The sequence below is a fragment of the Coenobita brevimanus genome, chromosome 106 (assembly GCF_032717465.1).
Source record: "Coenobita brevimanus isolate Jiangsu-jjx chromosome 106, ASM3271746v2, whole genome shotgun sequence".
In the NCBI taxonomy this organism is placed as follows: domain Eukaryota; kingdom Metazoa; phylum Arthropoda; class Malacostraca; order Decapoda; family Coenobitidae; genus Coenobita; species Coenobita brevimanus.
Genome location: NC_137059.1, coordinates 457,262 through 529,350, shown reverse-complemented (window position 1 = coordinate 529,350; position 72,089 = coordinate 457,262). Strand labels below are relative to the sequence as shown.

The 72,089-nt window shown below is 42.5% G+C and overlaps 2 protein-coding genes across 2 annotated transcripts; both read right to left on the bottom strand.

Moving 5' to 3' along the window:
- Positions 1–26,175: 26,175 nt before the first annotated feature.
- LOC145416459 (mesoderm induction early response protein 1) lies at positions 26,176–32,679 on the bottom strand. The gene is made up of 8 exons (XM_080285415.1): positions 32,485–32,679; positions 31,500–31,766; positions 30,965–31,091; positions 30,090–30,322; positions 29,799–29,894; positions 28,687–28,863; positions 28,281–28,408; positions 26,176–27,033 (listed from the first exon to the last, which is right to left on the bottom strand). Exons 1-8 carry the CDS (start codon positions 32,677–32,679, stop codon positions 26,517–26,519), a joined length of 1,740 nt encoding a protein of 579 aa, XP_080141541.1. The 3' UTR covers positions 26,176–26,516.
- A 4,433-nt stretch (positions 32,680–37,112) lies between these two features.
- Positions 37,113–46,993, bottom strand: Orc2 (origin recognition complex subunit 2). The gene is made up of 12 exons (XM_080285414.1): positions 46,810–46,993; positions 44,680–44,715; positions 43,508–43,648; positions 42,699–42,920; positions 42,208–42,294; positions 41,204–41,553; positions 40,625–40,836; positions 39,938–40,070; positions 39,061–39,304; positions 38,740–38,890; positions 38,402–38,484; positions 37,113–37,880 (listed from the first exon to the last, which is right to left on the bottom strand). Exons 1-12 carry the CDS (start codon positions 46,991–46,993, stop codon positions 37,669–37,671), a joined length of 2,055 nt encoding a protein of 684 aa, XP_080141540.1. The 3' UTR covers positions 37,113–37,668.
- Between the last annotated feature and the right edge of the window lie 25,096 nt (positions 46,994–72,089).

The window sequence follows — 72,089 nt, the reverse complement described above, 5'->3', positions numbered from 1 at the left end:
CACTATCAAGCATTGTCTTGCCTTTCATGTATGCATTTCCTGCTTTCAAATCACTATTTTCCACTGCTTCTCATTAATAATCTTTTGTCTTCCTGTCTTCCACATTTAAGTAACTTAAGTAACTTATTTTCTCCTTCCTCTTTCTTGCTCCCATCATACGCACTCTTTCAGCCTCTCATAACCTCTCCATACCTAACCTAACTAATTCTGACGCAGCCTAACTGCATCTAACCCTGCCTAATCCTAACTAGTCTCACTTAACCATACCATACCCGACCTAACCCAACCCAGTCAAGCCTAAAATGACCTAATCCAACTGAACCTAACCCAGCCTAACCCAACCAAATAAAACCCAACCCAAAACCTATCAAAACCGACGTATTCTAAAGCAATCTAACCTAATCCGTCTATATCTAGTCGAACTGAAGCCAACCCAACCAAAAATTACCTAATCAGACCAAACCCTACCCAAAGTGACCTAACCTAACTTTCAATCAGCCATAAATTCGATATGAAATTTTGCTGCCTGAAAGTCTATGGATGTCACATTCCAAGTTTCGCCTGTTCTGTGTAAACGTATACCTTTGTGTTATGGAGCAGCATGTCATTACTAATGCTAGGTATTAATATCAACCACCCTGGCATAGTAAATGGTTCCTGGACTACAAAAGACCACTTGGTTTGTCAGTCGGGGTAGAATCACCAGGAGGTAGCACTACACACTCACTCCCTCACCATTCCAGCCCCTGGAATCCTGACTCCACCTCATAAATATCCTCACTTAAATGCTTCATATTCTGGCATTAATATCCTGTATATCTCAGGAGTCAAGATGGAGAGATGGTTATTTTATGCTGTGTTAAGTAGACAAACAGACAGACTGACAAATGAGGAAGTAAAGGAGTATTGTGGTGTTGATGTGGTTGAAAATGTTAAGAGAAATACTCTGAGATGGTTTGGCTATGTGGAGAGGATGGAGAATGAGAGACTGACTAGAAGAGTTTGTGAGTGAGGTGAAGGGGATGAGGAGAGGGATGGAGTGAAGAGGATGCAGAATATGAGACTAACTAGAAGAGTGCATGTGAGTGGGGTGGAGGGGGAGACCAAGGATGATATGAAATGGAGAGGATGGACAATGAGAGACTGACTAGAAGAGTGCATGTGGGTGAGATGGGAGGGGAGACCAAGGATGAGATGGAGGGATGGGATGGAGAGAGATATGAGAGAGGAAGGGTGTGAGTTGGAGGGAGGGAAGAGGACAGGGTAACATGGAGGCAGTTTGTTAGTGGCCACCCCTTACAGGAAGAAGGTGCCTTGCAACAGATAGATAGACACAGATAGATAGAAAAATGGATAAAGTTACCAACTCTAATATACGAAAGTGTAGCTTGAACCTTGTTGGAGGGACAGAAGTCAAGCGTGAGAGCAGCGGAAATGAGGCGCATGTGAAATCGCATGGAGAGACAGACTGACAAATGAGAAAGTGAAGGAGCGTTGTGGTGTGGATGTGATAGGAAGCGTTAGGAGAAACACATTGAGGTGGTTTGGCCATGTGGAAAGGATGGAGACTGAGAGACTGACGAGTGTGAGTGAGGTAGAGGGAGGGAGGGAGGGAGAGAGGGAGAGGGAGGGGGAGACCAAGGATGAGATGGAGGGATGGAGTGGAGAGAGATGTGAGAAAGGGGTGTGTGAGCTGGGAGCAGGGCAGTGAAACGGCGAGGGACAGTGCGACATGGAAGCGATTTTGTGGCCACCACTACGGGATTAAGGCGTCTGACAATATAGATAGATTTTCTTAACTTTAATCTGTAAGTAATTTTTCAGCTGAACATTTAATCAGCCTGACTGAAATGACAAAGAAATATTTCGACTGTTAGAGAAAAACCAAGAAACCTATAAATTTTTTATTCAACGGAAAATTATAAACCAAAAACCTTAGTTCAAATTAGTTTTATTTTCAGAAAACTCAAAACTGTTGTTTGCAGATGATACTGTGTTGTGTGAAGACGAAGCGGAGTTGCAGGACTTGGTGAATGAGTTTGGGAGTGTGTCTGTAAGAAACGGAATCTAAAGGTGAATGTAGGGAAGAGTAAAGTGATGGTCTTAGAGAGGTGAAGTCCGTGAATGTACAGCGTGGTTGGATGGTGAGGAATTGGAAAATGTGAGTATGTTTAAGTACTTGGGTAGTGTGATGAGTAAAGATGGAGGGTTGGAGGATGAAGTGCTTGAAAGGGTACAGCAGGGAAGAAAGGTTGCTGGTTCCTTGAAAGCAGTGATAAGAAACAGGGACGTGAGCATGGAAGTGAAAATGGTACTACATGACAGTACTGTGATACCAACTCTAACGTATGGAAGTGAAGCTTGGACGTTGTTGGAAGGACACGAATCGAGAGTGAGAGCAGTGGAAATTAGTTATTTAAGAGGAGCCTGTGGAGTCACATGGAGAGACAGGCTGATAAATGAGGATATAAAGGAGCGTTGTGGTGTGGATGTGGATGTGATAGGAAGCGTTAGGAGGAATACACTTAGTTGGTTTGGCCATGTGGAGAGGATGGACTGACGAAGAGAATGTGAGTGAGGTGGAGGGGGGGAGAGGGAGGGGGAGGCCGAGGATGAGATGGAGGGATGGTACAGAGAGGTATATGAGAAGGGGGTGTGAGTTGGGAGCAGGGCAGGGAAATGGCGAGGGACAGGGCGACGTGGAGGTGATTTGTTTGTGGCCACCCCGAACGGGATTGAAGAGTCTGGCAATATTCAAAAAATAGAAAAAATATATGACAAAAAATTTGGAAAGATTTAGCTATATTTATCAAAAATTGTCCCAAACAAGAATATTTGGTCCCTCAAAAGGATTCGCGTCGACCCTTACGTAATCTGAACAATGTCGGGAGATAACCTTAAGTTAAAGGTGTCAAAAAATAGGTACAGTCCAAATAGTCCCCACTCCTTACTTTTTCTCCTTCACTATAAGTAGCAGGGCAAGAGAGGGAGGGCAAACGAGTGGGAGAGTTTTGGAGAGGAAATGCGGAGGAAAGAGGAAAGTGTGTGTGTGTACAGTTGCGGACTTAATTACTGATCCACTTCATGAACGAGAATTAGCCAGTAAGTGAGCAATGACTGCTGAAACCCAGTGAGGTTATCTTCAAGCACAACAAACTTCTCAGAATATTACGTACGAGTTTCATAATTCATGGACTAAAAACGTGGAGCAACATTTTTGTCCCTAACTTTACAATGGAGACACAGCATCAGCACACAAGGATAGCCATCTTGGAATTGAAAGCTGCCAGCTAGTATTTTTATGGGCAAATTTTTGGACAGATCTAATTTTCAGATGTTAACTTGTATTTTTTAATGATTTTTTGGGGCTGGTATAATTTTGAGATGCGCGATGCCTTCTAGTATTACTGAGTGAATTTTTCAGCTTCTACTCTTTCATGATCATCATAATCGTCCGGATCTCCTTTCCCACACTAGGGCAGGGTGAAGGGTAGCAATGTCTAGACAGCCCAAATTTGCCGAATCCAATGGGCCACGTCTCCTTTCACTCGTCATTCAAGCCCCTGGAATCTTGCCCCCACCGGATACGCCAAAAACATTCACCACGTTCTGTAGTTTCACACAAACGTATCCGATAGTCAATCGGGGGCTGCCACGTTAAAAATGTGTGCCAGATCCCTATAATGCATTATACCTCACAACATTCATCTAGCCAGCTCTATCTTTTGTCAGTTCCCTAGCCTCACCGACTTCCAAACCTTTCTTCTCACACACTCATCCACCATATCTCTCCACCTTCTCCTTGGCCTACCTCCCCTCCTCCCTCCTTCAAATTCGCTCAGATATAACTTTTTCACCACTTTGTTATCCATTCTCTCCACATGACCATACCATCTCAGAATACACTCTTCGATTCTGGTGTCCACTGACTTCCTCACTCCACATCTTTCACGAATCGCATTATTTTGTATCCTATCCACCCTCTGTACTTCACATACTTTCCTCAGCAGTCCCATCTCCACTGCTCTTACTCTTGACTTTTCATTTTCATGCCACACCATAGTCTCACATCATATGCTAAAGCTGGCATTAACACTCCATTTAAGCCTCGTGCAGCTGCAACACTCAAGCCTGTTTCTTATCAAGGCCTTCATTGCACCACCTACTTTTTTTCCTTGTCACTCTACCTTCCACTTCTTTGGAACATTTTCCTCTTTTCTATCACTGTACCCAGATACTTGACCTCTCAACAATTCCAGTCTATTCACTGTAACATCGCACTGGGAGGCACCTTCCCTCTCAATGATCATCACTTTACTCTTTTCTAAATTTACTCTCAAGGCACGACGCTCATAGACATAAGCAAAACTCTGCACTAGCCTACCAAGTTCTTGTCCGATATTTGCACGCAGTACTGCATCATCAGCATCCAACAAATTTGAGATATTCCATCCATTACATTTTCATTACCAACGCCATTCCCCTCTCCATTACTCGTGTTTTTACTTCTCTCATTGCCCATCCAGATATACTGTATATTGAACAACCATGGGGACATTACACAACCTTGTCGCACGCCCACATCGATCGTGATCCCATTCACTTAAATGCCCATGCATTAACCCTTACACATGCATCACTACCATCATAAAAACTCTTGACGGCACCTATAGCAGCTTACCACCTACACCGTACATGCGCAAAACTTTCCACAATCCTTCTCTCTACTTTGTCATATGCTTTTTCCAGATCTATGAATGCCATAAACATTGTATGGTCTTCCTCACAAGCCTTCTCTGCTATATGTCTATCTGCAAACATTTGATAATACATCCTCTGCCACTCCTAAAGCCACAGTGATCACTCACTCACTAGGACTTATATCTCTTACTTTATGATAATTCTTCAATATACCTTCCCTATCACACTCAATAAACTTATGAAACGGTAATTCTTGCACTCACTTCGCTCACCTTATTTTTGTACAGGGGTACAATCACAGCCTTTTTCCACTCTGCTGGCACAGTTTCACTTGTACTTTTCGACTCAGAAAATTTTGAGAAGATTTGCTACCAATAATTAAGAACTGTGGCCATTTTGGATTTGAAAGCTGCCAATCAGTACTACCGAAAGCAGATCTTTGGAATTAGTAAAAGTTTGATACTTAAATACAATTGATACAAGAATGAGGCATCGATTATGAATAACATATTCTGTGGACATTCAAAACAATGATAGCTCTAACTTTTAAATTACTTTCCTTTTCTTAGCTACTTAAAAGAATGATACATACTAAAACACGCGTTTACAAGATAATTTTTGCCCATAAAATAACTATTTTCAGATTAATCGAATCAATGTTGGCTTGTAATTAATATACGATGGTCCATATATTACACTCGTCTAATCTTAGGGGACAGCAGTCTGGTTACGAGAGGAGCAAGACTATTTGGCTGCTTCACAAAATTAATGCCCTGTATACTCTAGCACAGATCTGAGCCCCATTCCATCCCGGCCCCAAAACTGCACTATCAGAGCCCACACCACGCCTGCCATCAAGTCCACCACTAGGTAGAGGGGGGGCAAAGGATTCTGGTAGCATTCCCTTGCTGGCGTCAACCCCTGTGACATAGTTGGGTGCAGTGTATGAGATATCAAAGAAATGGGTTCTCCTAATTTCTATTTTCTTCAACAGAAACCGATGGCAGCCAGAATATCAAGCCCACAACTTTAAAGAACGGCAGCAAGATGGTATCTCCAGTAAAGACAGATGGCACCCTAGGATGGCAAATAGCAACCTTGGACGGTGAAACAGCAACAACATAAGGCAACCCAAGATGACGAGAATGGCAACCCAGGCAAGCCATCAGCATCTGGGTCAAAAGTGGCTTAGGAGGCTTGGTTAACACTTTTCCTGTGGCTATTTGTTTTACTTTCAATATCAATAGTTTGCATCAGTAACAAGATTAAAGTGCGTGCCTACTAAATTGACAAGGAAGGGTTGTCAAGAAGCCTTCGTCACATACGAACCTGTAGTGTGTATTCATTGGTGGTGTTGTAGGATGATGGTAGGGGGAGAGAGAGAGACTCGGGAGAGAGAGAACTGACAGACAGGAGATGGGGGCACCTCACGGGATAGGGTGCAGGTTTTATCGTTCTTTGTATTTTTCCTTGAGGATATTGTGTTGTTCTAGAGCAGTGATTCTCAAACGGGAGACACTTGGCTCCCAGGGAAGAAATTTCAAATCTAAGGGGAGGATTTCAAGCCGGGAGAGGAGCTTGGGAGGAATTTCAGTCAAAGAAGGATCTCTAAACTGGGAGAGAATGTACCTTGTGCACTATATACATGTCAAATGAAATGCCAACTTACACAACTATAAGGGCGATGACGAATAAACAGTTCACAAAAAACTACTGCTTCAGACTTATTCCTGTTTGAGACTGTTAAAGTATTGTTTGAAAAACGTGCTACGATAATATGGTGCTTTGGTGGCATTTTGATAAATGTAGCTATTACAAGTTGCCAACAACTGGCGGTCTGGACATGATGGGACGGCATAAGGGAGGACTGAAACTTTTGAAAGATAATTCTGATATGATGACTTCACTGTATTATTCACTGAGAGTTTGGCGGCTCTATGCTTAGTCCTACGTTGGATGAATTATTGAAGAAGGTAAAAGTTGTAAATCTGATAAAAGCCCATCCGAAGACTGAAAGACTGTTCAAAGACCTCTGTAAGGACATTAATGAAGACGATGAGACTGCTCCTCCACATCCATGTATGATGGCTATCAAATGGCAACTGACTGGACAGGTTTTATTGTCCTGTATGATACTTTTGGACTTTGGTAGAGATCGTGAGGACTTCCAGTTCATGAAATCCAATGAAGCCAAGGCCTTGATTTCATTTCTTGCTAGTATTTTTGGTAAATTAAATGCACTAAATAAGGAACTGCAAGGTGAATAGAAGACTATCATGGACTGCAAAACCAAAATGTTTGGTTTTATCAGCAAACTGTTTGTTTTTTGAAGGCCCAGGTCAGGAGAAATAACCTCTTCACATATCATAGTAAATATGATTAATCACAAAATGTCTTAAAAATAATCTCAGAACACCTCTCCAGCCTCCATTATGACCTGAGCGACAGTTTGTGACCTGAAGCAGATGACCTTCCCTTCTCGGATTACTCAGCCATTTCTCTTTAACTGGGAGAATGATGACTGCCTGCCTAAAATGGAGTCTGTTCAGATCGACGAGCTAATGAACGTGGAAAATGAGTGTGAAACCGATTCATGCTTCAAAACACTTCATGTGGCTGGATCCCCATGTTGTTGCCAAATATAACATATTAATTACTGAGGCTTAGTAAGTGCATTTGCCCTTCCCAACAACGTACTTTGTTGAATGTGCCTTTCTTTAGTGCTGTTAAGGATATATTGACTAGAAAACGAGGACGTCTCAATATATGTGCGTGTGGTGACCTTCGAGCAAATAAAACTGGATTTGTAACTTGGTACTCACTCGATGTAGTGCTGCTGTCGGGTGTCTGCCCTTTCCTCTCGCCCATCCTTCTTTCCTTCCATCCTCTTCTGTCTTCCATTCCTTCATTCTTTCCTTGTCCTTCTGCCTACGGGTAACTTTACACTCCCTCTTCTGTCATTCTTTCCTTCATTCTTTCCTCTTCCTTCCTGTGGGTGACTCTACACCGAGTGACAAGCCAAACGATTTTCTGTACACCAAGAAACCATTTAATACGCTGAGTGGTAACCATATAACCAAATTTTGGCGCCTGGTGATTTAGTGGGTAATTATTGAGCTCCAATCGGTTTAAGCCGGTGAAGGTTTATATCCAAAGGGTGGTTGGGGTTGATTGCTCATGTGATGCCACTCAAGGATGAGTGAGGCTGGTCACTCATCTTAAATGTCGGGACCAACTGCCTAGCCCCGGGCTCCTACGCTCCTCATGGGGCATTGTAGGATTGGATGATGGATGAATATTCTAGTTTATTATCTCTGCTCGCAGGCCAAAGTGGGCATTAAATCAAATGGAAGTTTGGCGTTGCTGGGATGTAGTTATTATCCTCTTCTTTGGATGACAATAGTGTCTTTGGCCTTCCCAACAATATATTTGGCATTAAATCAAATTAAGTTTTATGATCCATTGAAATAAGATCTTTTTTCATTTTATTGCAATAAAGTAATTTAGTTTCAGTAATTGCCACTGTAAAAGTATAATGATGCAAAAATTACTAGATGACAAATCAAAATGGGGGAGGAATTGAGGAAACCTGGGATCACAAGGGGAGGAATGTCACCTAGGACTCTGAGAACCACTGTTCTAGAGTGTGGAGGGTAGAGAGGAGGAGAGTAAGCTGGAGATGGAGATAGCTTATTTCAGTGATGATGATAATACCTGAATTATTTTCACAAGTTTTGTGATAAATACAGTAAACTACACTGTCTCCTGCCAGAGAAACTTTAACATACGGTCTTCATAACAAATAAGGTCTAACTATATACCTAGGCTGCTTCCCCCATGGAAAGGGAGGTAGCAGAGACAGGACGACACACTCCCCATTTACTCATCCATTCAAACAGTCATTCGCATCTTAGCCCCGAAGAGGAGAAGGTACTTTGTAAATATTCTAAGAAAATTGTAGATAAATAAAATTTGTATTTCAAATTTATTAGACCTTTTACGTTATTAGTATTTTTTAGACCAGATATAACGACCCAATTTTCAGGTTTCACCAATAAGGATAACAAACAAGGCCTTCCATCACTTATGCCTTATTAATGGGCAGCTATTTTATGCGTAATGGTTAGCTATAGTATTTAGTAAAAGTATGACAGCTTGGGTCTTATTCTCGTTCTTTAAGGAAGCTCCCTAACACCTCTTTCTTAGTGATACAGTTTTGGAGGTGGCTGATTAATATCCTTTTGTATGCTGTTTGAGAATGGCCACATTGGATATATGTAACAAAGGGCAGTAAGGTGTAATAAGCAAAATAAATCACTTAGGGGGAAAAGGTGTTAGGGAGCTTCCTTAACCAACAAGAATACCAGCTCTTGAATCTCAGGCCCCACTTACTGCCATGTTAAGTGACTAGCCCAGATAGCATCATCTTGGCTGTATCATCCTCCATAACTCTAGCTTCACATAGTACTAGCAGTGTTTGTTGCTACTGCCAGGCCATTTCTTGCTACCACTAGGCTATTTCTTGCTACTACTAGGCTATGTTTTGTTTCTGCCAGGCTATGTCTTGCTACTGCCAGGCTATGTCTTGTTACTGCTAGACTATTTCATACAGCATAGGGAAGACGCTGGTGATGCTCCTGTACACTAGTCCCTCCAGGTCCTCTTTAATCTTTATTCCCATGATACTTTTCTTGGCTACTTTTATTCAGGTTTATGCTTTATATAACAGTACTGCTTCGTTTCTATAGCCAGATGCCTTAATCCCATAAATCGCCTCCATGTCGCCCTGTCCCCTGCCATTTCGCTGCCCTTCCCCCAACTTACACCTCCCTCTATCATATACCATTTCATACCAGCACTATTAACACCATGCATCATACCAGTGGCCTTATTATATGGATTCTTTATCAGTGTCATATTTATATCAAGGCTCATATTCAAAACTGTTCAGTCAGAAGTGTATACAGAAAGTCCTCATCACTTAGGTTTAAATTGGAGCAAAAATACTATTGAAAGCTCTATTGCTACCTATGGAACAGATTGGCCAGATTTGTGATAGAAAACATTAGAAATAAACTGAGATGGTTTGGTCTTTTGGAGAGTGAGAGACTAACGAGGAGAGTGTATGTGAGTGAGGTGGAGGGGAGGAGACAGGATGAGATGAAGGGATGGAGTAGAAGTGTACAAGGGAGGAGGTGTAAGATGGAGGGGAGCAAAATGACAGGGGACGGTGACAAGGCGATATGTTTGTGGCCACCCCTTGAGGGATTGAGGCGTCTGGCTATAGATAGAGAGAGAGAAACAGGATCTGCCAGCTTCCCCCAGTTTTGTGTTATATAATGAGTGTATATAGAGAGTGCTCAAAACTAAAGTCTCTAGTGGCGCAAAAATACCATGAAAAGTTCCCTTGTTACCTATGGAATATTGCCAGCTTTGTTGATAGCACTGGGAGATACATTGAGGTGGTCTGGCCATGTGAGGAGGATGGAGCATAAGAGACTTACTAGGAGAGTGTATGTGAATGAGGTGTAGGGGATGAGAGAGAGGATGAGATGGAGGGAAACTTATGAAGAGGGCTGCCTGTGTTAGAAGGAGGGCTGCTTGTGTTATCAAACCCACTGTAGGTAGTTTACAAGTGGTACCGTTTTATCCAAGCCATCATATCAGTGTAGTTAATGGTTATTCCCTTGACATGCCTTAAAGGAGATCCAAATACCGATTCCTTTGGCACCATTTGCGCTGTTATCAAAGCCATTCTAAGTTCCAAGCTTATTTCCTAGTCATCCTTGCCAAAATCCATCAGGGTTTTCATGTTAGGTAGGCACTATCCCCTTATCAAAGCTTATTACCAGCTCTGAATTGGCCCAGCCGCCCAGATACATGATACTCTACTTCTTCGTGACTAGCATTATATCAAATTAGTCCAAAAAATTCTAATTGGCTTTGGAGATATCGTAACAACTCTCCGTTAGCGACTTATTAATTATATGCGATACATTTCAGTCTCCCCTTGTTTCTTTCTGGTACCAAATAACTAAAATAGACCACCAGTTCTGGCCGCAACCTTAACAGGGCCGTGGTGGCAAAGTGGATAGAGAGGTGGCTTGCCACCTTGAAGACCCGGGTTCAAATCCTGAGAGGATAGAGGTTTCACTTAAAAATATGGCAGAGTCCGTAGTGACCTGTCATTTCGGCCCGGGGGTGTGGGCAGTCACATAGATGTACTGCCGGGGGTGAATGTAAAAGTCTACACCTACACACAAGCTTACTCACACAAGACTCGTCACATGCACACATCCACCAAGACACACACACAGACACGCCCACCTACAGAACATATGCATAAGGGTAGGGGGTGGAAAGTAGGGGGTTTTTATTTCGAAGTCCAAAAAAGGTATACTCCTTTTCTGGACTTAGTAGTAAAACCCCCTCGTCTCCACCCCCTGCCCTTACGTATAACCCATCCTTGTGCGTGTCCAGAGCTGTGTGTATCTGCCCGTCTTAGTGTATATGTGGGTAGCAAGTCTCTACGGACCAGCCACGAAAGTTTTTAAATATACCTTTAAACCACAGGGAATCGAACCCAAATCATTCCGATTAGAAAGCCATGCCTGTACAGACCCGGCCGTCACAGTCATGGGAAATTGCTGACTGGAACACCTACTGTACTTACCTTACTTGTTATCTACCAAAACTAAGGTAATATTGCAGTATAACATGCAGAATAAGTTACTAAGGAATAGTTGTTACGAGCTAGAACCACTTAGAATTCATAAGACTGTAATTTACTGCTAGTCACGAAGTAAAGAGTATCGTGTATCTACGTACTGTATAGACAGTGTAGGGAACAAATAAAAATAGGACTTAGTATTTTTCCTCCTTTTTATTATGATTAATTTACAATACTTTCCTTTCCTTCCTTGTGTTATTTTTCTTTACCGTATTTGTCAGGCTCATGTTACACTCGGCTGGACCAAGTCACCTGTTGTCAGCTGTAAAGAAATGCTAGCGTTATTCCAGACATGCGGGGGCTAATGCTGGCAGCGTGTTAACTCTCTAAGGCTCCTATGATTCACTCTCAGCTCAGTAAAATCGTCTGATTTAACTGGAATGTCAGTAGAATTGTCCCGATATCAGGGGATTAGCAAATGCCTAAGCTATCCCTGTAATGCTTGTGGGTGCTCCATGTCCAGCTGACGGGGAGACTATGCTGTTTGGCTGAGGGAGATTCATAGGAGCCTGGGAGAGATAATACACCACTTTACTCACTTAAACATGGTTAAAAATGCACTTGCTATCTCCCCATCTCGATTTCTGACCTGTAGCAATACATTAACTCTAGAATACGATGCTAGTCACGAAGAAATGCTATGAAATGGAAGCACGGCCGTAGTATTGTCTCACTCTGCCTCTGAGCTACGGGAAATAACCTACGAAAGGACGAAAAACTCCACTCATTTAATCTATACTTACGACTCAGCATTCAGAACAAAGAGTGAGGGCAATTTTAGGCCAAGTACGAGTAAAAAGAGAGGTGTCGACCGCTTAGCCACTTCCCGTCCCAGCAATGCAGCGGTGACGCCATCTAATGCGAGGAATGCACGAGTACAAGGCCAATTCAGTACGAGGACGCGTATCAGTTTTTTCGAAATGGAAAGGTTAGATATAAATTTCACTGAGCCCTTCCTTAAGACAAGGCAACCCGAAGCTAAATAGCATCTTCTGGTGGTATCAGAAATAAAATACAAAACGTCCACATTCTATAAAAACATCTGTCCACCGCCAGGACTCGATCACTGGCGCTTAAAACAGCGCATTCCATTTGCTGACGTCATTTTTTACTCTTTCTCATTGCTAGACTTCCAACGATTTCAAGCAGCTTAAGAAAACTCATTCAAGATCATGAGACAGAAAGTCTTCATTCACTCCCAGACTGAAAACAACTTATTAACTTTGTTCAAACTGATATCACACCCACGTAACCCAACCCCAACCCCCTGCACTCCACTCCAACCCCATTTCAACCCCCTGCACCACATCCAACTCCCTCCTACCCCCCTGCCCCCCACCCATCCCCAATCCTACCTCACTGCACCCCACCCAACCTCACTCCTACTCCATTGCACCCCACCCAACCCCAATCCTACCCCACTGCACCCCACCCAACCTCACTCCTATCCCACTGCACCCCACCCAACCCCAATCCTACCCCACTGCACCCCACCCAACCTCACTCCTACCCCGTTGCACCCCACCCAACCCCAATCCTACCCCACTGCACCCCACCCAACCTCACTCCTACCCCACTGCACCCCACCCAACCCCAATCCTACCCCACTGCACCCCACCCAACCTCACTCCTACCCCACTGCACCCCACCCAACCCCAATCCTACCCCACTGCACCCCACCCAACCTCACTCCTACCCCGTTGCACCCCACCCAACCCCGATCCTACCCCTCTCCACCCCATCCAACCCCAATCCTACCCTTCTGCACCCCACCCAACCCCGATCCTATCCCTCTGCACCCCACCCAACCCCAATCCTACCCCTCTGCACCCCACCCAACCCCGATCCTACCCAACTGCACCCCACCCAATCCCAATGCACCCCACCCAACCACAATCCTACTCCTCTGCACCCGACTCCTACCCCACCGCACCCCACCCAACCCCAATGCACCCCATCCAACCCAGATCCTATCCCTCCGCACCCTACCCAACCCCAATCCTACCCCTCTGCACCCCACTAATCCCCAATCCTACCCCACTGCACCCCACCCAACCCCAATCCTACCCCTCTGCACCCCACCCACCCCCAATCCTACCCCACCGCACCCCACCCAACCCCGATCCTACCCCACTGCACCCCACATCTACCTCACTGCACCCCACCCAACCCCGATCCTACCCATCTGCACCCCACCCAACCTCAATCCTACCCCACTGCACCCCACCCAACCCCGATCCTACCCCACTGCACCCCACCCAACCCCAATCCTACCCCACTGCACGCCACCCAACCCCAATCCTACCCCACTGCACCCCACCCAACCCCAATCCTACCCCACTGCAATCCTACCCCACTGCACCCCACCCAACCCCGATCCTACCACTAGGCACCCCTCCCAACCCCGATCCTACCCCACTGCACCCCACCCAACCCCAATCCTACCCCACTGCAATCCTACCCCACTGCACCCCACCCAACCCCGATCCTACCCCACTGCGCCCCACTTAACCCCACTACTACCCCACCGCACCCCACCCAACCCCACTGCACCCCACCCAACGCCTCTCCAGTTTGAAAAGTCTACTGAAAATTGTCTGAAGGCAGAAGGAATACAATAGAAAAAAAATAGTGGTAAAGATATTTAATAAGGGTGTGGTAGGTTTGGGTAGGGTAGGGTAGGGTAGAGAAGTGTAGAATGGGGCAGGGTAGGGTAGAGCAGGGTAAGGTAGGGTAGGGTAGGGTAGGGAAGAATAAAGTGAGGTAGGGCAGGGTAAGGCAGGGTAGGGTAGGTTAGGGTAGGTTAGGGTAGGGTAGGGAAGAGTAAAGTGGGGTAGGGCAGGGTAGGGTAGGGTAGGGAAAAGTAGTAAGGCATGGTAGGTTAGGTTTGGTACGGTAGAATCAGAGATGGTAGCATAGGTCATCAAAAGTAATATTGCAACTTTATCTAGGATTAATAGGCCACATGTAGACTATGTCGTGCAATTTTGGTGTCCTTACTATAGAATGGATATAAATTTGTTAGAAAAGGCACAGAGAGGAATAACAAAACAAATACATGATGCTCGGAATCTGTCATAAGAAGGCAGACTAAAAAGACTAGATCTGCACTCACTAGACAGGCGTAGAATAAGGGGAGACTTAACTGACGTGTTTAAGTGGATGAAGGGAATAAATAAGGGAGACATTTGCAAGGTTCTTAGAGTGAGCATACAGTATGAACTAGAAGTAATGGTTTCAAACTAGAAAAATTCCGTTTTTGTAAGGAAATTGGTAGAAACTGGTTTGGCAATAGAGTAGTGGAGGAATGGAATAAGCTACTTAGTAATGTAGTTGCTGCCTCTTCCATTGAGAGTTTCAAGCACAGGCTAGATAAGCTAGGGGTAGGTATAGAAAAAAAAATCTTATAACCATTACTAATTCATTCGTTTTTCTTTTCAGGTCTCATTATTATAGTCTCTTTTTCTCCTTTCACACTTTCCTATAAAATGTCCGCGCCAGTTTTTCTATACTGCGTAGTGTTCCTTCTGACTTCTTCCTGCCGGCTTCGGCTGGAGGGTGTGAAGGGCGGGGGAGAGCCTTCTTCTTTGCTATCCTTATCTACAAGTTCAGTTACTCTTCTAGGAGCTGCCTAGCATGAGCCAACTGGCCTACTGCAGTTATCCTCTCTTCTTATGTTTCTTGTGTTCTTATATTATGACACTGGGGGGCCAGAGGCAGGGGGATGGCAATCGAAGCGAGCCCAAACAACTGTAAGGTTTGTGGGGGGGTGTGAGTCCCCCTCCCCCCAGGAAAATTTTGAAATTTACCAATTTCAGGGACGTTTTGAGGCTGTATGCACTAGGTATTAGAGCATATTCTAAGGGCAAATAATTAAAAAAAATAAGATATTAAGCTTTTGTCACACATACCGTAAGGTGGATTGGGAATAACATAAAAGGATACAACTTTTCCTTATGTTGGGTTGGCTAACCCCTTTGACCCCCCCTGCCCATGCCGATGGTCCGTAGGTACATAAAAGAAATTACCCATACCGTATTCATGATTTACACTAAAGTGTCACTTTCAAATGGAAAAATGCTTTTATGAATGTTATGTACTGGACGTAGTTGCTGTTATCTAGGCCACAGTAAGAAGTTTTAGACACCGTGATAATATAATTTTTGTGCGAAAATACTGGGACAGCCCAAGCAAACATTGCCCCCCCCCCCCAGTAATATTGCATGGGCCTGTGCTCCCCCCGGCCCCCGATTCCTACGCCACTGGGTAGATTAGGTAGAGTAGGGTAAGGTAGTCAGACAAGGTAGGTTGAATTTGGTAGGGCAGTGTAGGGTAGATTAGGGTACAGTATACCTAGACAAGGTAGGTTGGGTAGGGCAGGGGAGGGAAGGGGAGTCAGAAAAGGTAGATTAATTTGGATATGGTACTTTAAGGCATGTTTGGGTGGAATAGATTATTTTTCGAACTGGAGGGGTTAAAGGTAAATTTCACCGAGCTCATCCATAAGACAAGGCTACCCACTGCTGAATAAAATCGTCGGAAGGTCACAAAATAAAATATAAAACGTCTACGTGATATAATACACCTGGTCACCTCCAGGACTCGACCTGTGGCATCTAGAACTGCGTACTCCATCCGCTGACGTCATTTTTTTTTAACTCCTACTCTTTGTTAGGCTTCACACGATTTCCTGCAGCTTAAGAAAACCCTCTCAGGATGAAGGGTCAGGCACATCAACCACTTCAGACCGATGGGGACAGGTGTTAGCCTAATTTACCTTGCTACACCTGTTTTTTGTTTCACCGTGGCTTATTACGTCTGCGCCTATCTTATCTTTTGCCGTTGTTTAATTCTCGTAATGGAGTTATATCACTGACTATAAAATCCTTCCTGGTATGAGGTTAATTTTATGTTTTGATACAGCACGAGCGAGCGAGCGAGCGAGCGAGAGAGAGAGAGAGAGAGGAAGGGGTAGATATAAGACATCACCAAAATGAAGGGGTTGACGAAATAATGTGGTGTGTGTGTGTGTGTGTGTGTGTGTGTGAGAGAGAAGTTGTCATCATCATCATCACCATATTATTATTATTGCCCTCTCTCCATCTTCATTGCTGAGATGTAACAATAGAATAGCTTTGGAATATGATGCTAGTCATGAAGAAGTGCTCTGTAAGTGCAGCCGCAGCACTGTCTTATTCTAACACTGAGCTACGTGAAATAATCTCTAACATGATGCTAGTCACGAAAAAGTACTATGCCACAAACAGTTTCCGTGTCACCTCGTCCAGCATCTGTCTGTCCTCTCTCTAGTTCACACTCTCCTCATGCATATACCTATCCACCATATCCCACCATCTCTTCCTCGGTCTCCCTCTCCCTCTATCACGCTCCACCTTACTCATATACACTCTCCTATCAGTCTCTTACCCTCCATTATCTCCACATGGCCAAATCATCTCTGAGTACTTTTCCCGACACTTTCGATCACATCCACATCAACACCACAACCTTCCTTCGCTTCCTCATTTATCTGTCTGCCTCTCCACCTTACTCCACATTCACATCAACACCATAACGCTCCTTCACATCCTCATTTGTCTGTGTCTCCATGTAACTCCACATCCACATCAACACCACATCGCTCCTTCACTTCCTCATTTGTCTCTCTGTCTGTCCACCTAATGCCACATTCACATTAACACCACAACGCTCCTTCACATCCTCATTTATCTGTCTGTTTCTCCATGTAACTCCACATCCACACATAAACCACAAAGCTCCTTCACATCCTTGTTTGCGTGGGTCTCTCCACGTAACTTCACATCCACATCATCACTGTTTGTGTGGGTAACTTGACATCCACATCATCACCACAGCGTTCCTTCACTTCCTCATTTGTCTGTCTCTCCACGTAGCTCCACACTCCTCTCAGATAACTTTTTCCACACCAGATACTTTCACACAAATAAGGACGATTTGATTCATCTGAAAGAACCAGCAGCTATCAGAGAACTGATGAACAATATCCTCGCTTACCTTTGTTTATCTCGGCATGATGGGGAAGCTGTTTAAACACTATCACCACAGAATATACACAGCTCGAGCACCCTCCCCCTCCAACGGTTAGAGGATGACTGACGGGATTCGAAGCTTCTATGGTTCACCGAGCTCTAATTCGAGATGAAAGACTCGTTTTCATCATGCTGATTAACATTTATCTTTAATATGACCCGTATCTATCAGACCCCTTAATCCCGTAAGGGGTGTCCACAAACAACTCGTCTCCATGTCGCCCTGTCCCGTGACATGTCGCAGGTATATGAGAGGGGGGATGTAAGTTTGGGGAACCCCCAAGCTACAACCCCCCTCTCTACTTCATTCCTCCATCTCACGTACACCCCTTAGTCTCTCATCACCCTCCATGCTTCCAACTTTCACCCTCTCCCTCATATTACACCTCCCTCTTCTACCCCTCCATGTCTTCCTCGGTCTTTCCCTTCTCCCCCCCCCCCTCCTTTCACCTTACATTATCTCCTAAACTCCATTTCACCAAGTCTGGCACCATCATTGATGTCCTCAACGCCTGTAGTGTTGATGTAAATCCTCTGCACAAGATAAACCTCTACGTTTTACCTTGAGAACCAATATATAAAGGCAATACAAAAAGGCAGGGCCCATATGTATGTATGTATGTATATGGGCCCTGACAAAAAGGTATATCCAGTTCTGGGGACCTTTATCAATGTTACAGGTGTTGAGGACATCGCTAATGGTGCCAGACTCGGTGAAATGAAGTACAGTATAGTTGAGAAATGGGATCTCCTCTCCCGTTCTCTCTCATCCCTCCCACAATACAGGGCTTAGCTCGAGGGAACTCCATTTCTCCCATTTTTTTCTCATCCCTCCCGGCTGGGTGGGAAAACGTCGCTCGCGCTAAGGAAAAACTGGGCTAAAAACACGACGGACGGCCAACCTGCTCTTATTTCTCCTATAGGGAGTACTTTTTTTTTGTTTTTTTTTTGCTTTTCCTTGATTCATATGTCTTTTGGGATTGTTTTATGCAATATATATTTTTTTTCCGCTTTTGATCCGGGATTGGGTGGGTATAAAATCGCAAAAATGCCTGGGCTGGTACGGGCTAACGAACACTATCAATAAATTTAATAGGGTAATGAACATGTCCATATCAAACTATATCTATACTTGCTGAGAGAGAGAGAGAGAGAGAGAGAGACTGTCCCCATCCTAGCTTTGGATCAGACAGCAGAACACTCCCCTACAACCACTTGACCATCACTTCCCCATAGATAGACTATTGTGTCTTTATTAGCACATTAACTTCAGATGACTCAGGTGTCTTCATAACAATCTTCAGCAAAGTAAATGAACCCTTCAACTCATTTTTAAAATTTTTGTTGCTTCTTACTACCATTAGCCTGCGACAGACTAGGAGCTAGAGTACTATATGTGAGTGTGGTGGAGTTGAGAGATCAAGCACGAGATGAAAGGATGGAGTGGAGAGATGTAATAGAGGGGAGTGTGAGTTGAGGAAGGGCAGCTGAATGGCAGAGGTCAGGGACACATTTGTTTGTGACCATCCCTTATGGAATTAAGGCATCTGGCAATAGACTGACACCCTTTCACTTTGTGAGTTCCTTCCTAGTCTAATGAAAGCACCAAGAGGTAGCAAGAACAAAAGAAGACTGCATGACCGAACCTTTTCATAGGGCGCATAACAGCCAGAATTATCCCTACCAATGCTAGCAAAGTATAAATAGAGGTGTGTGTGTAGGGAAGTATGATGATTGTTAGTCCAAGTGTGGCACTGCTGTTTGTGTGCCATAGCCTGTATGCCACTGGTATAACTGACAGGATGCAGACATAACATATAAAAAGGTCTGCTTCCGGGACCCTTTAAATGTCCACTACTTCTTGAATCTGAACCAAAAGACTTGGGACACAAGTGCCGTGAGGGAAGTGCACTACTGTTCAAACCACTGCACCTTCACAGGTTGTAGTAGAGCAACCCTGATCTGCCCGCCTAAGCAGACCCATCGACCCCAGACAAGCAACCGTCCCATGCAACGAATCAATGTTCTCACGTGATGAGTGGGAAGGTGAGGTTTTGTTTCTGTACGGATGCCACAATTGCATCCCTCCACCCAGTTAACGGGGACACCACTGTGGGTTCCACATAACCTCATTACTGTATTTGGTCATATGGTTATCACCCAGCAATGTCGACAACTAGCTTGTCACTTCGTACCATAGGAAAAAATACGTTGCACTACATCAAGTGAATGGATGATGGTCACCCACAGAGTGATGAAGTAGCTTGCTTCTTATCTGCACTGTCATACATTCAAATTACCAATTATCTAAAATTTGAGGCCATACAACAACTTACAAGAAGTACTCTTTATTTACAATAAAATATTCTATTTTCCTATAAATAAAAAAAGTATTTTTAATAAATCTACTGTTTTTGTTTTCCTCTGGTATAGTTGGCAATTTTTTTAACTGCATAAAACACTCCAGTACTTATATTGGCCAATTACAGAACTTTGGGGAAAACTTTTAGGACAGTACATATATAGATTTCAGTTTTTATATACATAGAAAGATGCATTTGCCTACAAAAATCACCAGTGTTTTCATCAACAGTATAAACTTTTCTCCCAACTCTATTTTCCTTTGAATATTTGTGTTTGTCAATATTTGAGTCCCTCAAGAAGGCTGCCATTTATGCCTCAATGCCCAAACAAGTTTAATAACATCGTAATGTAAAGCGCCCTCAGCTGTGTTGGCCTCGAACACACCTTGCCACTGAAAGTCTAAAAGCTGTTTGGCCGTCATGTAATTATGACATTTTTCCTACACGATCCACACACCCAACCTACCGCAGTGTGGGTGGTAGTGAATTTAAGCTCTTCTGGTCACAATGGTTGACAAGTTGTATATAGGTTTGATTAAATTAGGGTAGTTACTACTGATCTGCGAGAGAAATCTGTAGAGTTAAAATTTAATCTTCCAGTGAAGTATTTACGTGTCGGTTTTTAAAAATGGTGAAATCCATTAAGGTACTGTCCTAAAATTTACCAACTTTTGTACTATTGGAACTAGAGTAGAGTGTCAACATTCCCTGCTCTGTTGTAACCCAGTGGTGGTAACATTACAAATAATTATATTTCTTCTATATACACAAAAATATATACATGGTATATATATTCACAGAACCGTAGTACAGTCCTTCCCCAGATGACAATTCATGATAACCAAAATCATTTAAATTAATTTCAAAAAGTCTACATGGTACTGATTACTTTATGATGTTGCTGCTATTGTGGTCCCAGGCTCATATGAAAATGAAACCAGTAGACTGCAAGCTTCCTAGTCCACTATCCTCCTTATGGGGGATAAGGAGGGTGATCAGTGATGTTCATATAACCAGTTGCCCTTCTATAGTTCACATCCTCCTCTTGGAGGATAGGGAGTGGATGAGGGATGTTCATATAACCAGTCAACAGAACCACTCAGTTAAACAATGCCACCATCTAAAGGCATCCCCCTCCAGCACCAATTTTACAGTTTCCTGATGCAATACTGTCAACATATATTCCTGCTACACAGGTCCACACTTCCACACATACAGTACAGTAATTACTTAAGTATACTCTCGTACTTGTGAAAATTACAAATAGAATTTGTGAGAGTGAGGTGATGAAAACAAAGGCTGCTGAAAGATAATAAAAATGGCAACTAGAGAACTTGATCAGCTAAAAAAAATAAATCAATAAATACACAATCAATCATAATAATTGAAACAGTATCTGTCAATCCCACTTCACCCCTACGATGTGTAAGGTTCAGAGGGTTGGCTGTGGTAGCGTAATACAGTACACTGCAAGGTAGATGACCAACCTACTACCCAGATGTACTGTTGTTGAATTTTTGCTATTACTATATAATGGATGAGGAGAAAAAATAGTAATGTACAGGAGTATATGAAGTATCATATAGCAGGGAGATTTTTAAAAAGTCAATTGAGAGCCTTCAAATGGCAGATCCTCACAAATACTTAAATCCAGATGGTTGACACTCTACTGTACCTTGTACAAAGATTATAAAATACAAAAACTGATTGGGGTGCAACAGCGAGAATTATATAACACTGAACAAAAACTGCAATATACGGCAACCAAGTAGGGTTTAAAAATTAGGCAGAATATTAAGTATATGTCAAACTACCACAAAAATGTCAAATTTAATTATATCTGTCAGAAGAATGTCAAATTTAATGACACCTATTTCAATGGGCAAACCACCCAAGTTTATTTTGCAAATCTGTCAACTTAATCACCATCGTCAAACAAAAAAATATACTCAAATCAGACATAATTTAAAGAAATTCTCAATACTCATGATTTTGAATATCACAATGCATACTTAAACCTCTTCTGTCCAACTAATTACTACCTATCTATTGTCAGACATCATAATCTCAAAAGGAGAAGAAGGGAGAGACCAAGGATGAGATAGAATGACAAAGAGTAGAGAGATAAATGAGAGAGGGGAAGTGAGTTGGAGGGAGGGCAGACAATTGGTAGAGGACAGGGTGACGTGGAGGCAATTTGTTTGCAGCCACCTCTTATGGGATTATGGTGTCTGGTGATAGACATAATTATAGATAGGTAAAGACTGATAGATACAGTTCCATAAATTAGACCCATGTTTACAGATTATTTATTTTTACTAATGATTAGCCAGATTACCCTCCTAGATTCTTTTATTTTACGTATCTTCCATGACACTGTATAACTGTCTGCAGGTACCAAAAACATAACAGAAAACATCTAACTGGACTGAAGGGGTTAAGTACTGCATGTAAACATTAGTCTGGAACCCAAATAAATAAATAAAGCTACGGGAATCTACAAATGTGCAAGATTATCAAAGAAGAGTCATATACACACTCACACATCACACCCCTACAACACCTTGTCAATACACAACATAATGTGTCATGGGATTTAATGTATTAATTTCTGATGATTCTAAGGCTGACTGAGAATTAAAACATGCTATATCAACACAGGTCCAAGTCTTAAATACTCTGGAGCTACAACTACTGATGACTTAATGGGGAAAAAATGGCCTCCCTCATAATCCACCTTGGGGGTGGGACTGTGAGTGGCAGAGCAAAAAAGACCTGGGATGAGGTCATACTTTCTCAGGAATAAGGGACTGAATAGGGAGGCTGCAAGAGATCAGGCAGTGTAGAGAGCCAATCAAGGCTGATGCATGCAACCACACTGGAGTCTTTATAAACAATACAAATGATACACAGGTCTTCAAGAACCGTAGCTCTGCGGTGGTTGAGATCTGGACCCATAATAATATAGAAATTTTTACTCAGAATTCTCTCATATATCATTTCTCAATGTTTATGGCCTTTCCTCCCATGACACTGTTTATCGTTAATACAATATTCATCAACTGTTTTTGTTGTGGCCCCCAGGCTCCTTCGAACATGAACGTAGTGGACTGCAGGTAACTTTCCCCTCTACAGTCCACCATCTTCATTTTGTGGGATAGTGAGGGTGTTAAGAGATGTTTATATACCCTGGCAGTAGAACAGCATGGTTAAATTTGTGCCACCACATGAAGGTGTCCCTCTCCAATGCCTCACTATTTCAACTGTTCAATATGTCATCATATGGGTACCACAGTCCATAAAAAGTATTGATATAAGAAAGATTTTAACAGATGCAGGAAGAAGGTGAATGAAAACATAGGTGGGCAGAGGCACATGCATTCTTAACTATACCCTTTTTACTCTAACATGGCCTAAAACTGCCCTCTTTCCACTGAATGCTGAGCTGTGGGAATACATTAACACAAGAATATGATACTAGTCATGAAGAAGGGCTATGGAAAGGAAGCATGGCTGTAGTATTATCTTTTTCCTCCACTTGGCTATGTGAAATAAGCTGCAATGGGACAAAAATCTGGGCCAAGTTAAGGTAAAAGGAATTCAATCAGGAATATGCCCACCTCTATCCACTCCTATTTTCTTGCATCTCCTTCCCCCCTGAAAGGATTAAGTGATTTTACATTACTGTACAATGTGGCATTATGAAACAGTGATAACAAGGAATGCAAGCTGTCTAACCTGATTAGTGTTATAACCTTGTCAGTGAAGAACTCATAGTATACAGTAGATGAGTTTGAAAATGATACTCAGGGGTTAGTAAGGCTGGTCACCCTTGCCTTAAATGACAGGGCTGAGGAGCCTAGCCCTAAGCTCCTAAAAAAATAAGATGGATGGATGATATGACTATGAGAAAAAGCAAGACTTTATATAGGATGAAAATGGGAGGGAAAATAAATGAAAGTAATCTTTCCAGGTTGCAGTGTTACAAATGAGGTTTTTCAGAACAGCTGCAGGCTTAACAAGGATGTATGGTGTCAATAACAGATAAACACAGGCATGCGAGTATTATGGAATGGAAGATAAGGGCATTAGGAGTGAGATGTTCAATTACTGAGTGGATAAAACCAAATACAATGATAATTATATATATATAAAGTATATATTTGTGTGTGTGTGTGTGTGTGTATGCATGTGTGTGTACATGGGTGCAATTTATATTTTTTTCATTTCACTGACAATGCCAACATCAAAAAAGCAATTAACCATCATCAGACTAGATTCTCTTACTGGTGTTATGATCATATTACCTCCCCCCCCCAAAAAAAAAAAAAAAAAAAAAAAATTGCCAACACATGGTACTGTGATCTGCATAAAGTATTTCATAATGGGTTATTCAACTGATAGAGAACATGTAACACCTTAACATAATTCTCAATACGTTCATGCCTCCTGTCCACACAAGTAAGCCTCAAGTAAGCTCAGGTGTCAATACTCTTCTCACACTCCATCCACCTCCCTAGCTGAGAGGAATCTGTAGCTAGTTTCACATGGGGGAAGACCTGGTGATGATGATTTGAAGCTCTTTTGAGTTTTGTTAATGTTATCTACCAATACTGCATAAGGCATTTATTTATATTTTTATCAACCTGAAGAAATGACTACAACAATGGTACCAGTATCTCAGTTTCTACGGTATTCATTAGAGATTTGTATGCATTTCACTTCCGGTATTAGTGAATTTTGAATTACGAACATTCTTGAATTTTGAACCAATTCTGTAAGTAGGAGAGCAACTGTCATAAAGAGCTATTCCTCGTAGACTACCAAAGCTTCATATAACCACTACATTAACAGCAGGTCTTTATTTAGTGTGAAATCCTTACAACTCTCCTCCATGCTAGGGTATGGGCAGAAGATGAGACAGTAAGAGATGTATTATAAGTTTCATTGTATGCTTCATACCATCCTGTTCTATACAATTTATTATGCATTTTACACCAGGATACTGACTTCCATGTTACCTATATACAGTATTTTCAAACTGATATAATTTGCCTCAGTAATGCACCAAAAGATGCAAACATGTAACATACAAAATATATCACAAAGGAAGGTGCTGTGACATCACCATTGCCACTCTGACAGTGTGAGCCACATAGCATCTTTTCTAAATGATTTATTAAGTCTATTACACCTTGCTAATGACTTTCTTTGTTATATACAAATACTGTACATCTTTTAAACCAATATACGATAAACCAATACTGTACTGGTATATATATTTTTAAAAACCAACATAGTGGGGGGGGAGGGGGGAAATCACTATGGAACAGTTTCTAAGAATTTTCCAAATCCACTTACAATACAGCCTCATGACTCATGAGCACATAACTGCCATAAAACGGCAAGAATATTTGTTCTGCTCTGAGAATACACACGGAACTCAGTCAATGTCATTTAAAGCTTTGAACCTGGTTGACATCCTTGTTTATTTTTACTGCTGCTGAACAATTTTATTCACTTTAGGATAGGCCTCTCATACTGAAGGGGTTTACTAATACCTTACCTAATCCTCTAGTTCAAATGAGCCCCTTAACATCAACATGATTTTTTTTTTTTTTTAGGAAGGATGGGATGTGAATGTATCAATGATGTGATGAGAAGGGGTAGATTGAGATGGTTTAGAAATGTGGAAAAGATGGGAGGATGATAACTGGGTGTGGATGGTGAGAGGTGTGAATGTTGAGGAAACAGTTGCAAAAGGCAGACCAAAAAGTCCAGGGATGAGGTCACACAGTGTGACTTCACGGAATAGGGACTGAACAGTGTGGCTGTTAGATGTTGAGCAGTATGGAAAGCCACATCAGTTGACCAAGGTCAATGCATGCAAACATGTTGGAGCCTTCATAAATTAACTAAACCAATCACATTTAACCTCTCCAGTTCAAAACGTCTGTCCTAAGCAGAACAAAATCGTCAGAGAATGACAAGAACATGACGATAGCAATATCCCCAGGCTCAAAGATTAATACTTTCAGGCATACTCCAATAAATAAATTATTAAATTCCCTCCAAAAACTCCCTCTCACAGGCAGCACATACATGTACAACTAGACCTACATAAATGAGGTTGATGGATCTGCTTTGAGAGCACGAGTTGTGTACTGTACAGGTATGTGCAAAAAGTTTGCTGACACTTCTCTGCTGACTGTGGCACTGGAAGGTGTTATGTAAATTTGTTTGTGTAAGGGATACGCAGCACACAACAAAAGAGTATGAGAACGAAGGATACCATCTGTCACTTGAGAAGGAGTAAGAAATTTGAAAGGCAGAACCTAATGCTGCAGAGAAGTATCAGCAAACTTTTGCTCTAGGCTGTACCTATAAAAACAAGCTTTCATAGCAACTGGCATAAATCATCTCTGACATTTTTTAAAATTCATTAACGTAGTCACATCTTAGCTTACTGCATGGAAAGCTGTTGACCCAGACACGAGTGTTTTTTAGTAAGTGTTCATGGATCCTTCAGGTTATAAAAGGCAAACTTGGGGTGTCCTTGGTTACTAGATTTTCACAGCAATATTGGTAACCAACACTTGCACTTTTCACAACCTACACTTCACTCACACAATAAAAAGGCATATATTTAACTCACTGTGCAACAGCCTCAGTCATAGCTACACTTTTGGACTCTACACCAATTGTCTGAGGGCTTAGTACAGAGGAACGTGCTATTGCCACATCCACGTCCATGGGATGTGGACTGCTGTTTCTCTTTCCAGTTCTGGCTATGGACACAGCAGCGTTTGTGGAGGACGTGATCTTAGCCAGAGATTCGATAGAGTCTGGGTCGAGGTGCCGGGCCAGATCCTCCATCTGGTTCAGCCCAGTGTAAACCCCACTTGTTTCCTTGGTGTTATCACCACCAGTATCACCACCACCACCACCACCACCTGTATCTGGCGCCACCGGGATCTGTGTGGACTGAGATGGGGCAGGGGGCACAGGGGTTGACTCGGGTCCAGTCCCAGTGGCTCCAGCAGCTGCACCAAGGGGAGGACGTCCGTACAGCAGGGCATGAAGGCTAGGGGAGGATGACCGGTTGTCACGCCAGGGGGTTGCACTCACCACACCTTCACCCTCATCAAGGAACCGGTCCATGTAGTCACTGCAACACCCACAAATAATCACTACACTCACATATAAAGCAGTAGCACCGTAGCAATCCTTAAAATTATTAACACCCTATCACAAACCTATCCTTAATAACATATACCGTAGTGATCTTGATTCAACATTCACAAATACGAGGAAGTTGTACCATCTTAGAATGATATACAACTTATCAGAAAACTATCTATAACTTTAACAATATACTGCAATCTGATCAAAAACCCTTTGTAACTTTTATACAGTAATATATTTTGATCTGAATCCAATAACATACAAATAATCACTACAGTACACTCATATATAAAAAAGCATCACGGCAATCCTTACAATTATAAGCACCCTATAAAGCAAACATAATTTTATTCTAACAATATATTGTTATTTGAATTAGAAAATATACAGCATGGTGTATATTAAGAAACAATTTCACCAAATGGTAAAGGACTAGAATTAAGTTTGGCATTTCAACATGACTAATGAAAACCGGACTAACTTTCAGTACACGCCAAATGTAAACTGGTATAGCTAAACTATTATCACCATTACTTTTATTCTCACTTACAGACAGCAGGAGATAGGATCCAGACACACAATTTTAGTATGGTACGAGGGCTAACAAACAACGTGCTCAGTAAAATGGGCCACATGCATTCATTTAAACATTCATGTCTTCATCTGGACTGTCTGATACACATAATTTGCACACAGACCTCAGTACACATCTTATTCCACTTCCATTGTACTATATTCAATCAATAAGTCAATTCAAATGATGCCTGCCTTCAGCCTTGGTACAGCTACCGGTAATATTTTCTATGGACTGGAAGCTAAACAAAGTGCCAAAACCAGTTAACTGCTTCCCAACAGTTGCTTGAAACGTTAGGAAAAAGAATTTGTAGATGTGTCATAAGATCTGTGGCAATGTGTGTGTTTCTGCTTGAACTTTGGCTCTATATACTAGTGGCTGAATGTTGCCTAGGAGTGATGAGTGTGGCAAAAATTCTTTCAACTTAACTTGGCCCAGATTTTCATCCTCTTGCAGCTTATTCCACACAGCTGAGTCAGAAAACGTCAGTGCTATGGTTCTACATCCCTTCCATAGCATTTCTCCTTAACTATCCTAAATCTTGTGCTGATCTACTGTTAATTTTAGGCTTAGTTAAAGTGAAAAGAGTATGGTTACCAAATTTGTAGCCAGATCTCACTCATCAAAAAACATCAGTGGCGAGTCTCAAAACTTACGTGGTGCCAGGATGAACAATATATTTTTTCTTTTCAATTCTGGTCTTGGTGGCAAAGAGGTCGTGGCGTTCCGTTTTCTTCCATAGGTAATAAAACTGCACCAACTCGCCTACCGACCTCGTCCGGACCTGGCCAAGAGAGAGGAAATGTATCAAAATGTATCAACACAATGCTCTGTGCAATAAGATACCACCACCACCACCACCACCACCACCACCATCATCATAAATTCCATCTCCTTTTCCCCCTTGCAGGTGGGGTAAGGCAGGGTCCAGAAAGCAAGAAAAAGGAAAAAAACAACACACTGGGACACCGAACCAACAGCATTGCCAGTGAAACAAGTCACACACTCATCCCCTTACCATTCAAGCCCCAGGAAACCAATCTGATACCATTATAATCTCACCTTATTTTGCTGTATGAGGTGGAAGTCCTTGCCATAAGTCTTGAGCCCATTTTCAAAATTTCTACATTCCTCTTCTGACCACAGTGTCATGGTGGAAGCACGGGGGGTGGGGTTCATGCGGTGCCGCCTTAAAGCCTCTTCTACGTTATACCCACATTGTAATAACAAATACAGTGCCTGACAAAAGAATAGGTCAGCATATACAGTATCCCTCAAGACTTTTTATGAACTTTAGGAAGCTATTCTTGAACTAACTTTGATAAAATATGCTATATCAACAGAAGCATAGTTCTCAACCATTTACAGAGCTCTACATACTGATGACCTTTAATTATGAGACTATTTTCAGCAGTGAGATCAGTAGTAATTAAAGCTCCATTATGGCTGAGATTTAGATCTGCTGATACAGCCTTTTTGCTCAAAATAAGCCCTAGAACAATCTCCTGGGAAAAAAAAAAAAAAAGTTTATGTACTAATTGTATTTTTAGTCCTTGAACCTCTTGATACTGATTAAGTCTTCCAAAAATCTATTCTTGGTATCTTCAGACACTTGTTTCCTTAGGAGAAACCATTTACAGTGATAGGGTTAAAAATAGTCACCATCTTCCCTTTCAAAACCTAACTTCTCTTCTTAGGTCACATTAAATCAGCTGAAGGTAACAGGAATAGGATATTATACATATGTCATCACTTACAAAGAGTTAAGAAATGTGAATTAGGGTAAAAAATCTGGTATTTAAAGTTGCAATTTATAAATAAATATCCTTCTACTGTAACAATATTCAGATACAATGGGAAGTGTTTTAAAATACCCTGAGAAGGATGGAACATGTAGAAAAAATGGAGAATGTGAGGCTGACTAGAAGAATACAGGAGCATGAGTTGGAGAAGGTGATGGGATGGAGGTGAGAGGTATATGAATGAGGATGGTGAGTTATGGCAGCATGATGACAGAGGACAGGGTGACATGGAGGTGAAATGATCATGGCAACACTTTGTATACACAGACAGACAGAAACAGACAGACAATTACACACATACACAGATTAGCCAAGATATATGGTAGATAAAATAATACAGGTAGAGATAAAATTGTCCATAGGGCCTCATACCTGTTCGTCATCCCGTACGTGTTTGCCGAGGGGTATGGCTGCCACACCCTGGGACCCAGGTGGAGGGTGGCTTAATGCTCTTAGGTACTCCTCTACCTGCATACACAGAGAAAAATATAAGATTAAAATAAATTACAAAGGCAGGATTCCCAAAGTTTATCCTCATTTTCACATGAAGATGTGATGATGATACTGTATTGAGAATAAAAATGAAAATGAAAGTGATGATGATGGAAATTAAAAATGATGATACATTAGGATGATGAAAATGAAGATGACAATGATGCTTACCTGTTTAGGATTAAGTTTGCCAGGTTCCCATAGAAGTTTATCCTCATTTTCATAAGGTGGTGTGGCCCCATACGCCTGGAGGCCCTCTGGTACCTGTGCCTGGTAGGAGGACCCGATCATTATGGTCTTATGCCAGTCCTCCTCCTCCCCTGAGTACTCCCCCTCCTCTTCTTCCTCATCCTCACTCTGTTGTCTAGAGCTCCCCGTTGACAGTATCCCGAGGGGCTTGTGACCTGTTCATATAATCAGATAGGGAATACCTGTGCACAATCGAAAAATAAAAATTTTGTTAAGCACAGCAAACCATTCATATAATGAAACACTTGTGAGGAAACATTAATAATAATAATAACTGTGGTAGGTGGGGGCGCTCACCATCCACTCACTCGACATAGTCCTGCTTTGGGTGTCTGCCCTTGTCTCTCGTCCTTCCCTCCTCTTTTGTTTTTCTTTCCTCTTTCTTCTGCCTATGGGTGACTTTACACTCCCTCTTCTGTCTTTCTTTCCTCTTCCTTCTGCCAATGAGTGACTCCACTGAGTGACAAGCCAAATGGTTTCCTGTACACCAGGAAACCATTTACTATGCTAAGTGGTAACCAAATAACCAAATTATGGCACCTGGTGGTTTAGTGGGTAATTATGGCATTCCAGTAGGATTGAGCCTGTACAGGTTTATATCCAAGGGGTGGTTGGGGTTTATTGCTCATGTAATGCCACTCACGGATAAGTGAGGCTGGTCACTCTCATCTTAAATGGCAGGACCAACTTGCCTAGCCCTGAGTTCCTATGCTTCTTATGGGGTGACATAGGATTGGATGAATAATAATAATAATAATAATAATAATAATAATAATAATACGGTACTTTGAACTTACATCTGAGTGAGCGTGAGGATGATGGTGTGGGTGTGTCTCCATTGGTGTCCATGTCAGCATACAGCTGAGCTAATTCTGAAGTTTTCTCTTTCCTTTTCCTCTCTGGTTTGGCTTCTGGTTTGATTTCCTAAAAAATAAAAACTACAGCTTTACAATAAACATCACTACCACAGGAACTGTACTACTTTACTGATACTTCTGCATACTGAACATCATCACCCAGACCTTTTTTCTGACCTAAGGATGGGTGAGGTAGGGTTGGGAGAGCAATTAAAGACCTGACAAAAGGAAAACTAACAACGTCTGCCAAATTAAATGGCCCACTTCCACTCACTCACCAGTATCGTAAGCCCCACGAATCCTCACTCCACATCACAAGCACATACTGGTATTTACTAAGTTATCAAAAAACTATTCAGGTATGATAATGAAATATACTATACATCAAACAATAATGGACATAATGAGAAGGCAAGCTATAGTGACCTGGAATGATTGTAAAAGGTTCAGAACACAATCCAGACCACTACCATACCTTCTCATGGTTGTTGACGGTTTCCTCTGAGGTGGACGATCTGGATGACGCTGCCTCCTGCTCCTCGGCTTCCTCTGGCTCAGGATCTGCCTCGCCTCCACCCCCAGTAACCTCATTACTGTTGTCTGGTTCTGCCTCCACTTGTCCCGTCTCCCCTGCCTCACCCTCCCCATTTGCCTGCTCCTCCACATCACCCTCCGCCTCACCTTCCTCTGGGGGGTAACCTCCATACATGGCTAAGAGCTGGTCTATGGGCATGTCCTGTTCCTGGAATTACACAAAGGTACAAATGGTAAAAACAATCACATCCAATCTTACATTACCAGGCAGCCCCTTCAAGGTGCACATAAGGAGCTCCAAGGAGTAACTCCCAATGCTTTAAAATCAAGAAGGGGACAGAATACAGAATTTTTGACATATGGTGCCTTGTGAAAGTGCTTCAGAGGCATTATGGATAAAAATTTTTGTTATCCAACCTTCACTTTCTTCACTTATTATCAGGCACATTCAGAGTTACCGTAACTCCACAAAACTCCTTATATAAGGACAGATGACCTGTTTAGACAACCTAACCTCAACTCTTCCCCGCAACTTTACTGCAGTGGGGCACTGTTTGTTGCAAAGGAGCATTCATTCACTGCACATGAACACCCTGCAGGGGCAGTTATTTGCCTGCAGTTGATGGGTCTGCTCAGCCAGACAGACTGGGGCTAAGCAATATCTTCATCACTAAAATAAAACTCCAGTCACCTCTTGGGGACTGAACCTAAGGAAGAGTCCAACTAGGATGTTCTAACTACTTGACCAGCAGGTACTGGTACCTATTACACAATTAAACTGTAAAAATAATTTACTCTTTTCCCATACTGTCCTTGGTGAATCATACATTTTCCAAGCAGTATACCGTAAATAACTTATGGAGCAAAATATAAAGTTCCTCCGTACTAACTTTATCTTAATTATCTGAAGTTCCCTCTATACTCACCTTTTCTAAATTATCAATCTCCTCTTCCCTATCGGTGCCTTCTTCCATATCCTCCTCCTCATCTAGTGTGCGTTCATCATCGTAGTCGTCCACCAGCATCTCCGCGGTGGGTTCAAACTCTCCATCCCCGGCATCGCTCTCACTGCCTGCCGCCCCACCACCTTCCCTCTGCTGCACCAATACAATAATGGCCATATTACCAACCCAATTCATAAACTATCCACCTTCCTACCTATTACCAAATGCCTTAATCCTGCAACGGATGGCCACAAACAAACCGCCTTAATGTTGTGCATCCTCTGCCATCTAACTGCCCTAAGTCCAGCTCACACATCCAGTTCTCATATATCTCCACTTTATCCCTCCATCTCGTCCTTGGTATCCCTTCCTCTCCTCCATCCTCCCATTCTCCATCCTCTCCACATGGCCAAACCATCTTAAAGAGTTTCTCTAACACTTCAATCACACCCACAGCAACACTACAATGCATCTTTACTTCCATGATTGAAAAAACTCAAATCTATGCAAGCACAGTATGTAAAACACCAAATACAGCAAACTGACAATAGCTGAGTTTCAAAAGTCTGGATTAGTGATGCAACTTCTCCCCCTCCTCCCCCCCCCCAACATATTATGAAACTGATCCATGTCTTGAAGCAACAACTACCATATGTTTCAGATTTTTAAAAGTCAATAAACATTTTTGGCAACTGGAAAAAAATCTAAGTACTTTTCCCCTTACTTCTTTCACTAGTCTGATTAACCCCTTCAATCCGAGGGCAAATAATATACTGTCTATCTATAGCCTGACGCCCTAATATACACTGTATCTAGATTAAGTTGTAATTACAGTATGAAATCTACCATAAACTTTTAACAGTTTCTTGAATTTCTGGTCCCATTTGTGCTTTCCTACAACCATACATTTTGTGCTGCACTGTACTTTATTTTCGTCTGGCATTTCTTGTGATTTACCGTATTTGATTCTGATCTTCACTTCCATCACAAACTGACATTTTTGAGTTACAAAACCAACCCAAGTGTAAACTATTCTAATCAAACTTAATCTAACCAGCTGTCCTAACCAAACCAAACCCAAGCTAATTCAACCAATTACAGCTATCCTAACCAAACCAAATCTGACCAGTCCTAACCAAACAAAACTTAATGTTATCTTCCACCCTTTCCTGTCTCACCACCCTGCTCCACTAAATATGGTCCTAATACAACAATGGGAGTTTCACATTAACATATATAGACCGTAGTTAGGTTTACAGCAGCCATAAGTATACACTCACAGGCGATGATAACGGCAGCCATAACCTAACCTAACCGAACCATCAAACATAACCGCTAAATTCTAGCGGTTTAAGATGAATTGTGGTGGTATTAACCTAACCTAACAACTGTGGCATTCATTATATGTATCTGTAAGTACCATAATCGTAGTCTGTGAGAGTGTGTGTATAATCAATGGCTGCTGTAAGACTACCTCGTAATATAGGTACACATTTACGACCATTACAATAAACAATTAGTACAATGCCAGATATACTTTGTGGAAAAAGGTAATCCACAAATCCTATGGCTGTACAGATGTAAAAATTTGCCAGATTCTTATTCCATAGAAGAAATAGCCAAGCATGAAAAAAATGTACACAAAGTTTTTATATATCTTATATATTCGGGAGAATTGCTCAAATAAAAATGCGATCCTAAATCATGCATGCACCACTATTTAATGGTAACGAAGGTATAAGCCTAATGGGTCACACCTGTAATGACCAATTCTACCCACGACCAATGGTATCACCGGGAGCCACTCACTCCACGCCAAAACTTACCTAGTTCGCGAGGATTCACAGCTCAAATACACTTTTTCACCGGTATAAACCCCACCCGAGTGGCATGATGTAGGATAAAGCCATTTCTACCCCCCCACTAATGCCACAAACTCATAATCACTCGAAATGATAAGAAATTAGGACGCAACCCGCCCAGTCAGTCGTCACTCAAACTTCACCTGGTCCTCACGCCCTCACGAGGCTCCCTGGGGACCTCGTGTGCCAGGAATCGGAAGTTGGATTGCTCGTGCACCAGCAGGTATCCAGTGGGCTATTTCCCTTGCCTCATACGGTAATTATTCACTTCATCTCTTCAAAACGTGCCGCACTGGTCACGTCCCCCCCACCTCAGTCCAGTGTAAACAAAGTCACCAATGGATACCCTCGCCTTACCCCAGCACCCACCATACCCCATCACCACTATTAACCTCCTCAATGGGGCTTGAAATACGGTTCCAAGGGCACGATACCTCAAAATTTACACATATATGGCTATAAATAAGAATATCAACAAGAATTGATCAAACTTCACCTCCGCCATGTTGGTTTCTATCGGGGGACGCCGGGAGCCCAACCGGTGAACAAGATGGCCTGGGATTGGCTCTCAGACACTTGGATTTGAGTCCTTTATTCTTATTGGTTCTCCTATCTCCAATGACAGCTGGGGCGCCAAATACATGGCGGGTCATTTAACATGGGTAATGTCATGCCATGATGACATACACCCACAGAAGTGGCAGGAGTTAGAACACTCAAATAACATTATGGCAAAGTAAATGTGTGGATGTAAAAATGAATGTTTTACTTCCTTTCCTGTTCACAAATTTGGCCAGTAGTGATGCAATATAAGAAAACTGGTAGGATGTTTTAAGACTAACTTGGTAATTCACATTTATTCACAGAGTATATCTTCAGCGACAACTGGGCACCAGATACATGCCAGGTTATGCAATACTGACAATATTAATTCATGATGACATGCACTGACACAAAAAGTTAGGATTATAACAATAATTATATTGCATGGTATATGTGTGAACTTGCTAATGAGTATTCTCTATCCTTTCCTCTTCACATATTTGGCTTAAATTAGAGGAATATAGGCAAACCTGTAGGCTGTATGACTAAACTGATGATGAAATATAATGCCCTGTGATAGCACTGCAGAGATGAGACTTTGCATCCAAACTTCCTCGGAAGGTGCTGTCAAACACTGCTTGCCCCCCAAAACTTAGATTTTATTCCTCATGGAAGAAAATCTGATGAAGTTTGGTGGATCAGCATGGTTCCAAAAGGCTTGAATGATGTGTGCATGATTGTGTGGTCCATTCCACTGGGCATGCTGTTGATAATTCATTTTTTTTTTTTCGTTCATTGTTCCTTGATCTGAGTTCACTCCATCTTTAGGTTGGAAATGGGTCGGGATGAATTTGATACAGTACTTTATACACTTCATGATGCTCAAGTATTACAGATTTTAATGAATACAAATTATAACCTATCAAAAAAAGTGCTTCAGTGCAATAAACAGATTCTGGACTCTTTCACTTCATACAACAATGCGAATGACAAAATTATTCAGGAAGCTTCATATATGAAATTTATTAAAATTACATGATCTGTTCAGTTTATGACTGTGGATAATATTGATCCACTTTCCCACAAAATGATTATGAAACTCTTATTGAGCTCTGTACATCGCATCACTGGGCTTAAGTTTCATTGCTCACCCTATCACTCATTATAATGAAGTGAATCAATATTATTGTCAGCACTTGTAAATGACAGCTTAATAACACCACAGCTTTAGTGTTCTGCAAGTTCCAACAGGTAAAATAAATTGTACAAAAAGTTCAATAATTTATTTCAAAACTATAGATGGACCGTACGAATTATACGGTATACCGTACAATATCGGATACGTTTCTATGAAGCTACAGAATGTGGTGAATGTTTTTCGCATATCAGACACAGCCAGGATTCTGGGGGCTTGAATGGTGAGTGAATGGAAGCATGGCCCATCGGACTGGGCAAATTTGCACTGTCGGGACATTGCTACTCCTCACCCTGCCCTAGGGTGGGAAAGGGGGTCCGGATGATGATGATGATGACAATATTTAGAAACTCAATATGCTAAACAGTGTAATCGCACAAACCTTCAAATAATTCACAGTTGTACTAGTTGCTACCTCTGGATGAGGAGATATCTAATGCCTTTTGAGTCCGAAGAAATGTCATGTGTGTAACTGAATGGACTGGCTCAGGAAGGAAGGCTGCAGACATAAGTGAGGATGTTTATACCTGTGAGGTGGAGTTAGGAGTCAGGGGGGCTGAATGGTGAGTGAATAAGTGTGTGGTCCATTCAACTGGGCTAGTTTTTGGTTAGTTTCTCGTATTAGGCTTCTTCCTTGCTCTCTGGACCCTACTTCACCCCATCTTTAGTTGGGAAGAGGTCTGAATGATATTATGATGATTTGATTCTTGCTCTACAAGTGAAACCACAAAGCATGTGAGATTGTTTTCAAACCAGAAGTGTTAGTTTTAGCCTTCATTAACCATTACACATATTATGGAAGGTATACTTTTAAACAGTACATGAATTTCACATTTTCTTTCACCCTGCTGTGGGGAAGAACCCCAGTCTGACCCTGGTGAGCACTGTTTACCACATACACCCACAGAAGTAGCTGAGGTTAGAATGCTCATATAATATTATGGCAAAGTAAATGTGTGTATGTAATGTACCTGTAGGAAGTGCCACAGAAGCAGTGGCTTACTTGAGGTTGGTGAGTCTGCTCAGCCAGACAGACCACAGTTATGCAACAACAACATTCATTCTTGCTGCTATAATCAGCCAATATGTGGTAGAGGCACACATTATGTGGTATGGAAGATGACTCTGGGACAGAATACTCTTGAATGTTAAAGAAGAGGGAGAGGAATGTCAGAGAGAAGTGAGGATGAGGTAGGCTGGAGGCATTTTTGTCACACTCATCCCCTGATCGGGGGTTCCCAAGAGGGAGCAAAGTGGCAGAGATGATGAATACATAGGTAACTGAGGAGTAAGAATAAGATCCTAAGAGCCTTAGCCCACCAGACCATCAGGCATTATACATTAACAATTCAACTGCTAGATGCACTAAACACAAGGCTACACTGCTGGGGTGGAGTGGAATAATGATGTGTTATATAAGCTCCACCCTCTAGTTCCTGCTGATATTCCTGCAGTGGCTTGAGTGGACTGGTGAGATTCTCCCCTGTGTCAGGACCTTTATGAGCAGCTCAATCCACTAAACCACCAACCATATGACATAAATACAAAAACTAGGTACACAATACATTATGCTCCACCCTCCAATTCCTGCTGATTAATGAAGTCCTGTAGTGTGTTTGGCTCTAGTGGAACAGTGAGATTTTCCACTCCATCGTGACCCTTCCGAGAGCGCAGCAGCTTGTGATCCCGGAACTCTGTCAGTTGGGCTCGTAGGGTTAAGTCGGAATTCACGAGGAAGCTCTCTCGACACCGCTGGTACAGATCACTGAACGACATACCTGAAAGAAAGATACCTAATTAGTTACCAAATTCATTAATTACAGTGACAATGGTACCAAAAAACTCACTTATACTTCAAAACAACTTCATTAATCCCAAACAACTTTCAGTAATGATAATAATGATACTATTCTGCAATGACTGTTTTTCATCCATCCTCACTTCCCTGTTCCTTATCATTGCTTTCAGTGATCCAGCAAGCTTTCTTCCCTGATGTACTCTTTCATGCACTTCATCCTCGAAACTTCCAGCTCAGCACATTACCGTACCTAAATACAGGTGGGTCAATGTAATGAACTCCTCTTCAACTCTGCCCAGCAATTCTGAAGTGTTGTGGGAACAGTTCAGACACCAATGTCATCTAACTTCTGCCATTTAATAATATCCTTCTCCTACTACAACACCCAAGCCCACACCAGCAGACTGAGCTTTCTCCACAGTACATACAATACTGGCAGGCGAGTTTCTAGTGGAGTGCTAGTTACTGACCAACCTGTATCTGAACTAACTGTGTACTCACCAATGTAATTTGTGTTGTCCTTTTGATCCAGCTGATGTTTGGCAAGAAGCATGAATATTCCTTTAGCATTAGGTGTTAGTGACCTGAAAAAGAAAATAAAAGAGCTTTATTACCAACAGTACCACCACCAACACCACCATTACCATCATCACCAACACCACCACATTTGTATAACTAAGCAGCTCTCCATTGCCTGGTTATACAACTGTCCCTCAGTTCCTCCTCAAGCCATGAAGAGGGTTGTGGACTGCAGAATAGCAACTTCAGCCTGCAGTCCACCAGGCTAATATCATGATGAACCTGGGGCCAGAACAACAACAACAAGCAGATGGACTTACTTGAAGACATGTATAAGTGATGAGAGGGCAAGGGAGCTGGACTGCTGCACAAGAAGGGAATTCTCATAGGACGTCTCCTCACGATACTGCTCAAACGTGGTGGCGTCGAACCATACAGAATTATACAAGCTCATCTTCTTACTGTCCAAAACTGATAAGAAGAAAAAATAATAATTAAATGTATGGAATAACACAGTCCTACAAAATTCTATCCATCTACCTATCTTCAGCTCATTCTTCATCATCACCATCCTCATCATCATCATGTGAGCCCCTTTTTTTTTTTTCCCTCCACCTCCCCACCTAGCGCAACAAACTTACGCAATGGTGCATTTATGTGATCGAAGGAGGCCAAGACATGAACATTCTGGAAACTGGCAAGGCGGGCAAGGGCAGTCTGTGTCTTGTCCCCTCTCAACATAGCCCCATCAAGGTTGTGGATCAGCAGGAAGAGCGGATCGGATGTCGAGTTAGAGTATATGGTATCCAGGAAATCCAGTTGATCCTGTACACTGTGGAAGCTGCTGTCATGATCCAAGATGTCCTGGGTTATGTTGTTCAGGATCTGGTTGGGAACAGCATTATTATTATTACCGGTATTATTATTCCCATTATTATTATTATTATCCAGACCTCTTCCTACCTTAGGGATAGGTGAGGGGAAAAAAAAAAAGCCACTAACCAGAGTTTGTCCAACTGTACAGACCACACTCCTATTCACGTACCACTCAAGCCCTCAGAATGCCCAAAGGCATAAACATCAACACATACACACTTCATACCATCTATCTGCTAGAGTCAATATCCATCCACTGCCAGATGCCATGTATCCCAAACGGGGTGGTCAAGGGCTTAAAGTTAATTGTTTTACAGGAAGGGGTACTAATCCTCCACCAACCCCACTTGACACGTAGGGATGCCAACAGCATCTGGTGTTCCCAGGCGGTCACCCATCCAAGTACTAACCAGACCCAACGTTGCTTATGAAGACTATTATTATTATGAGATTATAATATAAGGATTCAACAAGACAGACAGAGAATAATTGTCATAATATCATCATCCTGACCTCCTTTTCTGCCCAAAGATGAGATAAGGCAGGATCCAGAAATCCTGGAGAGAAAAATGACAGTGAGAATTATACAGATATTGCTCCTGAATCAATCAGTCAATCTCTCTCTCTCTAACATCAACTTACACTTTTAAGGGTGAGTGAGGGAAAGAATCCATTGACAACTACATGGTCATATTCAGCCAAGTACTGCTCTTGAAATTCTGAAATCAGCTGTTTCTTGCTTCCCAGACCATACAAGAAAATGCTGAAGCCTTCACTGCAAAATACAAAACAAAATGAAAAAGAAAAAACATAAAAGAAGCAAACACTAAAAACAAAACACAAGCAAAGCATTAAAAAACAATAGATAAGAATGCAATTAAAAATTATGAAAAAGCAAACCATAAAAAAATGAAACTAAACAGATAATCATCTTCATCACCATCATCACAAAACCTCTTTCTCCCACACAAAAATGGGATGAGGTGGGCCCAGAGAGCAGGAAAAAAATGGATGGCAGGAGAATGAATGACACTATGTCCAATTAAATGGGCCACGTTCTTTTTGACTCCCTATTCAATTTCCCGGATGCCTGACTCTACTTCACAGATATCACTTTTCATTCTCATGTGCTGCACAAGACCAATTACCAAACACAGTAATCCCATCCCACGGCAGGACACTCACACAGCAGCTTCAAATAAATCCACAGTTAACTCAAACATGACTTCTGTAACCTTACCATAGTTAGTCCAGGCTATAGCTACGTTGACACATATATAAACAGACAGATAAGCGAACTGAAGTGTGTTACTATCCTATGACACCCACCACAAATATATCATCCACCGAGCAAATGCCTGACTGCAATCGTCCCTCAGTGCTTGTCGTTCTTTGTGATGTGTTGTGACCATGCTAGACAGGATGGACTGCAGCATCTCTGGGGCTAAACGTGGGGTGGACAGACGGCTCAGAGTGTGGTCGGATGTTCTGGTTTTTACCTCATCATGACTCGCAATGAAATAATCATCACTTTTGGCCACCTGGAAGGAAATTGCACGCTGATTAGGTATAGTCTTCATCATCCTTATTCATCTTCATCCTCCCCCTCCTCATGATCATAATCTTTGATCATATTCATCCTTCTGATCTCCTCCTCCTCATTTCATCTACTTCCCTCTCCCTATCATCATTATCTTACCAATCTGCACATCATCATCTCACCCAACTCTCTCTTCCTATTATCATCATCATCATAATCTTTCTCCCCACCCAAGTTTGGTGTGAGGCAAGATCTAACACTCACCATCTCCACAAACCCCTAGTTTGGAAGGCATTTGGGAGACAGATAAATAAACAGATACTGTATATAGGTAGATAAATATTACAGTAAAAAGAAAGTTCCCTCACCATCTCTACATCCTTAATCTTCTTCGCACGTCCTGCTCTGGAAGGTGTTTTGGATGGGGTGCGTCCTGGAGTGCCATCCTTCATCTTGCCGACCCCACACTGACCCACTCTGCTTGGGGTCTTGTGTGCAGCCTTGGATGTTTTGCCTGGGGTTCTTGAAGGTGTCTGGCTGGGGGTCTTAACCATTTTATTTTCCAGATGGCACACATTTTCCTTGCTGTGGCCATCATCAGAGTCACTGCCATGGTAACTGCTACTGTCATCTTCTGGGTCACTTTCACTGTAGTTGCTGTCATCAACATCATCGTCTGAGGATGAACTGTCCTCGTCCAGAACGATCTTTGTGATACCTGATAAATTAAGGTTCATAAAGTAAATGCAATGCAAGAAACAATACAGTATGATTTGTAAATAGAATTCCACTGAAAACCCATCAAGCACTATCCTGTGCATTGTTTGGAAGGCTCAGTCTGCTGGTGTGGGTGGTAATGGGGGTGGCAAATTAATACTGTAGCAGTATGTGACGCAGGGAAGACACTGATACTGGTAACACTGAGCCATCCACACAACACACAAGAAATCACCCGGTGGAGTGGTAGAGGATCATTACATATGAACCTTGGTACCCTGTAAATGGAGTACTGCATATACTGTTCAGCAAAACTTTAATGATTGTGGGACACGTTGTAAATTCTGTACTTCAATCCGCATTCTAATTTTATGCTAGTGAAGTAGGTTTTCCGATGGTGGTACTGTGGTTTTCCGAGCATCCCTCAACTCCCTCCCAATCCCTCAGAAGGAAAACTGGACTGTAAAAAGGTAGTTTAAGTCTGCAGTCCACTTGGTTCACCTTCAGATGAAACTGTAGCCTTAGCTTCAACAAGAAAATAATGCTGTACATCATACAAGCTTCCATGACTGAAAACACAACATATAGAGTATCCTGAGGTAGATATTTTAAAGTTAGGGAAATTACATAATAAAACTAATACACAGAAACCTACGTTGCTGAACCCTCCTCCTGAAGCTGTATGGTGTGGGTGCTTCCTGGATCTCAGACAGCCTCCTGCCTTGTGGGGTTTTCTTTCCACCTGGAAAATGTATCAAGTACAGTACTGTTATGAAATGATAAGTGATAACACACACTGAGAAGTTACTCAAAAGATATCAGTACAGTATATCCTTAACAGTATCTATTTATTCAAGACCAATACATAGAATTTCTTATGCATTAGGATTAGTTTCCCATGACGTTGCTTAGTTCGTCATGCTCCTCAATGACAAACTCTGCTCTATAATCTAATATCATCATCCTACCCGATTCCCCACTCAATGGTGAGGTGAAGCTGAATGCAGAAACAGGGAAAGACAAATAATGTATCATCATCATCATCTGGACCTCCTTTCCCACCCCTATGTGGGGTGAGATAGGGTCCAGAGAGCCACAATCAGAAGTCCTGGGTAATGGTAATCATACAATGCAAAATGTACACACTTTTAGGTGTTCTTGGGGTTCTAGGAGTGAGAGGCGTTTTAGGTGTCTTTGGTGTAGTTATTCGATGTCCTGGTATTCTAGGTGTGGCAGGCGAGGCGCGGGAGGCACCAGTGGGTGTGAGGGCAGACCCAGCCTTGTCCAGCATGGCTCTCTGTTTCTTCGGTGTGCAGAATCCAAAAGCAATCGATCCTTTCACCATCCCTTCCTCTTCTTTCAGCAGCTCTGTCCATAAATCACAAAATGCTATAATCAGTTCAACTTAATAGAGTTACAATACATTGTGTGTTGACAGGACAGCTCAGTCTGCTGGTTTGGGAGTGTGTGTAGCTTTGGGAGTACAAAATGAATAAATGATGCAGGGTAGGCAGCCATAATGCTGACTGAGCCATCCATTCCCTGCAGCACAAGAGAACCGCCTGGCAGAGGGAAGCATTGTAAATGGACCAGCCTGTACTGTTAGCAATACCTTGTCATACCCAATCCAAAGTCACCAGATGTGTGTTCTGAAAACACTAAGTGTTGCCATTTTCAGAGGCTAAAGATAATTAGTACAGTTCTTTCACTTTAACTTGGCCTAGATTTTCATGATTCTGCAGCTTATTACACATAGCTCTATTGAGAAATAAGATAAAGCTACGGATCTGCAACTTTTCCACAACACTTCTTTGTGCCTAGCATCATATTTAAGCAGTAATGTATTATACAGATAATATTTAAGCTGGATGGATAGCAATTTTGGATCAAGTTTGGGTATCAAGAGGATAGCTCCTCTGACTTAACAGTATTAACATAAATATACTGTACCATACCTGTTGGTCTGGAGACTACATCACGAGATTCCTCTTCCAGTTCCTCAACGGGAGACAACTCCTGTGATTTACCATGTGACTGGGAGGCATTCCTCTGTCTATTGTGGCCCCGCTGAGCAAGTGGAATAAGTACCGGTATACCTGGAGAGAAAATACCATACAGTAAGTGTGACGACTGGAAATGAGTTACCGTACCTGATAGGAGCACGTGGTTATGTGGCAAGGCTGACAAACAATGAGGAAGTGATGAAGCATTATGGTGTTGAAGTGGATGTGCCAGACAGTGTTTGAAGTAAAGTACTCTGAGATGGTTTGGCCATACCGGTATGGAGAACAGAAAATGAGAGACTGACTAGGAGAGTGTATTTGAGGTGGATAGGGAAGGGGGAGGGGAAAACTGAGGATGAGGTACAAGGATGGGGTGGAGAGGTAGAAGAATGGGGTGGAAATATAAAAGAATAAGAGGAGAGTTAGAAGACTGGAGTGGAGAGGTAGAGGGATGAGGAGAAGAGGTAGAGGAATGGAGAGGATAAGCAGAAGGATGGGGTGAAGAAGTAAATGAATGACAGAGGTGCAAGTTGGAAGGAAGCAGCCTGCTGGCAGTGGACAGAGTGAGAGGGAGGTGATTGTGGCCACCCCCTTCAGGATTAACACATTTGGTGAGAGACAGAATAATAATATGTGGGCTGGTGGGAGTACTCACAAACCACCTACTCAATGTAATGTTAACTTTGGGTAGCTCTACAATAAATGACAAGCCAAATTGTTTCCTGTAGACAGAAAGCCATTTGATAAACTTATATGTAATTTTCAAGAACACAACTGAAGCAAAGTGCCTCAAGCTAAAATTGTTCAATTTGTTGATCAGCAAGAGCAAGATCACCATATTCTTTGGCTAGCTGCAACTATATATCGTGAGATAATTGTTATTTTTGTTTGCCTGTGCTAAACCTCAATCTGGATCCTCCTGCAGGAGAGACATCTTCTTAGTAGTGGATATTTTTCATGATGTGGGTGTCATCTGCATAACAGGTGTTATGAGAAAGCTGTATCGTACCTGTAGGTCCTTACCCAAGTTCCCGATCACGATGACAATCAAAATCCCAGAATACTGTACCTGACAAGCCAGACAGTAAGTTTAAATCTTTAGAACAAACCGATCAAAATCTTACCTCTTTCTTCGTTGCTTTCGCCTATATTCTGTTGAACTTCATGATTATCAACATAAGTAACCTTCAGTCACTTCGGCCTGACCATCATCTTCATGTATGCCTATGACCGAAACTAATCATTCCGCTCCATCTGTACTTTTACTATAAACCAAAAAATGATCATATACCTCCTGCTCTGTTGGTTTCACTTGTAATCTGCTGTACTTCATGATTATCAACAAAATTCACCGAGAGTCGCTTTGGCCTCACCGTCGCCATCACCTTGTTTGTTTACATTTGCAAGCTGTTCCCGCCAGACAAGGAACTTTAAACTCCAGCCAAAAGTTTAACACCAATCACATTCAGCTTATTTAGCTAAGAAAAATATCTTGGGTAATGAGTGTGCATTTGAAGTCACGAATCAAATAAATCAAGCATAATAATGGTTTAACACTCAACTCTATTCAAGAACCAAGAGATACTAAGTAAACTCAAAGCGCCCGAAATGCAGCACATGCTACAGTACGAAGTAATTTATTCACCAACGAAGGTAAGAAAACTATTACATAACAACTTAAATTTATATCTATGATGCCAGTAATATGCCTTATACTGATATTCCATTTCTAAGGCCTAATATTTTTTTTGCATTTGAGTTTCCCTTGGCAGATCAAGTTGAAAGAACTCTCAGATCCACCAGAAATATTAATACCAATACTGTATTTTCTTTTTCTGTTTGTGACTGTATATGTGCTTACTTGTGCCCTCCTTATACAGTGGAAGGCGACAGCGGTCTGCAGGCTCATCAAACTACATCAAGACTTACATTTCTTGAAATTGTTGCTTCCACTAGTAGATCATTCCATACACTGATCACTCTGTCTGAGCAAACTTTCACATCCAATCTCGATCTCTGCTAGAGAGATGGGCAGATATATGATTCCTTGGTGGGCATCTCATTATTTTTAAAAATAATTTTCCTTCGTTGCACCCACGTCCGTCGGTTATTTCAGTGCGTTCTATGACATTATATCCCAAATTATGTTGTGTGTGCGTGGGGGGGTGTCTTCCCCATCGCATTTCTTTCACAAATGCGTCTTGCCGTCTTCATGAAGTTTCAATATCGCTCCGCAGTTTGTCGCGTCGTGACGCGCGACGCTTGCCCGAAGTTCACCCTGCGATGGCTTTCATTCCCATCAGTGTCTAGGCAGCCGAAGAGTCCTACATTACACCGTCTTCCTAGGGTAGGCTTTTCAAGGTGTGAGTGGCATTCAACTGGGTGATTAATGATACCGAAGGGGGGTCTGGGGGACTTCGCCCCTTCCCAGATAGGGCAAGGTTATGTTTATTGTGGTTATGATAAGGTTAGTTAGGGCAGGTTAGGTTCATTTGGGTAATTTTTTTACGCATTTCGATCGATTTGGATTTTAATCCGTATCTGACTTCAGGCGACGTATATGATTGGTTTTCCTCCGTTATCAGACCTCATTCCTGTTATACTAGGGTATTCCTAGTCTAATGGGGCTCTTCTAAACAGGGAGGAACACCAAAGCAGGATTTAACACACCTTAAGAATACAAGGTGAACACAGAAACTCCAGATGGCAAGGCAGAAGAATTATTGTTGCACAAGCCACTACCGGTATATACAACTTTAAAACCAATATTGTGTGAGATTTACATATAAGAAGTGGTCAGTTGGGGCCAAGGGGAATTGGGAGGGGATCTGGAGGGGGATGTCCCGGATATTACACCTACACTCGCCTCTGGGGTACTCTCTGGAAAAGGATAGGGGTCGGGGTTTGCCTTTACGTCTGTAAGTTACGGGTGTTGTGGTGTAGTGAATTAATGTCGATAGGGCTACGGGGGAGGTAGGCTGTGACCCTCACTCCGGAAAGTGGAGACCCGATATCTGGCTTTTTCCTCTCTCTTAGCCTGGTGATAGGGTTGTGCGGTTTGTGCCCGGAGTGGGTCTAGCGGTGAAGTTAGGAGGGACCCGAGGTAGTTGGGCCAACAAGTTTATGTTACTAAGCCTGGGATTCATTTTCCAGGGGTAGGAGGGCACTCTCTACCTGTTGGAGGGGATGTGTGTGTGTGTGTGTGTGTGGGGGGGGACTTGCTCCAGCTTCAGTGTCACGTTGGGGATGCCCACTGCACTCCAGGGAGTGTGTGGTTTGGAACTCCTGCATTGCCAAGTTGCCTCTAGCAAACTTGGCCGTGCCATGTCTGGCAAGCGCATTAGAACACTGGAACTCCTGTGTTGACAAGCCGCCTCTAGCAAGGTCAGTCATGCGACGTATAGCAAGCACACTGCAACAGTGGAACTCCTCCTGCATTTCCAAGCCGCATCTAGCAAGCTCGGTTGTGCTGCCTCTAGCAAGCACTAAGTTCACGAGCTCTCATCACTGCTGGCACTGGTGGCTCGGTTTGTAGTGGGGGCGGTGTGGCGGCTCCAGGCTAGAGGGACTTCTGGCCACGGGGCGTGCCGGCTTCCTGTGTCCTTCTTGGGCAGACTCTTGTATTCCAGTGATCTGGTGGTGGCTTCTCAGGGCGCGCATATTTTCTACTGCTGCCTCTGGAGCTGGGACTGCAGTAGATCTTTCAGCCTGTTGGGTTGAGGTCTCAGGCATTTTAATACCTTTGTAGGGGTAGGAGTCATTTGGGACAAAAATAAGTCTCAAAATCTATCAAAATGTTAAAACTTATCAATGTAAAAATGTAAAAAACATGGGTGCAACAAAGGAAAAAAGTTACTTTTACCAAGTTTATCTCTGCCTGTCATAACCTTAAACATTTTGATAAGGTTTCTCAAGTGACAAATTTCCAGGGTGGTTAAGTTCAGTTCTTGCAATCCAAATGAATATTCATATTTACCATACTCTACTTTAACTAGGTCTATCTATTTACTGTCTGATAATCATCCTACAAGGGGTGGCCACAATAAATTACTGCCATGTCACCCAGTCCTGGGTTGCAATCTTGAGCCATTTCCCTGCTTAATCCCCTTGCCTACAGGTCTCCATGCAGGACCTCACCCTATATCTTCCTCGGTCTGCAACTGGCCACCCGTCCTTCCAAATATATACCGGTATCCATTACACTTCTCGGTTAGTGCATTTACCTGACAAAAATCCCTAAGCCCTTTCATTTTTTTTTTTTTTCCCCTTGAGCTAGACCTAGATACATCATATAGCCCCTCAAATAAGGACAGTTGCAGCCAGATTAAAGGATTTCACTAGTAACCAAGGAGACTCATTCCCACTCCATACTTAAGATTCATCAGATTTTAGGCAACCACAACCTAGTAACTGACTTGGAGTTGCCCGGTTCCAGCAGATAAAAACAAAACCAGCTATAGTTACCCGCTTCCCTTCTCTCAACATCCACACCATCTCAGCCTTCCAGTTTGCATCACCTCTGATATTCATATGCCACATCTCTCACTTTTCATTCTAGCAATGGAGCTAGAACTATTAGCAGCATGCCCAGTTAAATGGGCCACACATTCACACATTATACTGTACAGTACAAGCCTCCGGAATCTTGGCTCCACATCACAAACCTAAACATGTGCATTATATATATATATATATATATATATATATATATATATATATATATATATATATTTACATACACATCCTTGATAAGAAACAAAATGTATAATAATATCCATTCATCAACTTATGGAAAATTTATTTTTAAATGTCTACTTCTTGAATGTAACTTCAACACAATAATGGCATTGCACAAAAAGACAATACAGTAGTTACTTCTTGACAATTTTTGTGTAATGCTACAAGTGATACGCATCATGTACAGTAAGCAACAAATTGCAGTAAAACATTAATTAGTACTGTAGGTAATCAGTAAAACATAATTTTAGATAAGTCAGAAGTGCTATAGTCTCTGTACTCTATATATGATACAATAACTGCCTTGCTGAGTCATCCACCATTACCTGTATTTACATCAGCTGAAGAAGCTCCCTAACATCTTTTCCAAAGTTTTTTTTTTTTCTTTTTTTTTTTACACACTGCCCTCTTCTGTGTTACACAAATCCTTCCAATAATGCCATATTCTGCATAAATAATGTGCAAAAGAATACTAACCAGCCATATCCAAAAGAAATTGGTATGGCAGCAGTGTTAGGGAGCTTCCTAACCTACAGGGAATATGGGCCAACTGATGCACCAATCCTCACCTGCTGTGCCGATAATTGTTATTTTGTCAAAATTACACGTTATCCACACAAGTGTTTGGGTCGGTAATGCTGTATTATTGTTTGACTGTGGCAGGAAACAATCAGGGCAAAAAAGCCATGATAAGTATGATAAGTAAGAAAGACCAGAGCCCTTATGTTTCCACTTGTCAAGGTTTAACTGTTATCTTCCCAGTTCTGTATGACTATTTTTCACATCTAAACAACTGGTGATTTGTTCCTGGGAAAAATATGATTTTGCTTACTGTAAACATTGTCAATATATACAGTGTGTATAATACAGTACCTGTAATATAAATGTATATTCTAAAACTCAGTATAAAAAAAAGTCAAATCTTTAACAGTGACACATCTCATTATCATCCTGATCTTGAGTCAATGTCCAATACTGATTAAAAAATCATCGAAGTCAACAAACGGAACATAAATACCTTAAAGTGATCACAGAACTAACAAAGAATGACATACACTGTGGTCAGACTACAGAGAAGTACAGTAAATTTCCTAATATCCACTTGTGCATAATCCCTATCACATCATTATCTGTATCAATTGCTCTACGTTGACATTAGGGCGGAGGACAAGGAGATGTAATCCTCCACTTCACCACTTCCACATGGAAAGAAAAATTAAGTATCATGTCTGACCATCATGGGTCTGTGTTTAAATAGTAAACAGTATTATATGTGTACATAATTATTATCTTTATGTTTTGTGTTAATCTGTTGTGCTATTGTAGGCTAAGATAATTCTGAGGGCAACTGTGCTATTTATTGGAGTGGTCTGGAGGTTTAGTACATACTTTATTGTTCTTAAATTCCATTTATTCTTATAGGCTCTGGCACTATTAGTATGGCTATTAATGAAATTTACTGTACTGTATAGTGGTAAGCCCTCTGTTGCTGTTGTTGCTTAACCCTCGTCTATCTGGCTGAGCAGACCTGTTGACCACAGGTAAGCAACACCTTATATACGACCATCCTTCTTGGTGCACATGCGTTATGCAGGGATGTGGCATCAGTTTGTGGCAGAGAGCACATCACCAGTGTCAGACCAGGTTCCTTCCCCACAGTGAGGTGCAAGGAAATAAAGTAGCTGAGAGAGATTTGGCTCCTGGGTAGACGCCGCAGCTGCCCATCCACAGTGCACAGTGCCACCACACGTAGGCTCCTCGTCAGTGCCGCTCTTTACTATATTCCTGCTTTGTTCCTTTCTTCCCCACTCAACTCAGTTGTATGTTTCTCCAACTTCAACAAATAAGAAAAATTAAACTAGGCTAATATTCCCTGTCCCTTCAAATATTTCTGAGTCATTTTATGGGTCACATTATTGATTAATTCTGAGGATTGTGCTACACCTCTTCCTTAGCAATTTATTTGGTATATTTTCTTATGACTAACAGTGTCTTGTATCTTTTTCACACATCTAGTATGAGTGTAGTTTGCATCAGTGATATACAATATGATACTGAGGTGTACTGTAAACTGCAAAAGAAATTGATAAAAAAGAGGTTTTACAAAATCTCAAAAAAAAAAATAATAATAATAATAAAAAATAAAAATACAGCCCTAAGCTGTATTTGTATTAGTTTACAAAGGCTCCATCGCGCTTGTACATGTCATCCATGGTCACCTAATGGCAGCTCTCCGTGCTCCTCAATCTCTACCAGACTTTCTAATAATTCCCTTAACTGTCAGGTCACACTCTATGACCTCACACCAGGAATTTTCTGCCTGCCTCTTGCACCCCACCCTCAACAGTCACGTCTCTCACCTCGATAAATTATTTACACTGGCAATACTACAGAGTGCTGTACTGTCTATTATCTGTGTACTAGCTATCGTATATGTTAAATCTAAAAGTGCCAAGCTGTACAATTCTCCATTGTAAAAAAATAATTAGAAAACAATAATAAGTCTTAGTTGTCTATAACGAGCTCACTCCAGCTCCACTCCACTAGCCTTTTGTTCACTTTAACTTCACTCCACTTGCCTCCCTATTCACTATGGCTCCTCTCCACTTGCCTCCTTATTCACTCTTCCTCTCAAAGTAGGAACAACTCTAGTACTGTATCCCAGCTACTGCCAGACAGTTTTATTCAGCGGAAAGTATGTTATAGGACTTTAAAGAGTGCTAATACTCCACTCCACGTGCCACCACATTCACTGGGACTCCATTCCACTCACCTCCTCCTCTTCCTTGGCAGGTTGTAAAGTGGAGGGTGAAACATCTGTCGACTCCACTCTGCCTAGCTTCTTTTTCACTCGCACTTGCTTCCATATCCATATCGATTTTCAAGTCACTTGCTGCCACATTCATTCTGACTCAGTTCCACTCTCCTCTTCTTTTCTGGGAGGCGGTGAGGCAGAGGGTGAGATGTTCTGGCTTTGGGCAAGCGCAGACATGGCAGCTGAAGCAGCCATGGCTGCCCTTCTGCTACTTCGTACCATTCGGGGGACAGCCTCATCTTTCCCGGGACCTTCCTGACAAGCACTCTTCCATCTACTGGCTCTGGACCTTTTCTGAGTGGGTGCCCAGCTATTTCCCTCATCTTCTTTAAGCCTCGTTCCTACCCTTTTCCTTTTATCAGCCTTTTTTGTACTGATTTCTTCACTGCACACCGAGCCGGACTCTTCAGAAACAGTGGAATCATTGTCATCTTCTTCAAGCCTCGATCTGGACTTCTTTTGAGTGGGTGTTGAGCTGTCTTCCTCATCTTCTTTGTGCCTAGTTCCTATCCTCTTCCTTCTTCCAGTCTTTTTTGCCCTTATTTCTTCATTACATTCTGACTCAAACTCTTCAAGAACTGGGGAATCCTGTACTAATTTCTCCTCCTTAATATCATCTCTAGTGCATATTATTTCACTGTCCTCATCTTCTTTAAGTCCAGTTGTTATTCTCTTGCTTCTACTGCTCTTTCTTATTCTGACTTCTACATTACACACTGATTTCGATTCTTCTGTAACTGGGGAATCCTGTGCTGGTTTATCGTCTCTAATATCATTACCTATACATATTACTTCCTCTGATTCATCTTTCATGATCTTACATTCTTCTGATTCTTTCTTCACAGTCTTACATTTTTCCAATTCTTCCTTCACAGTCTTAAATTCTTCTGATTCTTCCTGCACACACTTACATTCTGAGTCTTCCTTCATCGTTTTACATTCCTCTCCCTCCTCAACTGCCTCATTCCTCAAGCTTCTGCTTGAGGATCTTGATTTTCGTCTTCCTCTCAGTGACTTTGTTCTTGTATTCCTAGTTGTCTTCTTCCTTGGCTGGTCATCAGTAATTTCATCATGAGCAATTTTGTCAGCACTGGTCATTTCATATTTCCTCTGCTGGTTGTCTGTAAATTCTTCATCAGCAATCTTGTCCACAATGGCCAATTGCTTTATCCTTGGCTGGTTGTCTATGGATTCATCAACAATTCTGTCAGGACTGGTTAATTCATTTGTCCTTGGCTGGTTGTCTGTGAACTTATCAACAATTTTTTCTGTATGAGCCATTTCACTGCTAATAAAACACGTATGGGAATCAGCAACAGAGGATGCTACTCCACTGTTAAGTATATCCCCCAACTCTAACCCAACTCCCCTGAAACCCATTCCAATATCACATATTTCTTCAGAAGGCAGAGCAGCCTTTTCTGTTTGTAAAGAAAATACATCACTCTTTCCAGGGTTGAATGCAGACAGATCCTTTTCCAATAAGATAGGGAGCTGTGATTCGCAATCCTTTTTCGGGTCTTTATCTTCAGTCACTTTTTCTATGGATTGCCCCATTTTATTGTCCTGGTCTTTTTCTGTTGCTGCCATTATCCCATCTGAACATGAACTTGGACTTCTGACCGAAGCTCCACTTTTCCTACAGTCCACAGTCTTCCTTTCAAGGGACAGGGAGGGAGTTGAGGGATACGTATCTTTTCCTGAAAGTACACGACACTGCTGAACATTATTAAGTACCCTGCTACTATCACTTTCTTCCTGTACAATATTCATACTTTCAAATACTTCTTTATTTTTATTTTCTCCCTGTATCACTTCCTTACTTTCAGAGGCTAAAATTTCAACACTAGGTCTTGAATCAGTCATTACTTCATTGCAAGAATCAAGTTTCTTCTTGTTCTCCCTCCCTTCATCTTCTCTTCGTATTTTCAACTGTTTTTCTGGCTCTGTTTCATCATACTCTGTCACCTTCCATTTCTCCTTATGTGAGGCACCTGCAAAACTCACTTCACTTAACTGTGCCATCTCCATTTCTTCCTTGTCCAAAATATCTTCCATATTTGCTTCACATGTTTCTATTGTCTTCTTTCTCTCGCTCTCTGTACTGTCTTCCACAATGACTTCACATGATTCTACCTTCCACCTCTCTTGCCCTGAACTCTCTTCCTTACTGACTTCACCTGATACAACTGTCTTCCTCCTCTCCTTCCCTGAGCTCTGTCCCAGTTTTTCTTCACATATATCTGCTGCCGTCCTTCTCACTCCCTCTGTACTGTCCTTCATACTGACTTCACGTGATTCTCCTGTCTTTCTCTCCCTGTCCAAAACGTCTTCCAAATTCATTTCACCTGATGTATCTGTTTGTGTGTCTTTTATATTTGAATTTGTTCCTATATCTTTTGAACTGTTATCACAGGAACTACTCAGCATATGGCAGCCTGTTCTCCTTTCCTCCCTCTCAGAACTCCGTTTCTTTTTCTCCAAGCTTGTTTCTTCCCTCTTTGAACTGTCTTCCACAATTACTTCACCTGTTGGCTGGTTTGGGTTTAAGTCTAGCTGATAACATGCAGGAACTGTTCCCATGTCTGATATATACGAATCTGTTCTTGTATCTGTTGAACTTTTACCACTGGCTGTTATATTCAAAGCTTTTCCCGTATCTGTTGAAATCTTATCACTGACATCTGTTATATTCAAAGTTTTTCCTGTATCTTTTGAACTGTAATCCCTGGGACTAATCTGAATCTGGCAGTCCCTGGGAGATAGGTTTTGTAATTTGACATCATTATTTTCTTTTGCTCTGTACTCCAAAATTCCCTGCAAACAAGTATTCTCTCTTACTGTACCTACAACTGGTGACTTTATATTCTCAGAACAATCCTCCTCTTGCTCTACAGTGCATGATGATGGACTAGCTGTGAGTTGTGGTATGAGTGGATCAGACATTTCCCCCTTTTTCATCTCATTTGCCATGGGCCAAGCAACTTCAGTAATGGGCTGGAGTTTGGAAGTTTTTGGAGAGGTGATATTACACTGGATTTCTGAAGTTTGGGGAGAACCAATACTAGGCTCAATTTCTGAAGTTTTTGGAATGTTAGGAGCAATTTTTGAAGTTTTTAGTGCCTGCATGTCTGGTAAAGCTTCTGAAGTTACTGATGAATGAGTGCCATGAGGTAATTCTGAAGTTTCTGAAGCCCTAATGATGGTTTGAAATTCTGAAGTTTTCGGGGAATGGGCACCATGTTGGATTTTTGATGGAGTGCTGAGCTGGCTTTCTGAAGTTTCTGAAAAGCTGATACCATACTGGATTTCTGAAGTATGGGGAGAATGGATATCAGGCTGGACTTCTGAAGTTTTTGGAAATTCCTTAGGCTGATCTCCAGTGGCATCAAGTAAAGATGCACTACCCTCAGTAGTAGGATGGACATCTGAAGTTTTGGAAGAATGGATATTTGGCTGAATTTGTAAAGTTTTGAGAGAATGAATGTCAGGCTGAAATTCTAAAGAGTTTGGAGATTCTTTCAAAGGTTGTTCAGATACACCAGGTTCAGAAATACTGGCATTACTTTCAATGTTTGGTTGAAATTGTGAATGAACTGTTTTTGGGGACTCCAGTTCTGTTCCTAGTTGGGATGGAACCTGCACCTCCAAACTCCTCTCTACTGCTAATGGAACTCCACCATCTTTACTATGCAGACCTCCACTATCTTCACTGTAATGTGGAACTCCATTATCCTTACTACTGCTTTTAACATCAGACTCTTTATTAGGATCAGGAAGGCAAAGATCCACTGGAGGATGTGGGGTGACTATCCCTGCTTTTGGTGGAGAATGAGCAGTGTCCATCTCTGCTTTTGGTGGAGGATGAGCAGTGTCTATCTCTGCTTTTGGTGAAGGATGAGCAGTGTCCATCTCTGCTTTTGGTGGAGGATAAGCAGTGTCTATCTCTGCTTTTGGTGGAGGATGAGCAGTGTCTATCTCTGCTTTTGGTGTGTCTATCTCTGCTTTTGGTGGAGGATGAGCAGTGTCTATCTCTGCTTTTGGTGGAGGATGAGCAGTGTCTATCTCTGCTTTTGGTGGAGGATGAGCAGTGTCCATCTCTGCTTTTGGTGGAGGATGAGCAGTGTCTATCTCTGCTTTTGGTGAAGGATAAGCAGTGTCTATCTCTGCTTTTGGTGAAGGATAAGCAGTGTCCATCGCTGCTTTTGGTGAAGGATGGGGGGTTTCTATATCTACGCCTGGTGCAGGACTGGCAGTGTCTATCTCCACTTCATGTGGAGGATGGACAGTGTCAAACTCTGTGCCAGGTGGAGGTGGAGTTGCTTCCCTTTCCACGCGTCGAAGCATAATCGTCTCCCTCTCCACACATCTGGGTGGTGGTGGTCTCCAGTTCCTATACATCATGGCCAGCACAGGGATGGGCTTGAGGTCTTCGTTTACAGAGTAGCTCTTGGTCCTACCTTCAGAGCTTGAGGGGAAAGAGTCTAAGCTATTACTGCCAGAGCCGGGAAAGTCTGACTTACACATATAATCTGGGGTATTGCCTGAACAGGATATCATGCTGGGTATATTTTGAGTATACCCAGCATATTCAGTACCTGGTGGAGGGGGTATGTCTGGTTTCATCTGTCGTTCACCAAGACAAGTTGCTGAAGAACTCTCATCCTTCTCTGACTTATCTTCAACAGATTCAGGTGCATTAACTTCAATTAACCCTGTGATGGTCAATGGGGATGATGAAGAAACACTCTCAATATCCATTGGTAACTCTGTATTTTCCTCAGAACCAAGGGAATGAGGCTGAAACACATTTTCTTTTATGCTATCTTCATTTTTAGCAGCTGGTGGCAATGGTATATTAGTTACGGGTAATGGTATACTTGTTATATCATTTCCAGATGATGCAGGAGTACCCCCTTTTTCCTTCTCTAACACCCCCAACTTTCTCTTAGCTTCTTTTGACGGGGGAAAAGGGATAATAATTTCCCCTTCCATACAAGGTTTCCGTTTTTCCACAGTAGGTTGATGCTTTGAACTCCTGGATTCTGAATTCTTGTTACTGATGGATGATCCTGTATCTGGAAGTTGGATATTAAGCATAGCCAATGCCTGGAGAGTTTCTGAGGCTGCACAGTGCTCTGAGTCACCTCTTTCTTTGTCAGCCTTAAGTGCATTGCAGTTACTTTCACCATCTGAGTCCTCACTATCACTGCTAGAGCTATCAAACGTCATCACCACACACCCTGCCTCATTGCCTGCTTTGGTGGTGCATTCATCCATTACAAAAAATTCATGTACCGGTAGTACCTCTTCTTTTTTCCCTTCAGAGACTTCTACATTATCTTTTTGCTTACTGATGTTTTTTTTGTACTTTCTCTCCTGTGTACTGCTCCCTTTTTTAGCTTTCTCATCTATGCTCTTTTCCACCACAACTTGAGGCTTTGGCAAAGGTATTTGTAAGGAACTAAGAACACTATGCTCTGCTTTTCTTTTCTTTACCTCTGTAGAACTGGTAGTTTTCTTCTGCTGCAGCTGGTCCTTGCCTTTTGATAACCCTGGCCTCCTTTTTAAGAATGGCATTTTTCCAATCAATGGGAGCTTTGTTGAGGAAAATTTCTTGTCCTCTTCCTTCTCATTGGTGTTATCCTCCCTGGCATTTGAGTCAGTTTTGCTTTCATTTGCTATGGTCTCACCATTTTCACTGTCATTTTCTTCATTCTTCTTTGCAGGCTGATTCTTAGAGGATTGAGGCTCAGACCTGTGCTCTTTTGGAGACTTGTCATCTTCCTCAGAATCTTGATGGTCTGTCTTTCTCCCAGTGCCTGATTTTGAGTATGACTTTTTGCGTTGCTCTCTGGATGCTACACGAATACTTCCAACACTTCCTTCCCCTCTGTCCTCCTTCTCCTCTTTGTTCTCCCTCCTCTCCTCCTTCTTGTCACTCTCTTGTTTCTCCCTCACTTGACGTAACAATTTGCTTTGTATCTCCATCTCACTCTTCTCTTTGAGCTTCATTTGGTCTTCCATCAGTCGCCTCTCCTCCTCAATCTTGTACTTGGCATAGGCGGCTGTCTTGGCCTTAAGGAAAGTAGTCTCCAATAAGGGATTCTTGGCTCGATGTACCTGGAATGAAGAAAAAATCATCACCATCATCCGAATGTCTTGTTCCCTACCAAAGGTGAGGTGAGGTAGGGTTCACAGAGCAAGAAGAGAATACACTGGAAAAGGGAAAACCAATTACCATCACAGTCAATCAAATAGGCCACACACTCATTGACTCACCATTGAAGACTCTGAAATTGTAATGTCATCTCAAAGGCATAACAATGTCTACAGTATTCCTTGTTAAAGTTCTACTGTTACTTATAAAGCTGATCTGCCAGTCCTCCTATGTACCACACATTTTCACATGTCACCACTTCAGTGCTAATACCCACCATCCATGCTGAATATACGGTAAAACGGGGTAATTGTGCCGTGAACAGTGTTTTTTGCTAAAAACAAACCACCACATATGGAACATTGACATTTTTATTGCTTTAAGTATACATTCAGCCCTTCTGCTAAAGATATCTATGCTCATCTCTGTCAAAAATAAAATTTTTGACCCAGGCCACAAATTTGGGGGGAAAATGTCTCACGGCGAAATCACCCCACCTGACAGGGTCATTTCGCCACGACTTCATTGTTTTTATTATTATATTTATTGTTATAATACTGTTAGGAGATAGCTAGCGGGACTCTTACTTTATACTTCGCTCTGTGTGAGAGACTTGTTAATATTTCCAAGACAAATAAAAAAAGTCCCATACTATTCTTTACCTCTCCTGTCACTACATGACAAATGGGAAAGAAGCTTATCCACTTACGAAGCTACTCAAATATAACAACCGCTCGCCCACAAGTCTAATATATATAAAACTCCACTACAAGTAACTACAAAGTCTTTTATGACAATACCACACTACTTATCATACACAATTGATTATAATTAGGCTTAGGCAGCCCATGCTACCATACAGTAGGGCCTATGCCATGTGCTGGGAGAACTTCACATTGATGGCATCCATCATTGGTTCACAGTTGATAAGTTGGTCAGGGGGACTCCCATGGCACAATTGCATGGCAGAGTGTGTGTGTGTGTGTGTGTGTGTGTGTGTGTGTGTGTGTGTGTGTGTGTGTGTGTGTGTGTGTGTGTGTGTGTGTGTGTGTGTGTGTGTGAGAGAGAGAGAGAGAGAGAGAGAGAGAGAACAAAGCAAACAGTTTTGAACCGCTGTTAACCTGAAACATGTAAATAATGTTCCCCCCCCCCCCCCAGTTTTTACTGATGCAATAAATGATGGAAATTTTTGGTTAACAATCTCATTTCTCCAATGCCACCTTTTTGGCACAATGGATCAAAACTTCACAAGGTCTTATTAGGCCAGAATTCTTCTAAAACCTAAGCCCAACAGAAGCCGAATCCATGCAATAGTTTGGGAGCTTTAGGCCTCTGAACTAGAACTATTGGTGTCGTAGCAAAATAGCCTCACAGCTAAATTATCTCATTTTATCCATCCATCCATCCATCATCTACTCCTGTGAGGAGCATAGGAGCCCAAGGCGAGGCAGATTGGTTGTGACATTTAAGATGAGAGTACCCTATAGTATATCTGTCTCTCAGGACTACTGTGATGGTATTAACTGGGGTGTTATGACTTGTCAATGGGCCCTGTGACATTATGGAAGTCTATTTAACAAAATTCAGTAATCAAACTGTTCCCTGCACCAACCTGGGACTGAACCCACATCCTTTCAAACAACATACCATACCAGTTTAACGAGCAAACCACCACCTACCTCATCACACTGCTCTCTGCCCCAGCCTATGAACATCAAAGTGGAACTCTTTCAACAATGTACCACGTTTCTGACCATGGGAACACCACTTGCCTCTCACCTTATAATTGGAGACGTGACCTTTGGATTCTGGATGTCTCACAGCTTCTCCCTTGTCCCTCATGAACACATCACACAGGGAGCAGTAGTATGTCGGCAGAGAGTGCAAGTATTCCAAACCTGAAACAAAATAGTCATTAGAATGTATACTACACACAACCTGATATAGAAATGAGATAGAAAATAAAAATTGCATATTATAAACAGCGTTATTACAGACAACGCGCGTTTCAAATGCGCTTGTTAGCCATGGTTTAGCAAAAGTGCACCTGACTTACTTCTACAATAATCAAAACATTTGGCAAAAGTATATTAGGAATACTGCTGTAGTTGCATACAAAATCCTTGCCTTTCATAACAGTGAAAAACTGAAGAGCTTTACCATGAAAAACACATTCAGGAAAGCGTGTCAAACACAGAATTACTGTATACAAGCAATCCCCATTATACATCGAAAGTTTTGTAAAAGGCAAGTGTTCGGCCAATCCTCATTTAAGTCAGGATGTACTGTATTACAAAATATCATGATTTTTTGCATACAACTGGTACCGTGAACCGGGGTGAATTCGGACACGGGGTGGCTTCGGACGAAATTTGCATAAAAAGATTAAATGCTACGCAGCTGCTAAACGAAGAAAGATATCGCATATCTTTAAACTGGATAATGTTCCATAGGTTTTGTAAAATGTTATGTATAATTATCTTTTTAAAATATTATTTTCCACTGGTGAATATATTGTAATAAAGACAATGCTATTTTTTGGTGAAAAAATGAAAACGGGAAAACTTGGTCTGGTGTGAACGAATCATAACAAACCGCACGCTTATACACATTTAGAGGTTTACTTTAACGTCTAACTTGAAGATTGGAACAGAGAAAGGGTTAAAATCTGCAATTTAAATGTATGTAAACATGACATGAGTGAATGTGTACGCATTTTTGGGATTTAAAGGGGTGACTTCGGACAATGGATATTTAAAGGGTTGAGGTCAGACAGCATATCTAATTTGCTTTTTTTATATGTAATAAAACATATTTTGTACAATGTACATAGTCTGCATGCTTATCTTTGTTTTTGCATTTATATAACAGATGATGTGTGAGATGAACTAAGCCACAATGCCTCGAAATTACAAGAGAGTGAGTGTATCTACCAGTGATGGTAGAAGACACTATACGGTGGAACGCCGTGGCAGCCTTTTAGAGTGTGCTAGTGCAGACGTACGTGATGGAAAGTTAAGTGTCAGACAGGCTGCTAAGAAATATGATGTTTCTAAAAGTACTTTACATGACTATATGACAAAGAAAACATGTAAAAAAACCAGGTGGACAAACTGTCTTTACTCCAGAAGAAGAACTACATATTGTGAACCGAGTCATTACACTGGGAGAATGGGGTCTGCCTATTGACACTTTTGAACTGCGAATGTTAATAAAGTGCTACTTAGACGAACGTGGGATTACTGTGAAACGCTTCAAGAACAATCTTCCTGGAACTGATTGGAGTTCGTGTTTTCTGTTGCGCCACAAAAACAAACTGGCTCAGAGGGTATCTCAGAATATTAAAGTTGCACGTGCTAAAGTCGGTCCAATTGAAATCAATCAATATTTTGATAATCTTGAAAAAACACTGAAAGATGTGCCTCCTAGTAACATCATTAACTATGATGAAACCAATCTCTCTGATGACCCAGGAAACAAGAAAATCTTAGTTCGCCGAGGTACCAGATATCCAGAGAGGGTAATGAACCACACAAAATCCAACATCTCCATCATGTTCTCTTGTTCCGGATCTGGAAAGATGCTTCCACCATATGTGGTGTACAAGGCAGTAAACTTGTACAACACTTGGACAGAAGGTGGCCCTTCAAATGTGCGATACAACAGGACAGAGAGCAGGTGGTTCGACAGTAATACGTTTGAGGACTGGTTCTTTAAAGTTGGATTACCTCATGCAAAACGTCAGGACGGCAAAGTAGTGTTCATAGGGGATAATTTAGCTAGCCACCTTTCTCTGTCTGTTGTGGAAGCCTGTGAGGAGCACAACATTGATTTTGTTTTATTGCCCCCCAATTCTACACATCTCACCCAACCCTTAGATGTTGCTGTCTTCCGTGCAGTGAAAACTCATTGGCGTAAAATTCTAAGTGAATTCAAACATCAAGTATTGGAAGAAGAAGTGTATCCCTTCCAAAATCAGAGTTCCCAAAGCTTCTAGGACAACTGCTCAATAGAATAAGTGATAATATTATGAAGAATATCATGAATGGCTTTCGCAAGTGTGGGATAATGCCACTTAACCGACAGGAGGTACTAGCTCGTCTACCACAACACACTGATTCCAGTACTGATACCGGTACCACTGTTACTTCAGAGATTAACACTGATACCGGTACCAGTACCAATGCCTCATCTCAAGCATCTACCTCGGGTTATGCAACAACCCCACATGTACCTGCAAGAAATTCAAGTGCCAGTAGTACCACCGGTAGTGATTTTGCATCACATTTTGATGAGTCATTGGTCAGTGTTCTATCGGAAATGCGATATGGAAAGAAGCAATCATGCCAGAGGAAGAGGAAACTAAAAGTGCCTGCAGGCAAGAGTGTAACAGCTAAACGACTAAGGAAAATGAGAGAAGAGGGAACTGTAAGCACAGATTCTGAGTCATCCAATACTGGTACCGGTACTGCTGCAATACTTAGTGAAGTAGAGCTCCCTATCATAGATATGGATGGTGAGGACCTGCAAATACAGCCAGTGAATCAAGCAGAAGAAGATTCTCCTGAAGCAGCAGGGGCAAGTAATGATGGGACACTTGAAACACAAGAATTAGAGGCAAGTACCAGCACTGATGGGACAGCTATGACGCAAGCAACAGTAACAAGTACTGGTACCAGAACTACAACTGAGACAGCAGAGACAGATGTAGGGCCAACACGTAATCCTAAGCTACATGACTGGGTGATTGTACAACTTTCAGATGAGACAGGAAAGAGGAGGAAGTATTTTGTTGCTATTGTCATTGATGTACAAACATTGAAAGTTAGGTTCTTAAAACATGTAAGAGGTACAAAGAATGTGTTTGTAACTTCTAATGTTCCAGGTGATGAAATGTGTGCCATTGACGAGTCAGACATAGTAATGTACTTACAGGAGCCAATCCTGGACAAACGAGAACGTATGATTTTTGATCTAGATGTTACCTCATGGCCACAGTAAGTCATTGTGTGATCTCTTAGAATTCCAGTTGTTCACTGTGTTGTAATATTTCTAGTTATTGTGCCTTATTCTTGTCATATTTCTAGTCTGTTCTTGAAAAAGGAGAAGATATGATTTTCAATCTTTATGTTAATTCATGGCCACAGTAAGTCACTGTGATCTCATAGAATGGCATTCGTTCTGTACCGGTATTTATGTCACATTTCTATTATGAGAAGAGATATTATTTAGTTTAATTGGTTTTGTGCAATGTGAGAACACATATTATTTAAGTTACCATATGGTACCGGTATGATATCCTTATAGTTTGTCCCCACTCCCTCCTCTTGTTCCTCATCTACTCCCCCCTTCCATTCCTAACTCCTCCTGTTTCTCCTTCCCAAGCTCCTTCTCTCATTCCTTACCAAGCTCCTTCACTCTTTAGCTCTTTCCTTCCCTATCTTCTGTTCCTCCATTCCAAGTTCCCTTTAATTAGGCATTTAAATAGCCGGCACGCTTTAAACCGTCCGGTCAGTCAGTCACAATCGTGCCTTTAAACCTGCGCATAGCGTGGGAATGTACCGCATTTATGTCACATTTCTAGTCTGAGAAGAGATATTATTTAGTTTAATTGGTTTTGTGCAATGTGAGAACACACATTATTTAAGTTACCATATGGTACGGTACCGGTATGATATCCTTATAGTTTGTCTCCACTCCCTCCTCTTATTCCTCATCTACTCCCCCCTTCCATTCCTAACTCCTCCTGTTTCTCCTTCCCAAGCTCCTTCACTCTTTAGCTCTTTCCTTCCCTATCTTATGTTCCTCCATTCCAAGTTCCCTTTAATTAGGCATTTAAATAGCCGGCACGCTTTAAACCGTCCGGTCAGTCAGTCACAATCGTGCCTTTAACCTGCGCATAGCGTGGGAATGTACTCCCTATAATGTATATGTATAATCAACTAAACTGGGGTTGTAAGTCAATGGAAAATTTATTTTTTCATCTATTTTTGCTATATATCACTACTATTTACTTGTAATTTTTCTGTATTTTTTTGTATTTTTTTCAGCAATTTTTTTAAAAGTCGCGCAGTGTCCGAAGACTCCCCAGAACTGTCCAAACATTCAGCTGAGCTACTAGGGGCCCATTTCAGTGCATTTCTAATGAGTGTCCGGGGTCACCCCAAGGCAGTCCGAAGTCTCCCCAGTCCGGGGTGACCTCGGACACCTATAAAATATTTTACTACGTCTAGATGGAGATTCTGAGATTATCTAGCTGTTAGATGCTTACAGGTTATTGGCTCACGTACGTATGTAATACTTAACATCAGTATTTTGGCCAAAATAAATTGTGTCAGGATGAAAAAACCTTCAAAATCGTACGAAGTCACCCCGGTTCACGGTACTGTTGTTGTTGTTTCTTAATCTTGATTGGTTTGGCTAGGCAGACCCACTGAACACAGGTAAACAATTGCTTCTGTGGGGCTGTGCTAAAGTTACGGTCTAGTACTGACATCATGTAGGGATCTGGCAATGCTTGTGGCTGATAGTGCCATGCCAGGGTCAGACAAGGGTCCTTCCCATGATGAGATGCAGGGAAAAGTGAAGGAGTTTGGCTCCTAGGAGTTGCTGGAGACACTACTGAGTGCCCTTGAGGAATTTCACAGTGTGAAGCCACTGAGATCTCTTGGGCTAAGACCAAGGTCCAGGCATTTAGTTCACTATATGGTGATGATATAGAAGTCTTGGAAAGATCACTTATCTTGGTAGTCTGGTCCATAACAACGGTAGATCAGACAGTCAGATCCCGTTGTATTGGTCTGGCCTACAGGGTTATGGAATCACTCAATTTGGGTATTTGGCTCTGTCGTTACTTGTGTAGAAGGATGAAAGTTTGCAATTTCAGGGCACTGGTGCTCCCTGTTTTATTTTATGGCTGTGAGACATGGACACTAAACAACGACCTGAAGAGGTGAACTGACTTCTTTGGTACCGAGTGTCTTCGCAGGATCATGGGATATCGCTGGTATGACCGGGTGTGTACCGAGCAACTACTCTGTGAGACTGAATCAGGCCTATTTCCTACATAATATGTCAACGCCAACTCCAGCTATGAAGGCACGTGGTTCGCTTTCCTGAGGCTAATCCTGCTCACAGAGTGAATACTGAATGAGTTAACCCAGGGTGGAGGAGGCCAAGAGGAAGGCCAAGAAACTCATGGCTGGATCAGGTCGATCACTCCTGTCGGTAGATACTTAGAGGGGGAAGAGTCACTGCCTGGAGGGTTGCACAAAGGGACCCATGTGGGTGGAGTTGGAGGGTGAGTGAGGCTATGCGCCCAGCGGCATTTGCCCCTTCTTGATTGACTGACTGATTGGCTCCTAGGAATACACTCCAGCTGCTTAGCTCCACCATGGTAGTTAAATGCCACCACATGTAGGCTTCCCATCAGCTCCAACAATTGGTACTGTAAATTAGGGAACACTTGCAAATATGCTTTATAGGTAACAATGGGACTTTGATGGACCACTTTTCATTCTGGATTTCTCGAAGGACTTAATAGCAAAACAGAATATTAAAAAAAGGCATTACATAATAAGGACTGAGGGTATTTAAGTACCTGATATACAGTAAGGTACACTGAGTGATGTCACCTATCACACACCTTGTAATGGCACTGTTATCAGCTGGGCATTGGGAGGTCGTACTTCCTTTTCTTCTTTTGGAGCTTTAGCCAGCCACGACTTTCGGTCATTCTGAAATTACGATGACACCTTGTTAACCTGGGCTGATATCATGTACTACAGAACATGTATGACTTACTCCAACTCTTCAGTCTTTCGGTGATAGCTCTGACCAAGTGGGATGTTTCACCCTTTATGATCCACCATTCACACTGCCTCCCATCACTGCCACCACACCACCACCACCAACACACTACCACACCACCATGCTACCACATCACCACTTTTTTAGTGGGAAAAAAGTGGGAGGGGGACCTAGAAACTCCGAAACTTGTTCTTTCCTTGAAAATACTAAACAGTAGAGTCAAATTCAAGATCTGTTCATTCTGAGATGCCTAGACACACTGCATTTAACAGACTAGGGGTCACAGGCAGAGGGAAATACAGACTGAGGAAGACAGTTCCAGTGCTGACTTGTTGCATACCTGAAGGATTGAGAGTATCAGTTAACTCTAGCATTAGAGAGCTGGACAGATCCCCTCTACTGTACTAACTTTCATTAATAATTATCCAGACCTCTTTTTCCACCTCAAAGCGGGGTGAGGCAGGAAAAAATATAAAATCCTAACTAAAGTTTGCCCAGCTGAATGAGCCACATTGCCATTCACTCATCATTCAAACCCCTTGCATCATGGCTGCACCAGATGGAAAAAAAAAAAAAAAAAAAAGAAATATTTACAACCTTACGAGTGTTAGAAACATGTACACTACACATACAACCCACCTTGACTCTATCCAGATGTGCTTGCGTCATAAGATGGGTGACATATTCGAGTGCCGTCTCAAAGAAAAGACTACACAGTTTACACCAGTGCATGCCCTGGTCAATGTACCGCATGTAGGTCCGCTGCATCTCGTGTGGGGCATACTGCATCTTTGCCTCAGCCTCCTCCTCCCTGGCCCTTTCTTGCTGTGACCCCTTTGCACCTGAAGGTTTCCGTTCATCCCTTGCCTTTGGAGGCGATCTTGATGTCTTCTGTCTAGGCAGCTTCTGAGCACTGGGTGAACTGGATGCTTTATCATCAGTATGCGTCGGGGGTTTTGGACGTTTACCAGACTGTTCAGAGGCATATGAGTCCTCATTATATTTATGCTGCTTGTTGTATGGATAATGAGGGGATGGGTCCTTCCGTCTTGGGGACTTTGATCTGTCATCTTTTCCTGGTGATAATTTGCCCCCTTCACTCTGGTCTTGCTTGTAATGGGTCTTCCTATATTTTTCCCTGTCGGGCTTGGTCTTTTGTTTCATCTGCTCCTGTTTGTTCTCCAAATCTTCATCAACCTTCTGAACCATGTTATTGATGTTTGAGATCTGCTTTACTATTTCCTTGACAAGAAATGAGTTTTCTTCCAAAATACTCTTGAGATTCTCTCTACTACCCTTGTGTTTTTTTATTACATCATGTCGCTGGTTATTCATCATGTTTTTCTGCTCTATAAGCAAATTCACACGCTTCACAAGTGACTCTTTCTTGGTATGTAAGCTCTGGATTTCTTTACTTAATGCTTCTTTATCCTGCACTTGCTTTTGCTCATGTTCTCTTTCCGAAGAATCACTTCGGTCTGAGTTGGAGTCTGAGGAGTCCTTCTTTCGTTTCTTTTTCTTCTCCTTGTAATGCTTCTCCTTAAGTTTCTTTGGACTTTCAGACACAGCTCTTGGACTGTGCTGTTCAGCCATCTTTCTGGGTAACTCCTGAATTGGCTCAGGAGAAGGTGAAACACTGCTCTTACTTGTTTCACTCTTTACTTCAATAAGATTCGTCACAGGTGCTGGTGAGATGGGAAGTCTGGAAGTCTGGTTGAAAACATGGTATGGCCGAGTGACTGGGGCTGGGTACATTGCAGCCTTTTGTAGTGCTGCAGGGTCCTCAGCTGCCATCCTCTCACTTCCCATGCTATAATCAATTGACTGGTTTGACAAGGGATGGGATAAGATTCCTGGTATGGGTTTCCTGGCCACTCCAGTAACTTCTTGGGTGTCAATTTTTTCTTTCCTGAAAATACAGTTAAAAATAAATAACTATAAAAAAAAGAACAAATACCAATGCAATATAACCCAATACATTTAAGGGTAGATAACCAACCTAGTTCCCTTGGTGGCATTAAATAGCTGGTACACCTGCAGTTACCTGTTGGAGATTATACCTATGCCAGGCTGTCACTACAACTGAGACACTCTAACTGCAAGGCTACCAGGGAAAGAATAATGCTATAGCTCTGCATACTTCCCATGGCATTTCTGCATGGCTAGCATCATGCTGTAGTGTTAATCTACGGTTACAACTCTACATTCAGAATGAAGTGATGGCAATTTTAGGCTATGATTAGAGTGAAAAGAGTATAACTGACTGAACAAGCTTACCGTCCAACATAAGGTGTCTCCACTTCCCAGCTGCTGCCCTTGTCCTGATATGCACTCTTCATCTTGGCCTCCTGTGCCACACGGCGATCTAGGGCAGGAGTCCAAAGCGAAGTATTCCCCACTTTCACTGTATCCCTCGTCATGGCCATGGGTGGAGGGGCCATGGGGGTTGGCATTTCTTTCCCCAAAGGGTGTGAGGGGTCATCTAGGGCATTTCTGAGCTCCCAGTCCGTGTGGTAACCCAAATCGAGGGGACGTGGAGGCCGTTTGGGGGATTTCATGGGTGGCTGCATCTTGGGTGGCGAAGGATTGCTGCCGGCTTCTAATTCTTTCTGTATCTTCACTTCCATGCCCTCTTTCTCCTCTACAATAGTCTCAGCTGATTCCTCCCCACACCGGCTCACTGACTTGGCAAATATGTCATCTACTTCCTCCCCAACCTCCTCCAAGTCTAGTCCAAGGTTATCTTCAGCCTCATCCTCTGACTGCTGCTCTTCTCTTTCCTTTTTGCTCTGGTTCTCTTTTGTGAATTTTAAGGCATCCTTTATTAGCTGCTGAGTCTCTGAATTTAAGAACGGCAACTGAGCTTCAACTTTTGCTATAGATTGCGCCTGGTCAAACGGTTGCATCTTTTCAGGGGATATCAGTGGCACGTCATTCTCTAACTCTGTATATAAATTCTCTAGGTCCAGAAGTGCTTTAGAGGTACCAGTATTTTTGCCAGTTTGTGGAGGGGGGCTGGCATTATCCCGATGATGCGTCATGGGACTGTTATTTCTGCTACTGGACAGGGAGGAATTGTCACGCTTTTTATGCAAGGCAAAAGTACTGCTGCTGCTTCCCTGTCGGGCAGCGCTCCTGCTTCTGCTGCGAGGCTGGCTCTTCCTCCTGCCTTCCTTGGAACTCCTGCTCCCACTCCTACTGCGTGGAGCCTTACTGCCGCTAGGACTCCTGGCACGGGAGAGGAGTTCTAATGGGCTCTTACTTCTTAATCGGATTTGACTCAAACTCCTACTCCTGTTACCTCTTGATCGAATTAAGCTGACACTCCTACTCCGATTACTTCTTGACCTGATTAAACTCCCACTTCTACTCCTACTGTGTTCCCTGTGAATCCTACTGAGCCCTCTACCGTGATGATGGTGGGAAGGGCTTCGACTCCTACTGCGACTCCTGTGCCATGACCTGCTCCGATGTCTGCTCCTGCTGTGGCTCCTGATTCTACTTCGGCTCCTGCTGAATCGGCGTGAGGGGCTGCGGCTTCGGCTAAAACGCCTTGGGGGAGGGGTGAGGCTCCTGCTGGGGTGACGGTACTCTGGGCTGTGTAGGGGAAATATATAAGGTATATATATATATATATATATTTTTTTAAAGCAAGTTCACTTTAATAAACAGTTATATTACATGTACAAAACTGTCTCTTTAATAACTTTACTTCAACAAATCTAAAAATTAATAGTATCCTTCGTAAGAGAGTTCATTTTTACAGAAAACTCAGCTTTACACAATCTCCAAAAATTACATCTATCTATCTATCTATCTATTGCTACATGCCTCAGTCCCAAAAGACGCGGCCACAGACAAATCACCTCCACGTTGCCCTGTCCAATGCCACTTCACTGCCTTGCTCCCAGCTCACACCTGCCTCTCTTGTATACCTCTCCACTTCATCCCTCCATCTCATCCTTGGCCTCCCCTTCCCTCTCCCCCCCCTCCACCTCACTCGCATATGCTCTCCTCATTAGCCTCTCGCTCTCCATCCTCTCCATATGGCCAAACCACCGCAATGTATTTTTCCTAACGCTTTCTATCACATCCACACCACAGCGCTCCTTCACTTCCTCATTCGTCAGTCTGTCTCTCCATGTAACTCCACATGCTCCTCTCAAATAACCCACTTCCACAGCTCTCACTCTTGACTTGTGTCCTTCCAAGGTCCAAGCTTCACTTCCATACGTTAGAGTTGGTATCACAATACCGTCATGCAGTGACATTTTTACTTCCATGCTCACTTCCCTGTTCTTTATCACTCCTTTCAAAGAACTTACATACAAAAATTACATACAGTTTAAAAATGTGATTCTATGTTATTTTAGATTTTCTTTAACTTTCGGCTGTTCTTTAATGCTTGTTTTTTTCTTTTTTTCTCAAGCTTAAGGATGATAGCATCTTAGCTGTTTTAGTATGACTTTTTTGAGTTTTTACTCAGTTAGGGTCTGTGTGTCCACCAGATGTTTTAATTTAGTGCTGGAGAGACTCTTTGAACTGAAGGTTAGATACAGCCTTCATTTACCCTTTCACTATTACAGATTCTTCCATAGGTGGATATATTGTAGTACTGTGGTAGCAGCTGCAACCCCAGGCTCATCTGAATCATGAACCTGCTGGACTGTAGGCTGAGGCTTCCCCTCCTCCTGGAACTCACCATCTTCTTTGCAGGGAAGCGGAAGGGAACTGAGGAACACTTGTATAACCAAGCAGTGGGGCAACTCAGTCATGTCAGTGTCAATACCTGAGGTTGCAAAATATACTGTGCTTGTAATACCAAATACAACATCAAATTAGTGTTGAAAAGACATTTCCAGATTCGGGGAGCTAATTAAGCGCCTACCTGTATCCACGTAGTGGGAGGTGGGGTGGGCTACGGCTGGGGGGACGGTGGTATGGGGGCGGGCTACGGCTAGAGGGGCGGTGGTATGGGGGCGGGCTCCGGCTGGAGGGGCGGTGGTATGGGGGTGAGCGGCCATGATGGAGGGGCTTGTAGTGCCTTGATGGACTCCCGCTGTGGCTCCGACGAAACCGAGGACGAAATGACGGCTTGTGGATGTCCTACAAAGAAATACATCATGATCATGATCATCATCATCACTGTCACCAATATCATCATCATCATCATTGTCATCATCATCCCTGTCACCATCAATATCATCATCATCATTATCATCATCATCATCTCAACCTCTTTTTTCCACTCAAAGTTAACGTGCATAGGATCCTGAAAAAAATGAGGAAGAAGTAATTAAAATGCATTCCCAAATAAAATAAGTCAGATTAGTAACAAAGAAGTTTCAGACCTCCCTCATACATAAGGCTCATCAAATTCGGTGTAACCACAACTTAGTATCAATGTCATGAAAATGGTCTCAATTCTATCAGATGACAACCCCCAATATCTAACCGTTGTATCTTCCCAGTAAAATTTCCAAATATGTATATGCAGTAAACTTGCTAATATTTGTAGTGCATGATCCTTATCATGTCAGGGAGGAGGTGTAATACTTCCTCTTTGCAACTGCCACATGGGAAAAAATAAACTGGTCTGAATTGCATTGGTGTGTGTCCAAATACTACAGAGTGTTAAATGTTTATTCGTTCATTTCGTTTTGTTCTTAAAGACTTCAACACGCTTGCTAGCATTGGCCTTGGTAACCTAATGGCTGCTCTCCATGCTGCCTGATTGCTGGCAGCTTTCCTATTCAGTCCCTAATGCCCCAGTCACACTGTAGGTAGGACTTGTCGCAAACCTCAAAATCGTGAAACCAGTCCCCGACCATGGAGGTCTCCGAGCAGTCGTGCCACCGATTGGCTACAGGTGGTCATCCAGTGTCTGTCCAGTGGGCGGCCAAACAGCGACCATGGCCAGGTACACACAAGTCAAGACACCGACGGGTGGCTGGCCGGTCGTCAGCAGGCCGCCGACAAACGGCAGACGGTCCGCGTCCTGTCGCAATTTAGACCGCGACCTCTAGGCCGCCACTAGACTGACACTGGCCGCGGATTGGCCAGCGGCTGGTCTCAGTCCAGCCCACCACCTGTCGCTCGACCAATCACCGGCTGGACGGTGGCCAGACTTCAACCACCACCCCAGATAGGAGGCTTGTGGACGGCTGCCGCCGCAGTCCAGTCGTTGCCTTGACAGAGTGCGAACGGCCACCGCACAGAGCAGGCGGCGACCGGCCTGCGTCTGGATGGCAACCACTGTTTAAAAATCTGGTGTCACCGACCAGTCGCAGTCCGTAAGCTGACCAGACGCAATCCAGCCGCCCACCGGGCAGCTTCTGTGCCATGACATCGGTGGTCGTGGGGAGGTTTTCGCGCAGCACAAAATACCTCGCGACAAGTTTTTGGTCGCCATGGTGGCCTGCGGCTAGACCGAGACATATGAAGACCGGTTGTAAACCTCACCAAAACCACCCACGACTTGCATGTCGCGAGTGGTTTGCGATAAATTGTATCTGCAGTGTGACTGGGGCCTTAGCTATCCCTGAGGTCACACTCAATGACCTCATCCCAGGTCTGTTTCGGTCTATCTCTCGCAGCCCTACTCTTAACTTTAACACTTCTCACTTTCTGCATCCAATTATCATCCCCCATCCTCTCCACATGCCCAAACCATCTCAATCTACCACTCCTCATCACTACACCAATAAACTCCAGTCCCATCCTACCTCTCAACTCTTCCATCATAAACCCAGCAACCCAGGCTTCAAACTCAAGGATGCACTGCCCAGCCACCTAATCACTGTCATTTCTATGTTTGAGCCTGCAAATATCCTCTTCCTTTACTGCCCTGGTCTCACTACATACAGCATTAAACTGCTAACACATGCCGCATACAAAGACCCCTCATCATGGAGGGAGAGCCCTCTCGATGTCTGGAGAGGCAACAGCTCCCTGAACTTCTTCCAACCACTCACTCTACAGAGGTTGCTCCAGCCCCACCTCAAGCACATAAC

Coding starts and splice junctions, on each gene's coding strand:
- Orc2 (XM_080285414.1), bottom strand. CDS start 46,993: ATGCAGGAGGAGTTCCACTGTTGCAGTGTGCTTGCTATACGTCGCATG. Junction 44,716..46,809: donor CACACACTCCCTGGAGTGCA/GTGGGCATCCCC, acceptor ATAATCATGAAG/TTCAACAGAATATAGGCGAA. Junction 42,921..43,507: donor TGTAGTCTCCAGACCAACAG/GTATGGTACAGT, acceptor ATTTATGGACAG/AGCTGCTGAAAGAAGAGGAA.
- LOC145416459 (XM_080285415.1), bottom strand. CDS start 32,679: ATGGCCATTATTGTATTGGTGCAGCAGAGGGAAGGTGGTGGGGCGGCA. Junction 28,409..28,686: donor ACCTCATACAGCAAAATAAG/GTGAGATTATAA, acceptor TCTCTTGGCCAG/GTCCGGACGAGGTCGGTAGG. Junction 27,034..28,280: donor ATTGTTCATCCTGGCACCAC/GTAAGTTTTGAG, acceptor TGGGTGTTGCAG/TGACTACATGGACCGGTTCC.